Source organism: Chinchilla lanigera, unplaced genomic scaffold (genome assembly GCF_000276665.1).
Source record: "Chinchilla lanigera isolate Chin_1 unplaced genomic scaffold, ChiLan1.0 scaffold00096, whole genome shotgun sequence".
Lineage (NCBI taxonomy): Eukaryota > Metazoa > Chordata > Mammalia > Rodentia > Chinchillidae > Chinchilla > Chinchilla lanigera.
This window is the reverse complement of record NW_004955497.1, coordinates 1,120,283-1,191,093: the sequence shown is the minus strand read 5'-3', so window position 1 is coordinate 1,191,093 and position 70,811 is coordinate 1,120,283. Positions and strand designations below refer to the sequence as shown.

Here is a 70,811-nt window from a genome sequence, read left to right as displayed (position 1 = left end):
GTCTGGAAGCCAGTGCTGAGGGAGAGCCTGCAGAGCCTGCCTGGCCTCCTCTCTCCACACTGTGAGCCATGGGGTGCAGGAGCCCAGGGCCCAGGCCTGCTGGCATCCAGGAGAGCGCTGCAGAGCCAGTCTCCCACCCTGGTGCTTGCCAAGCGGGGCAAGGCAGGTGGGATGACACTTCCCCATCCAGTTGGTTTCTTGATGGTTCTGAGCATTACTGTGGGCCTACTGTGGGTTATTTCCTCCTCAGCGGTGCCCCTTCCTTGCAGCTTTGGTATTAGAGGTGAAACGAGGGAGCACTTGTCAGCATTTGAGTGACCTGAGTACATCATTTTGCTGTCCCTAGCAGTCCGAATGAACACACGTAGGAACCCCAGTGAGACACCATTGCGCCCTGCCTGGTCAGCAGAAGTGAGGACACTACACCACCCAGGTTGGAAAAGACTCGGAGTGGTGGAACTCTTCTGCACACGGTGCTGGAGGCATTGGTGTGACACAGCAGCTCAGCACGTTCTAGTAAAAGGCGAGAGCTATGGGCCTGCGGGCTCTGCTCCAGCGGGGCCAGAGCCGTGTGCTAGGATGTTCTCTGCACGGTGGGTACTAGAGCCCCACATTAGAAACCGTTGAGATGCTGCTGCGCAGAAGGATGACTAAGTAAGCCATGGCTTCATACATGAACAGGAATGGACACACTGCAGCTACACACAGCGTAGGTGCTCTCTGTCTTGCTCACTCCGCCTCCCTCCTGCTGTCCCTTTCCCACTTTTCCTCCCCCCCTGCTCCCATGTGCCTCCCTCCCTCCCTCCCTCCCTTTCTTTCTGTCTGTGCTGGGGATGGAACCCGGGGTCTTATGCGTGCTAGGCAAGGGCTCCAGCACTGAGCTACAGCCCAGCCCTTGGCTCCTCTTAACAGCATGATATTGAGGAACAGAAACAAATCATATGACCCTGTGATTCCATCCACCAGAAGATTAGAGGTGGGCAGAAAGCAGGCTCTGCTGCTCAGGAGTGTAAACAGACGGTCAGCTTCGAGAGCTAGGAGTCACTGCTGCAGAGGTCAGGGTTCGCCTCCGGGGTGGAGCGGCAGGGCACAGGAGGGAAGACGCGTGTCTGCTGTGTAATCGCTCTCTGCGCTGTGCGGCTTGTGCATGTCTTCTTGTGTTTGTGTCTCACACACACCCAGGGAGACGGAAAGTGGTTCTTTAGAGTTGCTCAGTCACACAGGGCTCATACTTGCCGTTGGTAGGCCTTCGTCTTGGTTTTTCAGAAGCATCCTTAAACCTGCCTTACCACAAGGCTGCCTCGGATGCGCTGGGGCTGTCCAGACACCCACGTAGCCCTGAGAGCACCTGTGTGTCCCTCAGCCCTGGGGTAGGTTTCACGACTCCCTTCTCTCCCTTTCCCTGGCAGCTGTGGCTACTGAAGTCCCAGGAGGCCAGGACAGCAGGGGGCGCTCCAGCTCTCCGGGGCCCGGCCTCCAGGAAGGCAGGCGGCTTTGTGGGCTGGAGGGCCGCCCTTTTCAGGGTTATAGAGTAGGATGCTAGACAGCCTATGGGGAGAGGCAGAGGACCTGCCCTGACCCGACCTGTGTCTGGTGGCCCTCGCCCGAGCCCTTCCTAGGAGCCAGATGTTGGGGGTGCGGCTGTGTCCCTGGGGAGGGGACCTCAGGGCCCTGGCCGGGGCTACAGGACCACCGAGCTGCCAGTGGTGAGCGGCAGCCCCACAGTGCTCCCTGAGGCAGAAACCACTGGGGAGAACTGGGTCCTAAGTAAGGCTGCAGGCCCGGGGGGAGTATTTCTGCCCCTGCCCAGCCTCCTGACTGTCCACGCCCTGGCCCCAGGAGAGAGGCCCTCGGGTAGGGCGAGCCTCCCTCCTTATGCGTCGCCTCTGCTGCCCCCGAAGCCGGTGTGCAGGGCCGAGAGCAGCCGGGAAGCACAGGCGCTGGCTTGGAAGGCCGAGCCAAGCACACAGCAGCTTCCTTGTTCCGTGGGGAAGATTCTAGGCCCCCACCCTGCCAGACAAAGCCGTGGTTTTCAGCTGCCTTCTGTCCAAGAGTAGGCACTTCTTATGGACTCGTTAACAGTGGAACAAGGCCAGACCTGCAGACAGGTGAGGCTGTGAGCACCTTCCGGTTCTCGATGGCATGGCTCATATTCCCCACTTCCCAGACCGATAACCGGAAAGACTTGTCCCGTGTCCTCTGCTGCTCCACCTGTCCTCCTCCCTTGCCCTTCCTCCCGGCCTCCAAAGCTCTGGCTAGCCGCGTGCTGGGGGCGGGGACGGAGAGACAAGGGTGCAGATGGAGTGCGGTGTGGGAAAGGCGGCCGGGTATGTGACCATTTCACAGAATATTCTCTGTTCAGGGCCCTTATATACAATTGTTTGGTTCTGCAAAATTTGGTCAAACTACAGTAGCGAATGTCTTGGGCAGCACTGGGGGGTACCGCCCCGGAGAAGGTAAGAAATCACCTTCCAGGGCGCTCATCTGGGTGCTGCCCCTCCCCCACAGGGAGGAGTCGTGTCTGCCCGTGACCTGGACCTCGTCATGTCTGATGGACTGGGCATGCGGTACGCGTTCATCGGGCCGCTGGAGACCATGCACCTCAACGCGGAAGGTACGTGTGCTGCTGAGTACTTCTCTGGGTTTTGTGAACAGCTGAAATTTGCCCCCTTGTTTTTAACTACTTAGCAGAAACGGCGGCATCTGTAGGAGACAGTCGGCGGTCCTGGGAAGTCCCACAGGTGCAGCCCGGGACACAGCGCTGGCCCTGAGGGGTAAATGCACCTGGCGCGCGCGGCCCACGGGCTCCGTGTGGACACAGGATGTGACGGGCTCTTTTGCCTTGCCCCGCATGGCGGAAGAGGAAGTGCTGTTTCCCTGGGGAAGGTGATGAAATTATTTAGAGGCAAGAAGAGAGAAAAAGAGAACAGGTGTGGAAACAGCCCTCTGCTGGAGGGCTGTTCAACAGGAGTGGCCTGACGTGCACTGTGCTCCAGCCGCAGGGCTCTCCTGCAGAAGGCTGCCAGGCTGCGGCGCCAGGGCTCCCACGGCACAGAAGCTGGCGCCGACTGGGGGGCGGGCCGCCCGGACCTTCGGCCCAAGCTGAGCTCCGAAGCCCCAGGTTCCCAAGTAACTAACAGATAGCACGAGGACCAGGGCAGAACTCCATTTCCAATGATGTCAGAAGAAGGTGTCATTTGTAAAACAGCCAATGAAACCAGACTAAATGAAAGACAACCAAATTAGAACAAAGTATACCAAAAACACTGTGTATCCAAGTCTTGACAGATGCCACCTAGATGTTTGGCTGTCTTTCAGTATTGGCATGATAGGTAACTTACCTATTTGCTTCTCTGCATTGTCATAAATTTCCGTAATTACTGTATATAACTTGAACGGTGACATCATTAACTGGTAAAACGTAGGCAGAAAGGAAAAGGGAACGTTGTATGTGGCTCCACGGTCTGCCTTTAACCATGGACACCGAAGAAGATGAAAGACTGGAGAAGGCAGGCAGTCGCGCTCGGGCTCAGTGCGTGCAGAAAGAACTTTCTAGTAACTGGAGCTCGGTGGGGAGGGCCCGGGTTGGAGTGGGCGCGCTGAGCACGGTTAGGTGTTCCGAGGACTCCCGCCATGCAGTGGGAGGGCAGGTGCGGCTCTCTGGGAATCTGTGACTTCAGCCCTTAATCCCTTGGCACTGGTAGTAGTTCAGTGGATTTTCACCACGGCAGTTCGTGAAATACTTGCCAATGAGTAACTCAGGGCAGCTCGCTGGACGTGACCCTGCACACAGCAGGCACACGCACGGTTTCGTGAGTAGAGCGGCTGTGCGTGCCACAGCTGTGCAATCCAGCAGCTGGCGTGAGTCTTCCTTAAAGTGGAGCGTTGCTGAGGGTAGCTGACGGGCCGAGAGAGGGCTCCCCACCACTGGTCCCCACTTTTACAGGAAGATGTCCTCTGACCGCAGGAAGCAGTGTGAGGCAGGGTGCCCACATGCAAGTGAAGCAAAATACTTTAAAAAAGTAGCATTAATATAGTCTTGGATTTTTTCAACCAGATCTTATAAGCGGTGAAGATATTTAAGCATTTGAAAAGTGTATAAACACTGCCTGATAACTACATATTTTTCTTTCTCTTTTTCTTGAGAAAAATAAGATAACTGAGGTATCATGCGAAATCGATAGGGAGAGAACTGAGAACAACCTTGAGTCTCAAACAAACAGAAACAGAAGCCAGTGACACAGAAACTCTAGACTCAAGTGGGGTGGCAGACAGGAAGGAGGCCTATAACAATTTTTCAAACAAAGCCGATATGATAAGGAAACCTAATTGCCTTAATATGATCATGGAGGACGGATGTCGTTTTCAACTTCAGAGCATTCCAGAGCCCAGAGTTACGGTTCTAAGATCTGGCTGGGAACCAGTGGAAATGGGCAGTGTCGCCCAGAATATATCAGGAGGGGACAGGGAGCTTTTGTTTCTGCAGATACCGTTGTCATCGGCAAGCCTCTCGGGCAGTGTGAAGGCCTCTTTAGTCCTAGAAGCCGCCATTTATCTACAACCGGTGCAAATAGTTTAGGATTTGTTTTTAATCTAACAAAACAGTACCTGCAAAACAGGAGGGCAGTGTGCTTACTCCGCATTTGGGGCCACTTTTTAAAAACATTACCCATGGAGGACCGGCTTTGGGCGTTGTTCTTCTGGCCCTGGAGCCAGTCGGCCGGGTCCCTGTGCCAGCCTTTCCCCTTATAGTTGTATAACCCTGGACCAGTACTTTATCTCCTCAGTTTGCTCCCCTGTGAAACGGAGATGACAACAGTAGCCGCTCCCAAGGCTGGTGTGAGAAACGCGCCGGTGTTAGCCAGCTGGTTGGCGCAGATCACATCCTCAATAGATATCGTCATAGAGTTTTGCCTTGTTTAATTTGTTGTTCTTCCAAGTTTTTGTTTGTAATTTTTTGTATGTGTGTGTGTGTTTTGAAATTTTCCCCGAAAGATTTGCATGTATAAGAGCAAGAACTGCAGACTACAGAGCCAGACTTTTCCCGCTGTGCAGCAGGGAGGCGTCAGAGTGAGCGCACGCTGGAGCTATCTGGTGTGCTGCTTTGCTGAGGTCTCTTCTCTCGGTGAGATGACCTCTCGGAATCGGCCTCCTGGAAGTTACCTCTGGGTGAAGCGGTTGTTACTCCTAAATGCAGGCACTTGGCTTTTTTTTTTATTGCTGCCTGGTGGGTTTGGATCATTTATGTGAAGCTGCCATGTATTTGTCAGAACAAGAAGCCACACTGATCGAGTAGGGTGTGGTGAGAGAAGGCCCTTCCCTGTGATTCTGCCTCCCTGGCCCTGCCCACATCCTCCCTTGTGTTTGGGAATTTGGTCCCGGGAGGGAGGGACTAGGTAGTGGTGCTCTGAGCCTGCAGGCCTTTTTGATCTGATTTCCCAAGTTCTGTGAACCCCATCTCTCACAGCACATGAGTTCCTGTAGTGTGAGTTCAGACCCTGGGTGAGCGCGGAGCCGGGCCGGGCCTCCCTGTGGGTGTCAGGCCGGTGCCGCACGGTGGGCGTGCCCCAAGGGAGTCTGATGCTGCCCCACTAATGTGATGGACAGGAAGGGTTTCTGCCTGTGCATTTTGGGTCCCTGAAGGTTTAGGAGATCCTCTTCTGCTGGGGCCACACAGATGAAGAATCCTAAATTAATCCCGAGGTAAATGTGGCGCTTGAGCTGAATCCCATGGCATTCCGCTCACAAAGGCTCCTGAGAGGGTCTGGGTGCTGCCACCTCCCCTAAAAGTGGGCATACATAGTCCACTTATTTCTCGCCTCCTCCTGGTGTGGCCTGGAATTTGAATGTCTTCCAAGCATCTAGATGGGGCCTTGGTCAGCAGCTTACAGTTATCGGAAGGTGGCGAAAGCTTTAGAAAGGACCTAGTGGAAGAACATGAAAGGGTGGCCCTTGAAGGGGGTTGGGACCCCAGCCCTTCCTGTCTCTCCTGGCTTTCTGGCTACCATGAGAGAAGCAACCTCACCCACGATGGACTCCCCACCATGATTATTACCTCCACCATGATTAGTAGCCCAAAGCAGCAGTGCGTGAGCACAGGCTGACCAGGTGTCCGTGAAATGCACGGATGGAATGGAGGCCGAGGGGCACGATACTTTTCAGGGCCCCAGAGTCAGGGAAAGAATGAGTGGTGCCTAAGTGGAAGTCCTCGCCCCAGGCCGGCAGGCAGCACACCTGCCCTCTCTCTGGAGAAGAACAGAGGTGACCGTCTGGGGGCAAGGCCCTCTGAATTGGAGTCTCAGTGTGGATCGTAGATGTCCTCGAGGATACAGTGAATTCCCCTTCTCATGCCCTTTCAGGTATGGTGAACTACTGCGACAGGTACAGCGAAGGGATGAAGCGAGTCCTGAAGAGTTTTGGACCCGTTCCAGAGTTCTCTGGGGCAACAGTTGAGAAAGTGAACCAGGTGCGTGGACTCAGTGTGAGGAGCTCCGACTGCCCCCTCCCCTCTGCCACCTGCCAGTGGGACTCTGTCTGCGGGGGGGTCTTGGTCCTCCATTTGGTGGTTCCTTTTTCCTGACTTTGACCATAGTCACATCCAGGTCATCAGCAGACTTTACAAGCTGTGTGAGCTGTGAGTGGAAGCTCACCTTATCCCCCAGGTCTCTTAAGGTTTGGAAAGTACGTGTAATTGGGGTTTTTCTGTTTCTTTGGCCTTTAAAAGCAATGTGGGGACAGTAGGCATGAGTAGAAGCCACAGGCACACTCCCAGCAGGCTGTTTCCTCTAATGCTTCCCCTCCCTTCCTCTCCCTCTGCAGGACATGTGCAGGCAGGTCCCGGATGACCCAGAGCACTTAGCTGCCAGAAGGCAGTGGAGGGACGACTGCCTCATGAGACTTGCCAAGCTGAAGAGCCAGGTGCAGCCCCAGTAGATGTTCTGTAGCACTGCTTCACTCCAACGCTGAAGTCCTGTTTGGGAAAATTGGAAATACTTGATTCGTGTCTCTTAGCAGAGAGCAGCCCAGGGGTGCACGACCTGAAGATTCAAGAGCCTTCCTCCCCGCCGTTTAACCACCGAAATGGGTGGAGGCGGGGTCTCCTCGTCATCTGGGGCATCACCCAGGGTTTGGATGTCATAGCCGCACTTGGGTTTGATTTCCTGCCACTTGGGCAAATAATCTAAAGATTTAATCTTTTCTGTAGGATTACATAGGCTGCATTTTACAGTTGATGATTGTAGCTTCCTGTTACTTTAATCAGTAGCAAAACTATATTTGTAATCAATTTCCTGATCCCTGTCTGAGTACTCTGTGGCTCTGCATTTAGGACACAGTGATCTTCACTGTACTAATGCTTATCCTGAATAAAAGGTTTTGATTCCATAAAGACGCGTTTTCTTCGGCTCTTCCTAGGAACAGCAGCACTCAGTACTGGTGCTGTTGTTGCCTGTCTTCGAGTGACCACCAAGATGGATAATGGGCAGGTACTTTGTTCTGGGTCCTTGGTCTGCTGTCTAGCGGAAATCCTCCCATTCGGGTCAGTGCCTCCCAAAGTTGGTTCCACGCTGCTCCATGACTGTCTACCTTTGAGGGCCTCCATGCCTGCATAAATCAAGGGCTGCAAAGTTCTACAGAATAGACACCCATTCAACCCATCATATTCCACTGCCTGCTTTTACACGGGGTCTTTGTGATCACTGGCTCCCAGGGCACTGGGAACCAGCACTGCACACACCTCCCTCTCGTGCAGCCACACGCATCACAGCGCCCCAGCACCGGGTGCCACCGTGGGGCCCCTGGGCCTCACTGTCCCGGTGACGGGGTCCCAGCCTCACCTGGAGGGAGCTGCCTTTCCTCCGGCTCTCCTGGTGCTGGAAGCAGCATCACTGATGCAGAACATGTGGGAGCGTCCTCTCTGCTGACGTATGTCTGACGCATAGCGGCTCGTGGATTCTCACAGCATGTGCTGAGCAGCTGAAAACGCCATGCACCAGAAGTGTGACCCCTGCCTCTCCAAAGGTCACAGAAGACAACAAAAAGAGACCCAAACACACATGGGGCTGTGGTCCCTGGGAGAGCACAGCGCCACTGCGGGCCACGGAACAGGAACTAAAGAGACGCCTTCTAAAATACTTGCATGGTTTGTGCCTGGATGTCCCTCAAACCTCACAAGGTCAGAGAGTTTTTCGGAGGTGGCTGAGTCTAGAGTGTGTGATTGATTTGTGGTGCAATGCTGGGATTAAGGGTGGGTGACTGCTGGATCAGTCCACTGACTGGATTGATACCACCCTAATCCTGGTAGGCTGGATACAATGTAAGGCGCAGAAAGAGGCTTGTCTTTCCTTTCTGCTTCCTCCTGGGGCTGCTTCATCACCCCTGGGGCTCTCGGGCACTTCTGCTTGCTTCCAGCGTTTCCTTGTGTCCAGTTCCTGTGTGCTTCGGGTGCCCCGCCTCTGCCTACTCCATCTCTTCCACACTGACCCTGGCAGGGGCCGGCCTAGCTGGGCGCAGGGGCACCCCCATGCGGCCCACCGCTCCCCACACCTGTGAGCCATGGGCGTTCCGCGAGGACCAGCCATGGAGCCAAGACGCTGCAGAGGCCCTAGGCGAGCCAGGCAGGGCAGCCCAGGAGAGGGAAGTGGGTACCAGCTGGGAGCACATTCACCTGTATGCCCACGTTCTGCTTCCCCACCTTTATATTTAGTGCTTTTGTGTGGGTGTCAGGCATATTCTGAGATACAGTCAGCTTTCCATATCTGCAGGTTCAAAATATAAAGACTCAACCAAGAATCAAGGAATTTGGCAATAAAATTCCAGAAAGTTCCAAAAAAATTACACGTGAAGCCTTTTTTTGTCATTAGTCTCTAAGTAAATACGGTGTAGCAGCTGCCCGCATAACACCTTTGCTAGGGCTGGAGCCACCCAGAGGCGATTCACCAGGCAGGAGGGCGCGTGTGGGTCCTGCGCAATGCTGAGCCGTTTTCCAAAGGGGATTTAGGCCGCCGCAGAGCTTGGTATCCTCTGGCATCCTGGAACTAAGGAGATTTAGGGGTGGCTGTGTGAAGGGTACAGGGGCTGCAGGTTTGCTTATCGTTGTAATGAAGAGTCAGAGAAATAAAGGAGGAGAACAATGCCCAGAGATTCTCGCCTAAAAGCTGACCCAGAGGTTAAGCATCTCAAGCCCGAGAACAGTGGAGAGCACATCTGAGGCTCTGGAGCCAGCCAGCTCTGCAAACAGGTGGGAAGAGCTGGAATTGGTCTGGTGTGCAGCTTCAGGGAGACCCAGGGAGACCCAGGGCTGGAGCCCAACCCCATATGCAGTCCAAGCAGTCACGTCTGAAGAGAGCAAGCTGGGTGGAAACGTGAGTGGCTTGGCTTGCGTGAGGCTGCTCTGCTCCAGTTTCTTGTTGCTGGGGTCTGCAGGACGCTTGGTTGCTCTGAGCAGTGGACAGCTGCGCAATGAACGCCATGTACCCACTTCCCACGCTGTGCTTCTGTCCACCCAGGACACGACTCTGCATGTCACTGCTGTGTCTCCCTGGGCTCCTCTGGTCTGGGCCAGTTTCTCAGTCTTGTGTTGTTTTTTGTGACCTTGGCAGTCCTGAGGAGCCCGGGCCTGGGACCCTGGAGATGACCGCAGTCTGGGTAGGTGTTGTTCTCAGGAACAGACTGGGATCAGGTTTTGGATTAGAGGAGTGTCCTTGTCACGGCTCATCAGGCACGTAGTGCCCAGGTGACATTACTGGGTGTTGACCTTCACCGCATGGGTTTGCCAGGATTTTCCCCTGTGAGCCCGTATTAGAAAGTAGGAGTGAGTTACGAGGACCAGCTGATCAGAGCCCAGGCTGGTTTCTGGTCATCTCAGCAGAGCTGTAAATGGTATGATGCACACAGTTCTTCGCCTTTGGGTGTCTGAGCGCACAGTCTTCCTAGAGCACCCGCAGTGCCCCCTGCACGTCAAGTCAGGATGATTGTCCAGTTTTGCACCCTTGGCATCAGGCCCAGTGATGTGGCTCCTATGATTCATGTCTGGTTCCTACCTGGTGTGAAGGTACAAAAATTTTTTGAAAAATAAAGGCCACAACTTGTGACCGGGAAACAATTTGCTAATGCATATGATGCATGTACAGTTCAGGAGTGATGAGAGGATTTTCTCACACTAATCCCTGTCAGTGGCAGCTCTCTCCCCTCTCAGCTCTCTACTCAAAGGACTGATGCCAAAGCCAGAATGCCAGTTTTTTTCACTTAACAGACTCACCTAACAAAATGTACTGAGCGCCAGGCCCCGCTCCAAGTGTTGAGGACAGAGCACAAGGCGGGAGGCACAGCTGCTCCCACCGAGTGCACTGTGGTTCTGGTGGGGGAAGCTGACACACGACTGGCCGCGTAGACCACGGGGCGTGGGTGAGCCGTGTGCCTGGCTGCAGCCGGGGAGCGGGACCGGGGCACCGGGAGGTCTGCATGGTGCACAGGCCATCAAGGCTTGAGGAGAGAGCCTGTGAGCGGAGACCAAAAGGAAGGGAGGGTGAGGTCATGAGGTCACGGCGGGATCTGGGGAAGAGCGCTGTGGGAGCGGGAACAGGCTGCGGAGGCCCGAGGCAGAGCATCCAAGGAGCAGCTGGGGCCCTGCGTCTTGAGAGGAGGGTGAGAAGGACGAGGCAGTTGGAGAGGAGACAGGGAGGAAGCCTGGCCCCCACCCTGGGTGAGGAGCTCGCTGGGCGGAGGAGTGGCACATCTGAGCCAGGACTGGCTGGCTGGCTTGGGTGGAAAGGGGCTGTGTGGAGGCCTGGGCGGAGGCCAGTGAGACGCTTCCCGTTGTCCCGGCCAGCGGTGGGGCAGGTTTGAAGGTGAAGGCAGCAGTGGTGGAGGAGAGGAGCTGCCAGGGTCTGTAGCTGTCTTGGAGGTGACGCTGAATATTTACCATGTAGGTAAATATGGCATGAAATAGCGTTGTAGGTAAGGCACATGCATGCAGCAATTCCCTTCACCTTGGAGGTGAAGGCTGGGCTGGCAAGTTGGGTCGGGGAGGGAGAAAGAAGTCAAGGGCAGCTGTGGCCAGAACGAGCTCTCGGAGGGTAGAGAGCTGCCACTGACAGGGCTGGTAGACGGAGAAGCGGGTCTGAGGGAGGGCAGTGGTGGGTGGCGCTGCCCTGGGACTGTCCGTCTCAGCCGCAGGTGCCCCCAGCCGAGTGCGGGCAGAACGTGGGTCAGGCAGGAGGAAGCGCTCTGCCCTGTGCGGTGATGCTGGAGACAGAGCCCTGGCTCGTCAGCTCCCCTGCAGGCTCCGTTTTTACCACTCTACGTTCAGAGTGGCGCATATGCTGATCCCCCAGGCCAGACGCTGTTGTGTGCCTAGGGGTTGTGCACTGAGGTGGGCTGGCCTTGACCATGACAAGTTCACAGTCCTGGGGAAGAGAAAAGCACAGGCAGCACCACGTTTCGAGAGCAGGGAGACGCTGGTGCTCCACGCGTCCTGGGGGCCCAGCTGAGCTGCTGAGGGACAGGGTTTCAAGGTGTGTCCTGAAGCAGGTGACATCGGAGACGGCAGTATTAGAGAGTGAAGGGAATCGGGCAGCAGCGATTAATTCCTACCCCTAGAAGAGCATCGTACGTGGACAGGACTAAGGAAGTAATCGTTGAAAGAAAGCGTGAATGAAAGGGGTGAGGGCGGAGCTCCGTGCAGAAGGAATAGGGCGCGGTGCACTGGAGTGGCCTGGCCCAGCAGCCGCCCGCCCAGCAGCCTCTGCGCCGTTGGAGACATCCTGCTCCGGGGCCTGGGCCGCTGGTGTGCGCGCACCCTGAGTGCCTTCCGCTTCGTCACGGTCGGCTTTCATCGAAAGCCCCACTGGGACAATGACCTCCTGTTAAGCTCAGAGCTCGGCTCACTCTGCACGCATTGAGGTCCCACGCCGTGCGCCCACCGAAGACTTTTCAGTTCTGTTGAAAACCTTCCTTGCCTGGCTGCCGTCCAGACGGCATCGTACAGTTGGTGGATTGAACATGAAAGATGATGCTGGTCATTTGGGCTCGGCGTCTTTCAACACATGACTTTCGCTTATATCTTTCTCTGTATATAACTTTTTGCTTGTGTTGCTCTCGCTTTTTAAATAAAAGCAAAAGCCAGAAACTTCTGTAAATATGGGCAAAACACCATGTAGGTAAATATGGCATGAAATAGCGTTGTAGGTAAGGCACATGCATGCAGCAAACACATCTAGAAAAGAGCAGGCAGCCCCCAGGTGCGGGTCACAGGCACAGAGGCTTGGCGGGACCCTGCCAAAGGGCCCTGAACCCAGGCGGCCTGCGTTTTCCCTCCCCGTGCCCTGCACTGAGCCCCAGTCCTGGAATGTAGCATGGGAGGCCGAGTAAGTGAATGGCGCTCCCGGAGAGGGCTGCGTGGCATCCATCCCCTTGCCGCTGAGCGAGCTTGGCCGTGTGCTGGTAAAACTTGTTTACGGACAGTAACGTTTGAAGGATACCCAACACAGAATGCTCTTTTGATTTTCCCCCGACATTTAAATATAAAGCTCATCCTTAGTTCACAGGCTGTGCGGCAGCTGACCGCAGGTGGAAAGGACAGAGGCAGGCAGGTGGGGCGCAGGGAGAGGGTCTGAGGTGCAGCGGGGCCCAGGCTGGGTGCTGCTGGGATTGGAAGGGACGCAGAGGTGCACGGATGGAGGGAGGGGTGACAGGAGGCGCTGCTGGGCCCCGTGTGGGCGGGAGGAGAGGAGAGAGTGGCTCAGTGCCGTTGCTGTCCAGGTCGCAGGTCAATGCTGCTCTGGTCAGCACAGGAGGAGGTCAGGCCTAAACCGACACCTGACAGAGCTTGCAGCCTGTGGGGCTCAGGCCTCCGGACACGCCAGGCCAGGCGGGTTGCTGAGTCTGATCCTGGGCGTGGCCATGTCCTGTGCCCTCGTCACACACCTGTGACCTCTACAGAGAGGACACAGCCTCGCCAGCTGCTCTCTGAAGGAGCAGAGAGCTGGTTCCCCACTGGGGAGAGGAAAGTACACCGCTGACATAGGAGCCAGGGAGTCAGGGCGTGGCAAAGCTGGCCGGAAACAAGCGAGAGCCGTCAATTACAAGATCCCCGAGCAACGTGAGGACCCCTTAGAATTTCTCCTGAGCTCCCACCAGAGGTGAACTGAATTAAGGTGTCTGGCCGTCACTGAAAGTCACCATCATGCTTAAGTTTGCACAGTAGCTACGATTCTCAGCCACATTTCTCAGCCACGGCATGTATTTTATTTTTTATTTTCCCCTCTTTTTTTCTTTGTTCTGCTCAAGTTCACCCTGCAGAGCTGGTTTCTCCCATCCAATGTACCCTGCACTTTTCAAATAATTGTTTGGCACCATTTCTGGCTTGTCTTGTCCAGTGCTTTGTTTGAGGAGAGAAGGACCTGGAGTATGTGTGACTGGTGAGCCATTTCCAAAGAAGCCACCCTATAACACTGCTGCCACAGACATGGTGCAGACCCAGGGGCATGGCCTGGAGATACATAGGGCACAGCTGCCCTGCAGCCAGGGGCTCTGAGAAACACTAGAGCTGCCAAGGCTCTGGGGCACCCTCACATGCCAGTGGCTTTGGGAAAGTAATCCTGCAACAGCAGCAGAAACACGGAAACTACACCCAGGACTTGGAGGCAGGTTCATTTACATCCACAGGCACTGACTGAGATCATTCCCAGAATATCAGGCCCTGATCTCTGGTGGTCTAGGGCTTATGTGGGATAAGCAAGCAGGAAGCACAGAGGCAGAATGGCTTGTTGGCTGGGGATTGATTTATACAACATGCATGTTATGGTTTATGTCTGTGTGTCCCCCCAAAGCCTCATGCGGCCATGGGGCAGGCTTTTAGAGTTTGATTATGGGTGTGAGAGCTGCACCTGCCCTGGGGTGGATAGTTTGCATATGTAAGGGAGAGGAAAAGAGTGCTTGAGGCCATTCCTCCCCCATTCCTCGCTGGTGTGTGCTTGTTGCTTTTGCTGTTGTCTACCACCCTGAGCTGTAGCTCTCTGCCATGTGCCACTCTGCCTTATAATCTGCCAAGTATGGACTGAAACCTCCACAAACTGTAAGAGAAATAAACCTTTCCTTCCTTAATTTTGGGTGTCAGGTATTTTGTCCCAGCAACAAGAAAAAAGTAACCAAGACAATGCGTTACAGTGATGAACTACATATCACAGTGACCAGCCATTTCAAATAGGTGTGAGAAACCAGATCTGGAACAGGAACCATAACGTGGGTAACAGAAACTGAAGTATGCTGGCTTGGAGGGCATTTTCTGCTGCATTTCCCCCCTCTTTTAGTTTCCAGCAAATCTTTGCTGGGCATATTACATGTGATCATCTGAGACAAGGCCCAACTGAAATTTCGGCCTGTCCATTCTGTAACATTACTCTGGCAAGGCCGTGAGGGAGTTAATCTGATCTAGGAGAGTGCCTTGGACACTTTCCTAGGTCAGATTAACTTGGTCAAGAGTTTGATTGATTGTTCTGTTCTTTTGGGGCAACTGTCCATAAAGTTCAAGGAAAAAAAAAAAAAACCTAGCAGGGGACAGGAAGCAAGAACTTGAATAAGCAGCCTGAAAAGACACAAAAATCAAGCAGAATATGCTTTAGAGAACAATGTCCTTAGGCTTTCGTAATGCATACTTTGTCTCTTCAGAGTGAGTCTCAAGGAGCTGTGCAGGTAAATTGGCAGATCTCAGGCTGGATTTCTGAAACTTACAGAGGTAGTCAATATGTATTTGGGTTATATGAGTAGGTAGGAAAACCTACAGATATAGCTGGCCTTTTAACTGTTTACAAGCTGTATGTAATTTTATTTACTCTAGTTTTTTAGTTACCTCTGCTGCAAATGCAGGTCTACTGTTACTGCCCATAGTCAAGGGTAGGCCATATCTAAGGATGATTTTTTACAGCAGGACCCTACAAACTTTTCTTCTCAGTGCAGGTAGGGAATGGGAGCTTAGGGTTGGTGACATAGATGCTGAGGCCTGAGCTGGCTGCAGGGTTACAGGTATCAGTGCAGCGGCTTGAGCTTGCAGAACAAATGGTGGGAGTAGATCTGGCTCTGATCTTCCAGAAATACCAGGTTTTTAGTCAGCTAGATCCCTGCAAAGGGCTTAGACCTCTGGACCAGGTTGTTTTGTGTGGTTGGTGGCAGGTTTCCAAACAGGAAGCACTTTGCTGTGCAGATCATTCCTGCAGGAGAGTTTTGACCAAAATAGTTTTGTCCAAGGTGACCACAGCATACCTAGTCTGTCAGACTTTATTTCTAACAGAGCTACTTCCATGTGTAAACAGGGTGTACTCAGCATCTGTCAGGGGGTCCATTTTTAGAATGGCTCATCCCAGTACAGTATGTGGCACCTGGACAGTTAGGTCTTGGCCTAAGATGAGCTTGTCAGTTTTCTTGATTGAAGGACAGTGGCTGTTAGAGCACAGAGGCACAGAGGGACCCTTAGTGACCAGATGGAAGTATTTGCACAGGTAGGGCCACTGGGTGCTCCCAGGAACTGACAGGCTGACTAAGCATGCATCATTGTTTTTGCAGACTCAAGGATCCAGATTCTATAGAAGCCAGCAGCTCCAAGAAATTTGTGAAATTTTCTTGTCATCAGTTTCTGTCAGATATTGTAGCAGAGCTTGCTTCTCAGATTTTTAGTATCTGTAGCAGAGCTTTTGTGTCTTTCCAGCAGGCAGCTTGCGATCTTGAGCTGGCGGGAGAGGGGTAGTGTTTGATGGAGGTGGGGGCTGTCTTGGGACAGAGCTCAATCACCAAAGGGGCATGATTGATAGCAAGCCCTGGGGGTGAGTCCTTTGTCCATACTTCTGGATAAGAGTCTCAAAATTTCAGAGTTATGATTATCAGGCATTTCGGGTTGATATAGGCACTATTCTTTCTCCCAGGGTACAGTCAGAGTCAATATCAAGTCCAGGACAGTGGACCCAAGTGTGAGAAGAGGTATAGGGCACTCGTGCATGTGCAGGAATTCATGTTTGATAAAGTGGCCAACAAATCTCACAGGATCTGCTTTGGCAGAATTTCTTTTCAGTGGGGGCTCCAGTGGGTGACTTCAGTGACTTCAGACATGTTTATTGGCTTCTTGCCTCCATGTTTGAGGTCTGCCAGGTGTGCAGTGCAGTTTTTAAGGCTTCAGACCCTCTGTTGCTTTACAGCCCCAGTGTGGACGTGCTTGGGAGATGACTGTGTTCACCCAAGCATCATGATCAACCACAGTGGCAGGGACTTTTGACTTTAACCAGGTTTGGGGCCCAAGAACAGTTGCATTCTTCAGTATTAAACAGTCAGAAGGAGTTGCTGACAGCGATCCCATGTTGGCAGGTGGGTGCACAGGTGTGGAGCCAGGGTGGAAGAGTTCTTAACCCGTTATGGCAACTGAGTCCAAATGAGCTGGCCTTTTGTCTCAGGATTTTCCCAGCTGAAGGGGTTTATGGGAGCAACTCACAAGCAGAGGAAGACATCTTTTACAGAGATCTTGCCCAATGTGATTAACGGTCTATCGGGCTGATGTGTGGCTGGATGTCTGTTTGTGCTTCCCACGACATCAGACACTGATGGGGATCATGGCGAGGCAGCATGACTGATGGTTAGGTCCAAAGGTGAATCTTTAGTTGATACCTGTGGGAGGAGGGTTTTTTGAACTTCAGGATTGCAGTTATCTGTCTCAGGCTGCTGCAGGCATCATCCTTCTCTCAGTTAACAGTCAAAGCTGAAAGTGCAGGGTTAAATGAGAGGGAGGCTGACTGGCTTAGTGTGGAGAAGACGTGCTCCCAGGCTGTAAGGTGGTGCCTGGCAAGAGGGGTGGGAGGCCAGAGTCCCAGCTGCCCCAGTGACGGTAACTTTTTGACAGAGGGAACTTTTGAAGGCAGAGAGTTCCTTTCCATTGTTTACCAGGAAAGCCACAGGCTTTCCCCCAACTTTTTCAATGACCATGGGCTTTTGGGGTCCCAATTTGACAGGGCTCAGTCTGTGCTATCTATTCAGGTCTGACAGGGCATGACTCATTTGTGAGGGCTGATGGTCCAATTTTCCTCCGTCAAAGTGTGGAACTCAGAAGAAATTGCTGACAGCCTTCTCTGGTGGGCATTAGATGGCACCCTCTGACCAGGCTGGGCGTGTCTCTGGGGGGCCTCGTGGCCAAATGCAGACAGTGAACTGGAACTGGTTCAATCGGCTGGAGGTAGATGAGTCAGGAGTGGGGAGAAGCTACAGGTGTTGGCAGAAACTGTAGCGACCAACAAGGATGCCAAGGTGGAATTCTCAGGAAGAATGGGTCTCTTTTTCCTTTTTTTCTTTGAGATGCAGGGCATGGTTTGGTTTCATTTTTAACTCTATAAAAACCCCTTTTCCTGCAGTCAAGGACTGTGGGTTTTAAGTAATTAATTCCTGTTCTAATTCCCTATGGTGTATGTTGTGTACCCTTGAACAGTGGTGAAACAAAGAATGGGTGCCCCTCAGAGAGAGCGCATTCAGATGCCCACCTGGCCATGCCCCTCACAGGGACTTAGGTGCAACCTCGCTAAGGAGGGTTCAAGGCCTCCATTTTGCCATATGTCAGTTGCCACAGAACCACAGGTGAGGGCCCAGCCGGCCACAGTGACGAACGCTCCTGAGCCTCAGTGCACAGACGGAGCAGCCTGCTGCTTACGCTGTCGAACGCTCCTGAGCCTCAGTGCACAGACGGAGCAGCCTGCTGCTTACCCTGTTGAATGCTCCTGAGCCTCAGTGCACAGACGGAGCAGCCTGCTGCTTACGCTGTCGAATGCTCCTGAGCCTCGGTGCACAGACGGAGCAGCCTGCTGCTTACGCTGTCCGTTCCACTCGCTCACACAGCCATCCAGTAGGCACTCAGAGGTTAAAGTTTCCAACTTCCTTCCCTTGAGGGTGATCCTGACTAAAGAGAGCTGATCAGACTCCCCTTCTGCTTGAGCTGAGCAGGGCTGACAGACTGACTGACTGGGGTGCCCCTGGGAGTCTTACCAGAATGGACAGACAGACAGGTAGATAGACAGACAGATTGCAGCCTCCTCCCTTTGGGGTCCAATGTGAGCTGCTCGAGTGGGGAGCCAGGAATCCTTCTCCAGACCTCTGAGGGGACGCAAGAAAACTCAAGGGCATGGCTTCCCACCAGGACCTGCAGAAGTCCTTGCTCCATCAGCAAGAGCCATGACCAATGAGCAAAGGAAGAGCTCAGCACAGCCAGTCTTCCCAGCTGACTCACTGTATGCAACGGCAAGCAGAAACACCAGAATGACACCCAGGATTTGGAGGCAGGTTCATTTACATCCACAGGCACTGACCAAGATCATTCCCAGAATATCAGGCCCTGGTCTCTGGTGGGATAAGCAAGCAGGAAGCACAGAGGCAGAATGGCTTGTCAGTTGGGGATTGGTTTATACAACGTGCATTACAGTGACAAGCTATGTATCACAGTGACCAGCCGTTTCGAAGAGAAGGGACCAGCCAGATCTGGAACAGGAACCTGGGCAACTAACAAACAAGCATCCTGGCTGGGAGGAGTGCGTTTTCTGCTACAACCCAACCTCCCTGGGCCTTGCCTCCTGTGATCTAGTGCTTCTGGGGCTGCAGTGAGACGACTATACACCGCTGCTGCAGAGTCTGGGCTTGTGGCTGTGCAGAGGAACAGCAGCTGTGGACGAGTGATCCAGGCGGTTAAAGCCACAGCGGTGGGGAATCCCCCCAAGAGACACGGGCTCTGTGTTCTCTTCATAGTGTGACAAGTGCTGTGCAAGCTCTGCTCCCCTGCTAGTACCCTCTGTGTCCTTCTCAGCTCAGAGCAGGGTGCTGAAAGAGCGAGGGAGACACCCAGTAAGGATGCCATGCGTCCTCTGCACAGGGTGCCCTTAGAGGACCCAACACCAAGCGGAGAGACTCCAGTTGTGACGTTGGCCAGTTTCTCCAGCTGTAACCCAGCCTGCTTCGGCTTCTTAAGCCACACAATCCGTGGTATTGTGAAAACACTGCGCACTGTTTTGTCAGCATTCATTTCTCGTAGCTCTGGGAGCCGGAAGTCAGGGTTTCCTGGGATTCAATTCAACCAAGTTGCAAATGCCACATCTTTGCTCTGAAGCAAATAGAGCTTTTATAAACCGTCTTACACTAGTCATTTACCTGTCAACATAGATCTTTCCAGGTAAGGTCCTCATTTCACAAGGACACCTGCGCTCTGCCCCAAAGTCCTTCCTGCCTTTTAAAGGGCACCAGCACAAGACCAGGGAGGGTGGGGAAGGCGGCCAGGGCCCCAGATAGCCAGTCATCTTCAGGTGTAGGATGGTGACCCTGTTCCTTCCTTGGTAAACAGTTTAACCCTGAGCTGAGGTCATTTGTATTGGCCTAAGGTATCGGCTCCTAATCTCTTTCTTCTGGGCTTTTGGCATTTCTACATTCTTTTGATCTTGAAATCCAAGCATGTATGTGTTTGAGTCGGGGCCCTCCACCAACTGTGGCACTGACTTAGAATTCATCTTTCCAACTGGAACTCTGGCTTCACCTGCTCTCCGGCCCTGTAGCTGCTTCAGGGGTGCCCCGAGTTACTAAAGCCAGCACGCTCTTGTTCTGGGCTAAGCTCAATGGCTCTCATCAACCCAGGCCCATGTTCAGGGCTGTCTGCACTCAGAAGTATCTGAAATCAACTTGTTACCTTTTTTAAGTTGCAGTTTAGCTTTGTATCCTCAGATGAACCATGCTACCTTTGTGTGTGGAGGGGGTTTGGTTTCCACCTGATTAATTCCCCAAATGACTTCACTTCCACTGTGTATTACATTCCAGGACCTAACTGTAGAAAAATACATATTCGATCAAAATTTGCCTCCTATTCATCAAGTCTGTTGTTAGAATTAATATTAAAGAGCTTCCCAGGAGACAATATTTTCTTTGTTGTGCTTCACGTCTTGGTGCAGAGGCTGGATTACGTGGGTAGACTGTGAAACACGGGCAGGGAAGCTAACGGGGGAGGTCCAGAATGCTTTCTTGGAGGTGCTGTCCCATTTGGGACGGCTTCAGTGAGAGGAGGCGCCTGGGACACCAGCCCTAGGTATTCCCCGGGCCCTCTGTCAAGTGGATGTCGCAGGGCAGCATCTTCTCCTGGAAGCCTGCCCCGCTCTACAATTTCTTTAAAATTCTGCCTGAACTTTCCTGCATCATGTTTTCATTCTGCCCAGCAGCCACACTGGGACTCCCCAGGTGAAGCAAACTCTTTTGGGGTGGCGATTGTATCTGCCTCATTTTCTCATTCCTCATAGCATCTAGGACAAAGTCATATCTGGAAACACTTGTTCAATAAACTGATGAATGGGCCTCAGTTTCCTGCCACTTCTGCTAATGGCTACCTAGGTCACTTGGATCAAACCTCTACTGAAGACAGAAAAAATGATTGATAAAAATTGTAAAGGCATAGCAAAGCTGAAACAAGACTGTGAGAAAATACTTGGCTACAACCTGAAGAAGAAAAACAAAAACAAAAGCTGGAATCCCTTAAACAAAGAAGTTCCTAGACCACTAGGCTACATCAGAACAACTCAGGAGCCAAAAAAAAAAGGTGTCTCACTGGGCAAACATGTAATGAGGTTCACATCCGGAGGAAAACTAATTGCAGTGTATTAAAGCACACCACTGTACCAACATACTTGAGTCTGTAAAGTTGCTGATAGACTAATAAGCCATTGGTCACCCTCAGACCAGTTATAATCTAATCCATTATTCTGAAGAATTGGCAAGTAAGGAAAGGGCTCAGACACTTAACCTGCTTTTCTTATTTGAATTATACCTTAGGGTAACTAAATAGCTGAGTAAGATACACTTACCTCTATGTATTCCTACTTGTAAATTAAGAATGGTGGGAGGCTGGGGCTGTAGCTCAGTGATAAAACACTTGCATAGCACATGCAAGGCCCTGGGTTCAATTCTCAGCACTGACTCCTTAAAATTGATGACTTTATGAAACTACCATTTTATACACACACACACACACACACACACACACACACACATGCAGGCAACCCAAATGCACAAATAAAAGCAGGCAACAATAACAAAGGTCCTATAGCATTACACATACTCTGAAAATGACTCACTCCTGATCTTACAGTCACTTACAAGTTAATATTATGAACAAGTTATTTTTGCCAAATAAATAGACTATTTGGAAAGAAACTGTTTTCTAGAAAATATATTTTCTTACCATTCTAAAAGACAAAGTGAAAAAATCCCCAAATGGCTCTCTAGCCATTAAGAACACTGCCCCAGTCATCAGAAGCTTTCCCAGGAGAGAACAGCAGGCTCTGAGGCTTCTCTGGGAAATGGAATCAACATTCATGAAAGGATTAATTTCTGCCTTATATAAACTGTTGTGGAGAAATTCTGTAAGGCTAGATAACACTGATACCAAAATCTGATGAGAACAGTATGAGAAAATAAATTTTCCACCGATGTCAGTACAAAAATATTTGCAAACCAACCCAGTGCTACAAGAAAAGGGAATACACCATCATTAAGCTGACTTTATACCCCACATGTAGGGTTGGGTAACATTAGAAAATTGACACATGTCATTCACCACTGACTTTGTCTGCTGCCTGCTGCTATAATAAAATCCCAGAAGCTATGTTGTTTATACAAAATAGAAGTTCAGAGTCTATGACGTCCACAAGGAGGGCATTGGCTTCTGCTCTGCATCTCCTGGGGGCCTTGTGCCTTATTTTAAGATGACAAAAGCATCACACAATGCAGCAGGGCCAGCCTGCTCTGTGCCTATTTTCTTATAATGCCACTAATGCTGTCATGGGGTTCCCCCCTTTCCTAACTCTAATGACCTCCCAAAGGCCCCATAAATACCATTAACAAATGAATTTGGAGATGAATTTGGGTTTCCAGATACAGAAACTTCTCAAACTGTAGCAATCACATTAGCACATGAAAGAAGAAGAAGATCTCAGTTGTTGCAGGAAATTTTTTGGATAAAGCTCTCTTAGCAAAAGAAAGAGGTATTCAGGAACTTCCATTAAGAGACCACCAAAAACCTGAAGCAAGAATCCACAATAGAGCAAGGGGTTGAAACATTCCCACTGAGACAGGAAAAGAGAGGAAGCTGAGGAATCTGACCTCCACCATCCTAGGCTGACCAGAGACTGCTTCAAACACTCCCCACCCTAGCACAGCTGTGCCCTGTAACTCCCATCATTATTCAACCTGCTATTTTTTTTTTTTTTTTTTTTGGTACCAGGAATCGAACTCATGACGTCGCGCTTGCCAGGCAGGTGCTGTGCTGCTGAGCTAAATCCCCAGCCTTCAGCCTGCTATTGATAGCAACCACGACTCCCTGTGCTTTCCCAAGACTCGTGCTTGGGCAACCCCTACCCTCTGAGCTTTCTCCAGCCTGGTCCTTGGCAGGTAGCCACAACTCCTTTTCACGGAACTCTCCCCCTCATGACTCTATGAGAAGATCTTATAGCCTGTACAGGAGAATTGAACGGCCCATCTCAGGTTTGTTCTGAAATAAGCCTGTCTTGTTGATGTCCTACCTTTGTCTTTCTTCTTTTTCCCAAATATTTTGGGGACCCACACAGGGAAGAAAGTGGAGAGGACTACTCCAGTATCCCTCGCCTCTTCCTGTTTTGACCTACTTATCTCTCCCCCTCATTAGCTCTAGGAGTCATTTTCCATTTCTTCTAACCCTTCACTCAACACTGGATGCTCCATCACCCAGTCCAGAGCTGGTAAGATTGCCCCTGCCTTCTCCAGGTCCATGGGAAGTGTAGGTCCCCCATCCCAGACCCCGGGGGTTCCCACAGGGCTAGGCTCTGTGGTGGACTTGCTCAGAAATTGCAGCAGGGACACCTGCCCAATCTTCTATGAGAAGCTTCTCTGATGTGGCCAGGCCACATCCACAGAAGAATCTCTGGGTCCCTAGTCCTGTTTGGGGGATGCCTCAACACAAGGCTACAGACTCCAGACTCTCTCTTAGCAGTTACTCTTGGCCCCCAAATTTCCATGCCTGCCCAACATCCTGGAAAAACCTTCTCTGGCATGGCCATGCCACATAGAGAATCCCAGGCCTTTGGCACCCAGAGCCAGGCCCTGCAGTGGACTTCTGGAGACATTGGAGTCGGGCTTAAAAGGAGATGTTCAGTTGAAAGGTCTCATATTTTATTCTCTCATGGCAGCTAGACAGTGGCCTAATTTGGCACATTTGATTTCCAAATTCTTAGTGACCTTGATAACTACCTGCAGAGAAACAGCAAGTGATAAGAAATCCCTTATGCTCAAGCTTTTTTTTTTTGTTTTTTTTTGTTTGTTTCTCTCTTCTTGTGCCTCTCTCTCTGCCAAAACTGCTCTGCTCATCCTGGAGATAATGTCCTCTCAAGGACAATAAACAGACAGAAAGCAGTTACACATAGACCACTGAAATAAATGATGAGGTGGGGGCTCTAAATCACAATACTGCATGCCAATTGGTAAATGCAATTTTGTTGTGTATGTTTGTCCATCTATTTGTTCAACCTGTGCTAGTAACCAGTTAGACCACTTGCTGCTGCTTTGTTTGAGCTCAACAATTTTTCCTCTTTTTGGCTTTCTTTGAGATTTCCATAGAAAACTGTTTATACAGGTTTTTGAACAAGCCAACTTGAATTAGTATTTTGTTTAGGTGATTTGCTTAAAACTCTTTTCTTTACAAATTCTTAGGCTACAATTACAGGGATAATTTGTTCTTCTGCTTCAATAAATATAAGGGTACAAGGCTACTTGGAGAGTTCATTAGTAGTTGGTCAAATTTACAATGTGACAACCAGAGTATTCAGAGAGAGAGAGACAGAGAGACAGACAGAGAGAGAGAGAGAGAGAGAGAGAGAGAGAGAGAGAGAGAGAGAAGGGCACTTTAAAATTCAAGCAGCAACCACCAGGTTTGTTATAGAAAGATTATAGTATTTAAAATAAAAGAGATGATATGGAGAAAGCTATAAGTAGAGAGATGTATTTTATATGTGAGAAGATTTTGTATGATAAAGTTTTTAAAAAGAGAAAAGCAAAACTAGAAGGTTCAAATATGTTAAGAAAAGGTTTGTGGAGGATGCAGGTCCTAGAAAGAAGTATGTCTCTTGTTGGTTTAGTTGAACCCAGGCTGTTCCTCCTTGTTGCTCAAAGAAAATTAGGGGGCTCTGTCCCCAATTCTCAGATCATCAATCAGTCCTCCCCTGGTGCCAACTCTCCTCTTTGGTCTAACTGGTGCTTTGAGATAAAGGCTATAACTCTCATTTCTGAAATTGACTCTGGATATGAGCTCTTTTGGCGTGACTAACAGGGATGCCTAGACTAGTGATGGGAAACAGGACAGAGCTGCCTCCTTGGACAGTTATGACCTGCTTTGTGACACTTATTGGTGACTTCATGGTGAATTAAATGTATTTATGAGTCCCAAGTGTACAGGTCTTCAAAGGTGCAGAACTGAAGAACACCTCATACTAGTGACTTCCAGACTAAAGTTATTTGTGGCAGTAAACTTTTAAGCTCAAGCATCAGGCTTTCCTTTGTTTTCCAGCTACTTTTTTATGAGATGTACACATCAATCCAACATGAAACAGCCAGCCAAGTTTCTTTGTACAATATAATGATGCTTAATATAATGATATCATCATGATTGTTATGCTAAAACATTATATTGCCCTTGATCTCAAGTTTTCTTGGTAAAACTTTATAACTGTTATCTGTTAACATGCTGTTAACATGCTGCAAGGATTCAACTTCTAAGACCACCATAATCTGTAAGGAAATAATAGTTCCCTGATCATATTATATATTTCAAGGTGCTTGATATCTACAAAAGATCATAAAGTCAAACCTAGTCCTTCTACTGCCATACTGATATAGCTGATCTCTTGATCTCAGTTTAACAACTGAGATTTGAAGACCAGAGTTAAAAAAATAACTGGGTTATGAGGACAGCCAATATTTTGACCTTGGACCTCCAAGGTCAACAAGGATCCAGGACATGAGAGAACTTTTTCTACAGGATCCTACAACTTTGGTGAGCCCCTAAGCTCCTGAACAGGGAAACTGTTGGACCCCAGGGTACAGAATGCAAACAATGTACAGTGTGCTCAAAAGATGGGTCCCAGGGAGAGAAACATCTCCAGTGATTCCACGGGAAACCACATGGTCAAGCAAGGCTATTTCCTTGCAGGAAATAGACACAGAAGCTCAGGCAGTACATCAAATGTCTTGGGACTTCCTGCAGAGTTCATAGGATTCATAGAAGTCCACTATTTTATCTTGGATTCCTCCCTTTATAGTGCCTGTTCTCCTCTTTTGCTCACTTGTTTATTATTGCCATGTCTAATCAATCGTTTTCAAACATTCCTTACCAACAGGATTGTAGCCATGTCGCAGGCAGTTGCTAATGACCATGTCAGTACAGTCCTTCTTCTTCAGTCCAGATGAAACCCTGACCACTGCTGCCCCAGTCAGCAGAAAGTAGTTAAGGAACAGGTGCACTGCTGTTTCCCTATCTAACCATAGAATCTGGAATGAAGGAACCCAACCACTGCCATCCTAGGCTGGAAAGAGCCTTCTCCAGGCCCATCCCCAGCACAGCCGCACCCTGTAATTCCCATCATTATTCAACCTGCTATTGGTAGCAACCACAACTTCCTGTGCTTTCCCAAGACTCATGCTTGGGCAACCCCTACCCTCTGAGCTTTCTCAAGCCTGGTCCTTGGCAGGTGGCCACCACTCCTTTTTGCTGAACCTGTAGCCTGTATAAGAGAGCCTGGTCTAGTCTGAGTGTTCTGAGTAAACCTGTCCTATTGAGCTCACACCTTTACTTTCTTCCTTATTTTTCCTAACAGAGGCCATCACACTGCCCAGCATTTCTCAGGAGAGCCTGGCAAGTGCAGAGGAGGAAAGAAGAGGATTAGAGGTGGAACAGAGGGAGCTAAGGATCGTTACTCACAGATGACGGAAGTCACTCTGTGGAAAATCTAGAAAGTGTGCACATACATTTTTGGAATTAATGTGAGGGTTTAGCAAGATCGCTGCATATGAAGTCAATACCCAGAAATTAGTTTGTACTCATGTAAACAGCCAAATGTGGAAAAGTTAGCAGAAGAGATACTATTTGTCATAGCATCAAAAACCAGCTAAATTTCTAAGAAGAGCAAACTGAAGAGGCAGAGTACCTATACTGTCACAATTATAAGCCATTGCTGACAGGTATTAAAGAAGCCTGACCTACGGAGATGTATGCCAGCTTCTTATATCAGAAAACAGTGATCTTATGATCATGTCAGTTCTCCCTGTGTTAATCAGCTTTCCATCACTGTAACAAAAACCTGAGGTAAGTCGTCTTATGAAGAGAAAGGGTTTGGAGGTTTCAACCCTTTTGACCATTGGTCCTGTTGGTTTGGGGCCTGGGAAAGGCTCACATCATGGTGGGCAGCATGGAGTAGGACAAAAACTGCTCACCTTACGGCTGGGGAAGCAGACAAAAGAGGGCAAGAGACAGGGGCCCCCATCCCTCTCAAGGGCATGTTCCCAGTGACTGAAACGTCCCCCGAGGCCCTGCCTCTTACAGGGTCTGCCACCCTGCTACTGCCACCCTGAGGCCCAGCCTTAATGCACGGCCCATGGAGGGTCACACAGGTCCAAAGCACAGCCCAGCCCAGAATGCTGCCAAAGACTCAGTGTCACCCTAGAGGGGGGTGTGTGTGGGGGGGGTGTAGCTCAACAAGTTATGTCCAGTAGTTTTGGAAATGCAAATGACAAAAAAGTCCAAGTCATTCTGGAGAAGAGGGGAAATAAGAGGAGGAGAGGAAGAAGAAGCGGAAGACATCTTGCTTTACCAGATGTGAGGATTATTGCAAAACCTCACTGAAACAGGATCATTTTGGCACAAAAATAGATCAGTGAATAAAGATACAGGAGCTGGGTAAAGAGCCTTCACTCTGTTCCTTAGAACAAATTCAAGCAGACATACACACCTGATTTGTAGCAAGCGTGGTGTGAAGGAATGGGAGAACAGGTAAACAGAGAAGGAAGGAAAGAACTGGCTACAGGTGTATCACAGGCGTCAGTGTGAGGGCAGAACAATGAAGCACTCAGAAGAAAACACAAGGCGGAGAGGGGCTCCGTGGTACAGCGTGCACTCCGCGGGTGTGAGACTCTGCTCCAGCACCAAGGGAAACAAAAGTGGTACCAAATATTTTTCATCTATTGAAATTAAAGATCAAATGTTTATTTTTCTTTCTTCTTGTTTTGTTTTTCAGTACCGGGGCCTGATGTAGCACTGAGCTACATCCTGAGCATATTTTCAACTTTATTTTGTTTTGAGATGTGGTCTCACTAAATTGCCCAGAATCTGAGATCCTCTTGCTTCTGCCTCCTGAGTACCTGGCAGGACAGATGTGCACCTGGCCAAGGACAAGTGTTCCTTAACAGGATATCCAAAGTATTAACAATAAAGGAAAAGACTCTTAAGCTTGATTAGTTAACATTTTGAATTTCTGATTATCAAAATATAAGGAAACCAGGCATGATGGCATATGCCTGTAATCCTAGCACTGGGCAGCTGAGGCAAAAGGATTGCAAGTTTGAGTCCCATCAAGGCAAATTAGTGAGACCTGTGCCCCACAAAAAAGAATCTGAGCACCGGGCGTGATGGTGCCTGCCCATCCCAGCACTTAGGAGGCTGAGGCAGGAGGATCATTGCGAGTTCAAGGCCAGCCTAGGCTACAAAGTGAGTTCAAGACCAGACTGAACTGTGTAGCGACCCCTGGTCTCAAAAAGACAAAAAAAAAAAAAAAAAAAAAGAATGAGGTGGAGCTCAGTGTAAAGGTCCTGAGGGACTCCTGGGTTCAAGCCCTACTGGTGCCAAATGTATACACACTGTATTATGTACAGTGCAGGTGTGTACATATGAGATATTCCTACCATAAAGACAGTGAGCAGATGAGGCCCACATAGGGAAACGTGTTTTCCGCTCGAGCCATTGACACAGGACTTGTGTTCAGAGTCACTCCACCTCCTCCTGGAAATCCTTCTGCAGACAGAGTGAGCGGGGCCCTTCGGGAGTGGCCACTGCCTCTTTTCTTGACAGGCGGTGGTCACAGGCCTGTTAGGAACTGATTATACTAAGCAGGCATTAATGAGCTTTTCTATCTTCAGGTACTCTCACGCCTAGAGGGTCTGTGTGGACCTGTGGAGTTAGAAACCCTTGGCTGGGGAGTTAGGCGAGCACAGCCTGCACGCCCCCTCCACCCCGCTGCAGGCCTTGCTGCATTTTGTGCGTCCCCACCGCTCCCTCACCGCCCTCCCCCCGCTCTGTCTGTCTCTTTGGGTGGCCGCGGCCATCGGGACCCCTTTTCTTCGGCGCTGCCCACTCCCTGTCTGCATGAGCCTCTTCTCAATGCCCTCCTCCCTCAGTCTTTGGTTGCTGTCTTCTTTTCCCCCCACTTCCAAGAAAGTTCTCTCAATGGTCTCTCTGCCTCTGGTTCCTTCCATCTCTTTGTTAGTTTCTTCCTTTAAAACAACAAATGCGTGTCTCTCTTCTACCCTTAAAATAACAGTTCTGGGTGGGGCATGGCTGCTCATGTCTGTAATCCCAGCACTCTGGGAGGTTGAGGCAGGAGGATCCCATGTTTGAGTCCACTCTGGATAATTTGTGACCTATCAAGACCCTGTCTCAAAATTTTAAAAAATTGGGATATAACGAGGGGCAAAAGCCCTGGGTTCACCAAAATAAAACAATGAATAAATAATAGAAATTTAAAAAATTTTTTTTCATTGTTGAATTTTTTTGTTTTGTTTTGTTTTTCTCTGGTACCAGGAATCGAACTCACAACCTTGTGCTTGCCAGGCAGGCGCTGTGCCACTGAGCTAAATCCCCAGCCCCTAAAAAATTTTTAAAAGACCTATTGATGCAGCTCTGTTGAAGAGCCTTGATTCAATCTCCAGTATCACAAACAAAACAAAACAAAGCCACAAGAAATCTCACAGCTGAAACCCACACCCCAGGTTGGCAGCATGCGGCCACCCAGCACACACACAGCAAGAGGCCCAGCAGCAGCTCACGCAGCCCCGCATACGCAGTGCCCACCCTTCTCTTGGGCCCTTCCCAGATGCTCTGCCCCAGGGTGTGCCTGCTGACCGCAGGTGGATGTGCTGGCCTGGCAGTGGCCCGAGCTGGCTTGTCCTCAACACGGGCCAGCTGTGCAAATCTCCTGGCAGTGCAGTGGTCAGTGATGTCACAAGCCTGAGATCAGCTGGGACGTGTGCTACAGTCTGTGCATAGGTTCGGATCCCCTGGCATGTGGCCAAGTCTTCAAGGAGCAGTCGGAACTGTGATTTAGACGGTGCGGTTAAACACTGACCAGCACACCGCAAGCTTGCACCGAGCTGAGCACTGTGCCCCTTTCCTGAAGGCTGCACCGGGCTCCGACTCTTGCTGTCCTGTGTGGATGCCCTGCGACCCACCCACATTGCTCATGTCAGCAGCTGAGGAGCCCCTAGTGCCCTGTCCAACCTTCCCTGCCACACATCTTCCTGTCGGGAGCCAAAGGTCTCCAGTCTGTGACAGGTGGAGAAGAAACGCGCAAAGCAAGTGTGATGAAGCTTCCTCCACAGTGAATCGGATCCATCCAGGGCCTTGTGAAAAATACAGATTCCTACTGTCCCGGCCCTGAGTCAGAGCCTGCAGGAGCAAAGCCCAAGGAGGTAAGTGGGAGCTCCAGTAACGCTAGTGAGCAGGTGCACTCATCCAATCATCCGACGCCTTTCTAGAAACTTCTGCAAGGAGACAAGTTCTTCCTGCCTCCAACCCTCTGATCTTTGGGTGAGCTTGACCCAGGAAGTCCTTTCTCTAGCTGAGTCAAGACTGCTTCCTGAGCTCACGCCTGGCTCTGAGCTTCTCTGCAGCCCTTTATATCACTCCTGATACAGTGATATCTTGGTTGTTGAATGACTCCAAGCTCAAACTTTCTATTAGTTCAATAGCAAAGTTGGAAAGTTAAAAAAAAGTCCTGTTTAGTGTTCAAAACTTTGCTTGATAGGTGAACCGACCTGAAAAAACCTGTACTGGCTGAGAGCGAGTCACACATTACATGTCACCCACGGATTCAGAGGAGTGATGCTCCAGTCTAAGCACCCTTCTCACCCAGAGTCCTTGTGTTTTTTGTTTTTTGTTTTTTTGTTTTTTTGGTTTTTTTTGTTTTTTTTTCCAGTACTGGAAATCGAACTCATGACCTCGCACTTGCCAGGCAGGCGCTGTGCTGCTGAGCTAAATCCCCAGCCCCCAGAGTCCTTGTGTTCTTGTGTTAATGTGTTAGAGCATTCATCATTGTGCATGTTTTTCGTTTGTGCTTTATTTGCATAAAACATCATAACTGTGGCTCCAAAGAAAGTGATATAAGCAATAAAGCTAAAAGGAAAACTGAGACCCACGATAGAGTTAAATCACTGTGAAATTTGTTAAAGTCCTAGAAAAATGCTGAATTCATAAGTGTAATTTATGGGCCTCAGAACCAGTTATTTGGTTTTCTATTATTTCTTATGGAAAAAATATTCTTATTTCTTAAACTTTTTGGTTTTCAAACACAGAATAAACTTTGTTCGACAACAGTTGTATCACTGTATAAAAAAATCTCAAAGTTCTCAATTTTGTGGTTTTCATTAATGTAATTTGAAGAACAATTGTATTTTCAGGGAAATAGTACTTTTCCTGAATGAGGGGGAAGAGGGAATCTTCCAAATATATGGTAGTAAATGGAGCTCTTCTGAAACCCTTGAGTCATATGTTAAGTTTGCCACGAAGGGCTTGCCCAATGGACCTGATCTAAATTTGGCTGTGCATAAGGGGAAGAGACTCTCACACTAACACATCACTTTAGAAGGGAAGAATGCAAGAAAGTATCTATTAATCTGGCTTCTGGAAACTAGCGTCCATGTGCCTCACTAGGAAAATGATCCGCAAAGTGAGAAAGTTTGCATTTCATAAGAAAAATTTACATTTGATAGTAGTTAGCCTTTGAAAACTGAACTGATAATTCTTGCACAATATTGAGATTGAGAAAACTGTTTCAGAGATGACGTAGGAAAATACAAACCACCCGAATGAGGCATCCTTCCAAGGGCTAGGACCACTGTTATTTTTGCGTTTAAAATAATAATAACAATGATCCTTTAGAAAAATGCTTACTCCACTCAAATATTCTCTACAGCTGAGTAAACTACTGCTTGCTGAGTTCTTTGGGAAGACATTGAACTCTTTCAGGCAGGTAGGACAACATTTAATTTTACCAAGAGTTGAGGATTTTTTGTGTGTATAATCACATCTTCTTTCTCTTCAACCAGTCAGAAATAGTTAGAGTAACAAAACCACTTTTCCTTACTTCTAATCCATAATGGAAAAATGTGCTTGCTTATACTGAGAAGGTACTGGCAGGTGGAAAAAGCATAACATTATGATGATGCTGGACAGGAAAACTTCAACAAGAAGATTTGGGGTTTTCAAATATACAGAGTGTTTTACCTCATAAGCTATAAGTACTAGTTTTTCTAGCTTAACGGAGTTCTACTAGTGTTAGCTTTCACCTTAAATGCAGCTTTGATTTGTCTTTATTTATAATTGAAAACCCACTGGAATGCTACAGAAGGTGTGTATCTCACTGTAAAGTCTTTGTTTTTTTGGTTTTTGTTTTTTGAGACAGAGTCATGCTACGTAGCTCAGGCTGGCCTTGAACTCACTATGTAGTCCAGGCTGGCCTCGAACTCACGGCGATCATCCTCCTGCCTGAGCCTCCTGAGTGCTGGGATCACAGATGTGCTCTACCACACCTGGATCAGTGTAAAGTCTTACTTTGACAATAACATCTGAATGGGCATGGCAACTCTATTCATTGGTAAATCTTCCCATCTCAATCTACATCACAGTACAACCTAGATCACCCATTTATCAGATCACCTTACATACCACGAGGGCGGGGGTTAGAAGACACTTCAAAGATCAGAGTACTTCCCTATGGTGTCTAACGCTTTACAGATTTATCATCTAGGAGGTAGCACCAGGGTTTGTTCCAGTGCAGAGTTCAAAGGTGGCTTCTTGCAGATTTGAGACTTTGCTGTAGGTTCTTTTTATTTTTCTTTTGTGATAGGAACTTGCTTAGGTGTTTGGTCTGGGTTCAAACTTTCGATCCCACCTTAGCCTCCTGAGTACTAGGATCACAGGTGTGAGCCGGCAACCCTGCCTTTTGCTGTAGGATTTTTAAAAATCACCTTAAGGATGAACATTTTTGAAACCCACATTCATACTCTGAAAATTGCTCTTCTCTTTGTTTTAGCAGGACTTTCCTCCGTAGTCCTCACCAGTGCTTTGATTCACTTAACACCAACACTCTCAGCACCATGAGGTGTGGCTGGAAAGATGAGTTAGTGGATCAAAACAGAAAAATTACACGTCATTCGATTGTTAGAATCACAGCTTTCTTGGCAGCCGAGACATTATCATGACTGAGGATGAACAGAATGACTTTGTGTCCAAAGCCCCTGAGAAAATGATTTTTTATCACAGGCAACGTGATAGACTGTAGTTTACACTGAACTGGGTACAAGTACATACATTTAGTTTTCAGTCAAGTGAAACTTCGACAGGAACAGAGCGTTTTGGGCAGTTACTCTCCACATTTAGGTTTTCCAGTCTTTCTGTAACCCCAAATATGCTGTGGCTTCAAAGGATGGGGAAACAAAAGTTTGGGTCACTGGACAATTTCATGTTTTAGGAAAGAATACAAAAAACAAAAGAATTAAACCTTTGATGAGGTAGAGAAAGCACTACTTCAAGCTCAGGACAATGGTATCTGTGTTAGTTTCCTAGGAATACCATAATAGATGATCTAAAACAGGATGGCCTCAGACAACAGAACTTATTCTTCACAGCTCTGGAATCCAGATGCCCAAAACCAAAGCATCAGCAGGGCCACGCTCCCTCCAAGGGCTCTAGGGGAGCATCCTTCCTTGTCTCTTCTGGATCCTGGTGGTTCCAAGTGTTCGTGGCTTGTGGCAACATCACTCACATCTAAGCTACCATCTTCACGTGGCCTTATCTATTGTGTCTTTGTGTCCATCTCTCTTATCACCCTCTGCCTCACTCTTATAAAGGCATCTGTCATTGGGTTTAGGGCTCACCAGGCAATCCAAGGTACTCTCATTTTGAGATTATCAAGTACATCTATGAATACCCTTTTCCCAAAGAACACTCACATTCACAGATTCTGAGGATTAGGACATGGACATGTATTTTGGGTTGTCATTCAGGTTATGCTTTGCACATGTGAAAGTGTGAATAGTTTCTAACTCAATAGACACCTCCCATGTCTGCTTCTTCAGGTGTAAAATGGGACAGTCGATGGGAAGTCCTTCTTAGAACCATGCACAGATTGTGAGAAATGATACACCCAAGGCATTTGACACCATGATAGGCATGTATTTTAGCAATTATCATCATTACACAATCTGTGTATTATTTGCATAGCAAAACATTTTATTTTTAAATGTCTAATAAGTGGAATGGAAGAATCACCAGTTAACTGCAAGACACCTAGGAAATGTTTCATATGTACTTTCTCACACTTTCCTAGCAACCTGTCAGAAATAGTCACACTGTCCTTGTTCTTCCAGAGGTAAGCAGAAACTCTCCTGAGCTTCAGAGGTGTTGGGTAGCTTGCTCAAAACCTAGAACAGAGCCCGGGAGAACTTTCACTATCAAACAACTCCTGATTTGAAACCACTGGGGAGGCAAAGTCATGCAAGAAATTCCAAGGTCAAACTCTACTAGACAGCCTCTCAAACAAGCAGGCCCTGAGCAGGAATCTTTCCAGATCTCTAGGGTGGGAGGATGTCCTTCAGCTCCCAGGAGTTGCAGGGTGGTCCCAGCACAGATGCAGGTGTCAGGTCAGCTCTAGGTGAAGAGAAGTTCTGTTTGGGCGGGAAATCTCTGTGTGTAAGATAAATGGGCTTGGTGACCACTTCCGGCAGAACCAGGTCAAGCAGGCTGTAGGAAGAGGAGAAGGACTTGTGGGGCCTTGAGCCCCATGCTCTGCAGGTACAGCTGAGGGGTCTATGGGTAATTGGGAGTGGCTGGTAGTATAAAATTTGATATTATTATTCATTTTTGCCTGATTCTACCTTACATGTTCATTACAGAAATTTTTTATACAAAAGGGTATGAAAACTATAAAAGAGTGAAAAGAAAAATAATCACTTTTCTCATTGCCTCCAAATAACCAGTGTGTATATTGTATCTTTCTTTCTGATTTGTGTGTGTGTGTGTGTGTGTGTAGTATACACAAAGACAGAAACAGTGGCACCTCAGTTTACAAACGTAATTCTTTCCATGATTCTGGTCACAAACTACACTGGATGAGAACTGAATCAAATCTCCCCATAAGGTCAACAGTGAACCTAGCCGTTGAATTTGATTTGATTCTTGTCCAATTCAGTTTACAACTAGAATCATGGAAAGAATGAAGTTTGTGAACCCTATTAAGGGACCACTATTTTTTTCTTTAGATACTGAAAAGACCACTATGTTTGTAGCAGCTTTTTTTTTTTTTTTTTTTTTTGGTCTTTTTGAGACAGGGTCTTGCTATGCAGTTCATTTCAGGTTGGCCTTGAGCTGACTTTGTAGGCCAGGCTGGTCACGAACTCCCAACAGTCTTCCTGCCTCAGCCTCCTGAGTGCTGGGATTACAGGTGTGTGCCACCATGCCCAGGAGCAGCTTTATTCTTAAAAGTGGAAAAAACCTAAGTGCCCATCAACAGGAGAATTGATAAATTGCAATGCAGTCATATACGGAAATAATTTAGTAATCAAGACATAAACTACTAGGTGCTGCAGCAAATGTTAAGACACTATGCTGAAAGGCAGAAGTCAGACTCAAGAAAATGAATGTGTGATGATGTTATATGAAATTAATGAACATAAGAACATAATCAGTAGTGACAAGAAGCATAACAACGTTTGCATTGACTGGAGAGATCAGAGGAAGATTTTCAGGGGTGAATTAGAAATGTTCTATATGAAAATATATGGAAGTTTTCTAGATCTTGATTTATCCAAATGAATACTTAAGATTTGGTGTCTTCTACCTCCACTTAAAAATAGAAAATGAAAGAAGTTTATGCCTCTGTCATAAAATAGATTTAGTTTGTTTTAAAAACATTTTAGAATTATTACATTGGTGTTCATGAAGGATATTGACATGTGGCTTGGAGTTTTTGCTCATAAAGTACTTGTGTGGTTTTGGTGTCAGGGTAACAATGATCTCATAGAATTGTTTGGAAAATAGTCATCCTCTTCCACATCTCACCAGGGTTTGTATGGTGTTGTGTAGGGAGTGGCTGAAGCTGGAAACTGATCATGGAGGTGGGTGAGGCAAGCCCTGTTCCAAAACAAAGAGCATTGGAAGCTAGCCATGTGCAGTCCAAAGAACATCAAGCCCTGAGACAATCCAAGCCATCAGTTGCTAGGCAAAAAGGATGCCACGTGACACCCAACTACCAAATGTATAAATAAATGTGCTATGGTAATTGAGCAGTTCCTGTCCTCCCATCAGGAGAGAGGGCTCCACCTGACCTCAGCTTTGTGTCTCATCTTTATTTCTCCATCCTCTCACCATCCTTCCCTTCAGGAACTTCAAGAGCTGCACAGGCCATGGTGTACGGTGCCTGAACCCAGACCAGGGTAAGAAGAAATAGTGGGTGAGGGGACACTTCTCATTGTGCATGCAAAAGGGGGAGAAGTGCATTGAGAGCATCAGCATTAATCACAGAGGTGCATTGATATTAATATCATCAGGTGTAAAACTAGGGGCAAAGAGAGAAATGGGTTCACTACAGCCACAGAGAAAAATGAATTCACTAGGGCCAGACAGATAAACCAACTCAGGAGAGACAAAAAGGAAAGAGGTGTATTGATTATACCAGTTGTTAAACATGGGACAAACAGGGTGTTATGGCTGATACACTGTGTCAATGTGAGGAATCTAGAAGCTTAGCTAAGTAATTCAGCAGTTCTACATCCTGGGGTGAAAAGGAATTGTCATTGCCCTTGCTGCTCTAGGATGATGTTCATTGTTCAACTTGAAAAGTTTAAAAGTTCAAAAGTTCAACTAAGTGATTCAGCAGGGGGCCAGGGTCCTGACTTTGTGAACGTCCTCAGCTTGTGGAAGAGGAGGGCATGGACATGATGCGGATGTGAGCAGATAGCTGATATACAGTATAAGGAGAGAAAAGAGACTTGCTTCCCCCCCCTTTTTGTTCCTGCTGCTTTTGCTGTCTTCTGCCACCTTGAAGTGCTGCCCCTGTGCCACGCCACTCTGCCTTGGAGCCAGCTGAGTATGAACTGAAACCTCCACAGACTGTGAGCTAAATAAACCTTTCCTTCCCTAATTTTGGGTGTTGGGTTTTTTGTCTCAGCAAGAAGCAAAAAGTAACCAAGACACAGAGTCTCAAGAACCACAAATGTACACAGAAATGTTTGTTGTATGCTTGTTTCCTGTATTTACTTTCCTTTTGTGGATTTTGATTAGAGGGGATCTTACAACCACAAAGGATTTACCTTACAGCACTACTGTAAAATCAAGTCCCAAGTGGGAAGAGTACAGCAGTGCAACAGCAGCCCCCATAGAGCTTAAGCCCTCTAGCTTTGCTCAGCTATATAGGGAAAGGGCTGGGGGGGTGGGGCAAAGAGAAGTGTTTTGCTGTGAATTCCATTTTACAACACTCGACAACTGTAACTGAGCAAGATATGGCAATCTCCATTTTTTTGGCTCAGGAAATTTTGCTAAGTCACCAGTTGGAACTTCTGCCTGTCAGGGAGCAGAGCCCTTTTCTCTGTCTTCCTTGTAATTGGCATTAAAAGAAGCCAGACAGGCAGGGGAGTCCATGGAGGGTTTTCAACATGTCTACCCTGTTACTGAAGTTCAAGTTCCCAATAATCTGGGACAAGATATATGTCTTCATGGAGCTGTACCCTTTAAATCCTTAAAAGAATTAAGATAAGCTACCACTACCTATGAAACTATGGCCCCTTTTACCTTAGGTTTAATAGAGCTCCTAGCACAACAGATTATGGCCCCAAATGACTGGAAAGGAATAACTAAAGTGTGTTTAGGTCCAGGGGATTATTTATTTTGGAAGGGAAAGTTTTTGATTTGTGCACAGATCAGGCTGCCTGCACAGCCAGCTCAGCACAGCACAGCGCTGCAGGAGGGAGCGGTGTGGGCCGAGTGCAGAGGGCCCCGTGCTCCGGCCCTAGGCAGACTCAGCTAGGTGCCCCAGTCGCCCCCCATGCCCACATGCCTTACACAGTTGTGACCTCTAAATCACGCTGCCAGCCAGGAGCCTGAGCACCCAGGGCCAGGAGGGAGGATGTGGCCCGGGCATGCCCGAGCCACCCTGGCTCTCCCCACTGCCTGCATGTGCGCTTCATGCCCTGCAAGTTCCTGTGCTGGCAGGGGCAGCTGCAGGACTCTGAGCGGAAGCTGGGCAGCATGCCCTGCTGTGGCTGGGGTTGGGGCAGCAGGGGTTGCTGCCCAGCCTGGGCCCCTGGCTGGCCACCTGCCCTCCCTTGGACCCCCAGCAACAGCAGGGCCTCTAGCAGCCAGAGTAAGAGCCACAACAGGCCAAATCAGAGGGGAAAATCAGGGGGAAAGTGTGGTGGTCATGGCTACAGAGGTGGTGACTGCTGTGTCCCCTGGGGGGCGGGGTGCTGGTGGTGAAGCCGATCCCCAGCAACGAGGCCTGGCACTGACCGCCCCCATCACTGCCGCTAAGGTGTTGGTGCCAAATGGTGAGGCCAAGGGAAAACTAGTCTCCCTTCAGGCCGATGAGCCATCACCAGCAGGGCAGCTGGCCCAGAGCCCTGAGGTGGTGTTGGAGCCACAGACAGAGGCGGGAGTGGTGAGCAGGAGCTCTGGATGCCCAGGTACAGGATACAGATTTTTTTCTACACTTACAACTGACAATGGCCAAATCTATACATGTGCTGCCTTCCAAATGTTTTGTAAAATTTTTCATATTTCCTTTACCACCAAAATTACTTGTAATCTTCAAGGTCTAAAACTTGTTGAGCTGGGTATATAGCTCAGCAGCACAAGTGCCTGTGTGGCAAGTGCAAGGTCCTGAGTTCAACTCCTGGTACCAAAAACTAAAAACTAAAAATTGTTAAACATGCTCACCATATGCTCAAAATTCAATTACAAAAACAAAAGGGGAAATCAGTCCTTCCCTACAAAATGTACACCTCATAATAGACTTTGTTTGGCAGTATGTACTATTAAATTTTTAAAACCTATTAGGGATAAAACTACAACAACAAAAAGGCAGTTCAAGCAGGCAAAAGAAAAAAAGCTAGGAAGGGACCCAGCACAGTGCCAATTTGGGGTTGACAGTATGTTCATATCTTTCCAGGGGACACTGAACAGCCTATCTGAGGATCAGAGCATGCTACCCAGCTGTATCATGGACCCAGGCCTGGAGAAGGAGTTGGTTCCACCTTTCAAGAAGCTGATGCTCAGTCCTGTGACAGTGATGCCCCAGAGACCACTTCACAACCAGTAGACAAGGATGGATTTAGACCTGACCTGGGGCCAATTAAAGGAGTCAACCCAGGATGCCCAGGAGACGGTAACCAAAAATGGGAATTAGAGGTCTGAGTAGGTGACAGAGTATATATAGATAACTGAGCTGAAATTTGCCAGTATTCTTAAAATAAAGTAAAATACAAAAGATATACATTAATTCTAGATAAAAGATTTTGTTCCTTCCAAATCCTTGTAAGAGATTTCTGTTAATTGATGAACAACAAAATATGACTAGTCTATTTAAAGTTATAAATTTCTAAAATTGTAAAAGTTACTATAATTCAATTTAGTCAGAAATATATTTGAGTGCACTCTGATTTTGTAAGATGTTTTTCTGTTTGTTCAACCTGTTAAGCTGTGTACTTGTTTCTTTGTCTGTCATATCTGTGAACAGTTTTTTTTTTTAGTTCAAAAATTTTTCTCTCTTCCTTTATTCTTTTGCATTTTTGGATCATTTGTTCAAAATTTAATCTGGGTTTTAGACTTAAAAGCATACTTCCACCTGGGTTACCTGCTGGTCAAAATGATATCAAATTTGGTTTTCTCATAGGTTATCAAAATTGTTGAGCTGATTAAACAGAAATCCCTTTGGGTGGGGAGAAAGTATTGGACAGGACTCCAATTGATGAATAAGAAAGCAGCTGCCTGGAATAATATTAACCAGTTCTTTTTCACTGTTGGGAAGCTCCAATGATCTCCATAGCCTTATGAGAGACACCCCAATAAATGTTATAAAAAATACATTATTGTGATATGTTTACATTGATCATCATTAAAAGGATTAAGTTTTCTAGATAATAAGGTTTTTTATTTAAAGATGCTCTAGTACAAAGTTTTTCATATGGCAGTGACAATTGATTGTTATTATTTTTGTAGTGTATTAAATGTATTCATGCCTCCAGATGTACAGGTCTTCTAAAATGTAAAACAGGGATTGTTTATAATGATAGACTTTTCCTTCAGATTCAGACCTCTGCTTTTAACAAAAAATGTATGTAATGTATGTCCTTTTAAAGGACAGCAAGTTAGGTAAAAAGCTTCTTATGTGTTAGATAGAGATGATTGATTTTAAAAGTTATACTATGTCAAAATGAAAATTTAAGTGTAACAAAATGTCATCATAATTGGCATGCTGCAATGTTATATATGGCTTTCAAATTCTAATTTTCTGTGTAAAATATATAACTTAACATTCTATAGGGATTGAAATATTAGAATATTCATGGTTTTTAGAAAATAACAGTTCTACTTTATGTTCTAAGTTGCTTGATATTATGATAACATAGTAATATTAAGCTTATTGACTTCATTACAATGTAATGTCATTAATCTCTTCTAGAGGTTCAGCAACTGAGGTTTGGAGGCCAAAAAACAGATGGGCTAAAAGGATAGCCAATATTTTGGCTGTAGCCCTTTGAGGTCAATGAGGACCCAGGACATAAGAGAACCTCTCCTATATATCCTATAACTTGGATGAGTTCCTGACCTTCTGGTCAAGGAGATTGTGGGATCACAGAGGAAAGTGGTTTGATGATGTATAGTGTGCCTAAGGAGAGTCACCATGAGAAAAAAAAAAATCTCCCAAGCTTTCACAGAAAGCAACTTGGTCAAACAATGCCATGACTCATCCAGATGGCTGACACTGACAGATGTACTAAGAGGTGCTCTACATGGTTCCAAGGAAAATTCAGAGGAGACTTAATTGACCTTGATAGATAGCAAAAAATTTAATTAATACAGGTCTCACTTTAACTTGATCTTGAACATCCACCAGAAAAGTCTAACCATAAGAAAAAAAATTGTCTGCAGAGTCCTCCAAACACAGCTCCTCCAACTTCAATTGACCACCCATCACTTGCAACTACAAAACAGAAAAGGGAAGATGGAGCAGCTGAAGCTGGAAATTGATCATACATGCAGGGGCAAGGCGGGCCCTGTTCAAGAGCAAAGAGCTCTGGAGGCAAACCATGTGCAGTCCAAAGAACATCAAGCCCCGAGACAATCCAAGCAATCAGTTGCTAGGCAAAATGGATGTCACATGACAAAATATGCTACTGTGGTTGAGCAGTTCCTTTCCTCCCATCAGGAGAGAGGGCTCCACCTGACCTCGGCTTTCTGTCTCTCATCTTTATTTCTCCATCCTCCCATCATCCTTCCCCCCAGGAACTTTAAGAGCTATGTGGCCCACAGCAGCGTTGGAATCATCTTTTCTTTAAATGTTTGGTAGACCTCATCAGTGAAGCTATGTAAGCCTGGAATTTTCTTTGTGGGAAGGTTTTTAAATAAGAAATTCAGTTTAACACTAAATGGCTATTCACATTTATTTTACCTTGAGGTACTTTTGACAGTTTGTTTTTCAAGGGATTTTCCCCTAAAGTTCCAATTCACTGGCATAAACTTATTCTCAATAGTCCCTTAGTGTGTGTACTAGAAAGACCTGTGGAATCCATAGTAATACCACCTCACTAATTCCTATTTTCATTGATGTTTCTTTTTCAATATCATCATGCTCCAATCTGTACTCTATTGTTTCCTTTCTTCCACTCGGTCTGGGTTTGTTTCCCTTTTTCTCCTTCCTAAGGTAAAAGTCACGCTGGAGCACCTCCTCCCATTGCATGCCAGTTGCTCTGCAGGAGGCCACAACCCCGTCCTCCCTGGATTGGGGAGCTCTGAGACACTGAGCAGGCAGCTGCTGTTGCTTCCTTCCCTGGGCTTTGGCTCTTCTGGCCTTGCAGAGGCTCCTACATGTTTCTGGCCAGTGTTCAGCCCAGTATTAGGGCTCCTCTCTGCAGAGGTCGACGTCTTCAGCTCCAAATGCCCCTCATCTCTGACAGGCTGCCCTGCAGCTTCACAGTGCCAGCCTCCCCAAGCCCTGCTCCTTGTCTTCCCAACCCGCGGACCACGCACTCTGCTCAGGGCCCTTTCGGAGCCGCACAGTGGCGTGTGTTCCCGGGTGACTGCTGCGGCAGCCTTGTCTGTGCCTTCCTCTCCAGGCCTGCAGTCCTGCACAGATAGCGGCCACGTGACTGTGCAATTCTTAGCCGTCACCCAGGACGGCAAGTGGGGAGCTTCCCATCTTAGCTGGGAACGGCTCTGTTCATTCACATCTAACATAGCTGGAGTGAGGGTGACTGTACATCTACTGCCTTCCTGATGGTTTTTTTAACTGTTTGCTCCTTTCCTGCCTTTGTGTGGTTTATTCAAGTCACGTTTAGGATTCTAAATGCTTCGGGGTTGAAGTCTGCCTGTTCAGTGTGTTTTAATGGTTGCTCTGCCAATTATACTACACATCCTCAACTCTCCACAGACTTTCACTGGCTATTATGCCTTTGTGTGTACAATGTGAGAATATTATACATTATAATTCCATTTATCACCCTAGCCCTTTATGCTGTTATTGTCATTCATACATGTTACTTGTACTTATTTTTGCATTTTATAGATAAAATTACTTCAAAGAACATTAAACATAGCTTTTTATTTATGCCCAAAGAACTACTATTCACTGCAATTTTTGGTCTCTTGTAGACATAGATTTGCACCTGAGATCATTTCCCTTCAGCCTGAAAAAATGTCTTTAGTGTTGTATGCTGTGAAGATTTATTAACAAATTTCTCAATTTTTCTTTATCTGAAAATGTCTTTATTTGCCTATATTTTCAAAAGTCATTTTTGTTTGCTACACACAGAATTCTAGATTGGCATTATTTTTTTCCCTCGCAGTTTAAAGATGTTTTTGAAATGTCTTGTAACATCTATTCCTTGTGTTGTGACCTCAGCCATAATTATTTCTGTCATTCCTTTGAATACAATGTGCTGCTTTTTCTGGCTGATTTTATTTTCACTTTTTTGCTTTTTCTTTTCCTTGTTCAGAAGTTTGACTCTACATCCTATTTCTCATGTTGGGGGTTGCTGAGCTCCTTGGATCTGTGAGCTGTGATATCTCATTTCCACAGGAAAACGCCCATCTTCTCACTTAATATTTCTCTCCCACTCTTCTGTCTTCTCCATCTTGTCTCTTGGCCTCCAGCTGTGTATATGTTAGACCAGCCATTTGCTATTGCCCCACAGGACTCAATTATCTTTTTCTTTTTTTCCCCTATTTTTCTTAATTTTTTCTCCAGTACAGGGGATTGAACCAGGGCCTTTGCATAGATATATCCCCAGTCATTTTTTTTAATTTTACCATGGGGTCTTGCTAAATTGCTAAGCTGCTCAGGCTGAGCTGGAACTTGCAGTCCTCCTGCCTCAGCCTCCCAGAGTACTGGTACTGATTTTCAGTTTTTTAAACATTTCTTTTCTCTTTGTGCTTCAGAGAGTAGATGACTTCTACTGATGTATTTTCAAGTTCATGGTCCTTTCATCTGCTGTGTATCATCTTTAATGAAGTCTAGGCAGTGACTTTTTAAAATAATTCTAGCACTGTATTTTTCAGTTCTAGAATTTTCACCCGTTTCCTTTTTTGACATTTCTGTTTCTCACAGAGATTCTCTCTTTGTCCCTTTTTTCATGCCTTCCTGTAGATGCCCTCACATGTTTATAATACCTGGTTTAAATTGCTTGTCTGGTAAATCCAACGCCTATGATTCTGGTTGTGCTACCCTGGTCCTGGGTCTCGTCCTGGCTTACTGTTTGTTCTGGTGCGTGTCTTCCTTCACGTTAGCATGGTCTGGCTAGCTGAGGCCATGCTGAGGAGCCGGGAACCGCCCTGTCCTTCTCCCCGAGGTGCCCTCTGCTCTGGGAGGCACCGCCGGGGTGGCACCTGCTCACTTTGGCTTTGTCCCTCTGCTCCCCCAGACCCTTCATTCCTGGGGTGCCGGTCTCACTCTCAAGGAGCGGCCCTTTTGGGTTTTCAGGAGGTGCCTGTGGTGTTTGCCAAACCCTAAACGTAGGGCTAGAACTCAGAGCTCTAAGCACTCAGCACCTGCTGGGATGCAGCTTCTCAGCTCTACATTGCTGCTGTCTACCAGGCTCCTGGCAGGCTCCTCCTGAAATCCCATGCACGTCCACAAAATAGCCGAGGATCTGAAGGGACCTTTACATGGAGTTTGTGACTCTCCCTTTTATTCACTGTTTTCTGGGATTTTTTTTTTCAGGGTAAGTGCAGTGGCAGCCATAAACTTTAACACCTGCCCAACCCCAGTACTGGGGATTGAACCTTGAGGTTTGTGCTGAGCTGCACCCTCAGCCTCCACCCCTTTAGTAAGACATGGTCTTGCTAAATTTCTATTTTGCCCTGGCTGAGCTCAAACTGGCAATCCTCCTGCCTCAGCCTCCCAGAGTGCTAAGATTACAGGTGTTCCTTACTGTAACCAGCTAACCTCTGCCTTTTTAACACAATAACATTGCCACTTTCTGCTCAACCACCTGTTTAGCTTTGCGTTTAGGCAACGTGTCCTCGAGGACAAAACTGGTAAACGTGGAGTTCACTCTGTGGCCTTCTGCTATCAAGGAAGAAGCTGCTGCTTTCAGAGAGTCTCCTGTGAGCTCAGACGATGGCTGTTTCTCTCCCACCGTTATCGGGCAGGGTGGGAACCAGCAGTGCTCAATGAACTGGTCAGGACATTTGGTGAATGTAGCAGATTATTGTCTAGTGTAGGGCAGACACGGAAGAAGAAAAGGAAGAGAAGCAGAAAGAAGTGCTCGAGGAGAGCACTGGTATTGATGACTTTCAGGTTTTTAAAATTTCTTTTCTCTTTTTACGTCTTCTTTGGTAGTTGATCTGGGTGGTCCCACTTGACCGCGTACTAGGCTGGCATCAGGTGCTCGGCCCGGTCAGAATATCGCTATCAGGTGCCAGGTTCCACGTGTTCTCATGTCGGAAGACTGGTACCAGCACAGGGCTTGGCTTGATGCGGTGTCCGGCTCGGGCGCTGCTGCCCTGTGCCGTGGTTAACAAGTCTCCTCAACCAGCCGCTTGTGCCAGCTCCTCCAGCCACGCTGTCACACCTCGTGTCTTCCTCACCACCCTTCGCAGTTGTCCTTAGCGGGAGTGTTAGCCCAGGACAAGCTGCTGTCTCATGACTGGAATCACAGCCACACGAGGAGCTCCAAAAGTCCTGGAGGCTGAGTCCACACCACAGACCAATTATATTAGAATTTCTGCATGTGGGAGTCAAGCAGCAGTGGTTCTTAAAGGTGGTTTCTGCATAACCAAAGTTTAAAAACTAGCACAGCTTGGCGTGATGACACACACCTTTCATTCCAGCATTCAGGAGGCTGAAGTAGGAGGATCACCACAAGTTCCAGGCCAGCTTCGCCTACATAGCGAGTTCAAGGCCAGCCTGGACTATACAACAAGACCCTGTCTCAAAAAAAAAGCACTGTTTATTATACTTTTATGCCAGTCAGCACTTTTTATTTTTTTCAATTATTTTACTTAACTGTATAGTAGGCTTATTATTCATAGATGAGAAAACTAAGGGTTAGATGTACACGAGGCACACATTCCAGCACAGCAGGCTGTTCTGAAGCCAGGAGCTGATGCAGCCAGGCAGGCTGAGGACCGAAGCCCTGTGCTTTATTAGCTGGGTGTGGTGGTGCACACCTATGATCCCAGCACTGGGGGAACTGAGGCAGAGGATCGCTGAGAGTTTGAGGCCAGCCTTGGCCACACAGTGAGCTCAAGGCCAGCTTGATCTACATAGCAAGAGCCTGTCTTGAAAAAATCAAAGCAAAGCAAAGCCCTGTGCTTTATTGCAGTGTTTGGTGGGGGTTTAGAAGGGAAGCTCTTACACTTAGGTTTGTAGGAATAGTAATTCCGTAATTCACCAAAATAGACTGTAAAGTTCGCGGCATTGTTGGGCAGTTAGGATGCTGGCAATACTTTACTGTTTCAAATTGTTTTGCATGGGCTATTTTGTACATGAAGCTAAGTAAATCTCTATTTAGTGTAAATCATTAAGAATGTAAGAACTTTTAAAACTCTTGGTACATATTGCCAAAGACATTTTACAATGTAGACGGATGCAGGTTATGCCCAGACTGGGTGATAAACAATGGAATTGTTTCTATTTGAACTTTTCCATCTGTCCTGGAGGGTTTGACTCCTGTTATCTTTCTGTTGACTGACATTTTATTTACTGAGCCTCCTGTCTGTCCATTGGAATGTGTTTGGTCCACCTGTTTGCTGGCTCAGGATGTGGGCAGTGGCCAGAGAGAAGAGGAGCCAGCGCTGACCCCAATCCACAAGCTCAGCTGTCCTGGAGTGAGACCGGCACTGCTGCACGGCAGAGTGACAGAACTGCCCAGCCGTCCCTCGGCCACCCCGGAACCTCCCTGCCTGTTTACCTTTCTGTCACCTGTCCACGCTCCCTGCCCTATTTACCTTGGGAGTGCCTTGGGAGGATGGGTGAAGAAATGCGTTTGGCTTTATAAAAAACCATCACCCACAGCCTGGGCTGCCTTTCTGGGCTGACTGCCTGTGTGCGTATGGTGCTGGCGAAGGGCAGAGATGCGAAGGTCGATGTGTGGCCGGAGATGCGCTTGCCTGTGTACAACAGCGTGCAGTATTTGCAGATTGCTTCCACAGCTTTGTTTCAAGTAGAAAGTACGACGTAAATTGAGGGGAACGTTTCAATACACAAAGCTGTGTAGTACAATGTCCTGAGTTTTTCTTCTATGTAAATCGCCCTTTTCTGAAGAACTGTTACGGCAGATCAGCAGTTCCTGCAAGTCACAGCAGTGCTGCCTGGAAAACTTAAGAGTATCGCTTCAGATGATCACTTTTGGATGGCTCCTGACTCTTTTGAACAGTGTAACTTCCTGAATTCCAAGGTAAATGTGCTAAACGTGAGTCTTGATCAATATCATAATAGAAGCTAAATCTCAAAATGAATTCATCTCTTGTCCACATGAAAACCTGCCACGTTGAAGGAAATAGAAGCTTTCACAGGTGACTGATTCTGCTGAAGTCTTTGTCTTATGCGCTAATCAGCTAGTTTACATGCAATGAAATACACATGTTTTAAACATGTGTTTCAGTGATGTTTTTTGTTTTTGTTTTTGCAGTGCTGTGAGTTGAACCCAGGACTTCATGCAAGCTAGGTAAGCACTTATCACTGAGCCCCTCTCGGCCCTACTTCAGTGATTTTGCCTAAAGTAGTCACTCTTGTTACCACCACCCCACCTCAGGTAGGGAACGTTCCCTCACCTCGTGAAGTTCACTTGTGTTCTCTGCAGTGAATTCTACCCCCACCCACCGACCTCAGGCAACTACTTACCTGATTTTTGTCATCAGGGGTATATTCTTCCAGCTCTACAACTTCATGCAAATAAAGCCATCCAGTATAAATTCTTTTGTGTCTGGCTTCTTTAGCTCTCATCATCATGCCTTGAGAGTGATCCACAAGGTTGTTTCCATTGTGCGCATGTACAGTGGGTTGTTTTCATGCACTTGGGGAAAACTCAGTTGTTGGATTTTTTTTCTCTAAGTTTTGGCTTTTGTGAATAAAGCTTTGGTAAACAGTGGTATGTGCCTTTTTGTGAAAATATGTCTTTATTTCTACCTTGAAATATAAGCTGATGAATTGTTTTTGTGTTAGCTTTTTGTCCCTGTGACAAACTACCTGAGATAAACAATTTGTAAGGAGGAAAGGTTTACCTTGGTTCACAGTTTCAGAGGTCTAAGTCCATGGTCAATGGAATCTGTTACTTTTGGGTCTGTGGCAAGCCAGAACATCATGGCAGGAGTACTAGGCAGCAGAACGTGCTCACCATATGAAACAAAGAGAGAAAGAAAGACCAAGGTCCTGAGAGCCCCTGTAGCCATGGACCCCAAATGATCTAAGTTCTTCCAGTAGGGCCCATCCCATCAAGGTTCCACCACCTTCCAATAGTGCCACCAGCTGTGGACCATGTCATCAACACATGGGCCTTTCAGGAGATAGTCAAGATCCAAACTATAGCAATATTATAAGTTGATGCTCAACTTTATAAGAAATGAACACTCTGTTTTTCAATGTGGCTGGACCGTTTTATATTGTATTAGCAATGTGCAGGAGTTTCAGTTGCTCTGATCTTTGTCAGGACTTGATGCAGTGTAGTGAATCTTTTCAATTTTAGCCATCCTAGTGGATGTGAAGATATCTTAATGTGGCTTTAATTTAAACTTCTCTGATGATGACACTGAAGATCTTTTCATGTGCTTTTGGCCATGCATATATCTTCTTCTATGACATTTTGTTTTCAGAATTTTAGTTCTTAATAGATTTCTTCTCATCACAGATTTATTGTTCTTTACGTACTTTAGATAGATGTTCCCAGGAAAATAATGTACACTGCAGATATTTTCTCCAGCCTGTGGCTTTAACAGTCCTTGGGAATTTACACTTGGATTTCATTTTTCCCATTCCTGTCAATTATGACAATCTTAGCACTTTAGAAAGTATTGCTCTTTCTAGAAAAAGTGTAACAATCAAGAAATCTTGACGTTTCTCCAACATATCTTGTCATTCAAAACAGTGCATGAGGACTATATTCATTCTACGCTGGGTTATGGATCATCTAGTTCATTACGTTGTAGGGAAACAACACCTTCCCTGCTTTAGATAGCTGAAGATTTAAAATATGTCACGTCCCCACCATAAGACTGGTGCTTTCTCTGCAACTGCTTTGCAAAGTACTGAGATTGTAAAGTGTAAAAAACTACACGTGGGGATAGGAGTTCAGCCGGGGAGTCAAGGACGGATGTAACCCAGGTGAAGCATGGAAATGTCTTTCAGCAGAAAACCCTTTTTCTCCTTGACACCAGTCCCTGAAGCCAAGTGGCCTGGCTGGAATCCCATATGAAGTTTCGTGACCCAGCAGTGATCCTTCCAACTACCTGGTTTGGGCACTGCGTGTCAAGTTCCATCAGCATCCACAGCCTACATTCCGGATCTGGAACTTCTTAAAAATCACCACACTCTACATAGCCCAGAACTGAGTGGATCACTCAGAAGCATCCCTTGACCACTTTTCTGGGAAAAAAAAAAAAATATCATTTTCTGAGCCAGGCTCATTTTCTTGAATGAATATCTAAAGATTAACAGCCACTCTCTGGTTACTGCCTGTACTTTGGATTTTGATATTCAGAGCCGTTCTTATCTTTCATGGTATTTTGCTGCAGTTAGTTGCTCACAGGGTCTGGACAGCAGCTGGGCTTACTATCAGGCAGAGTTCTGTAGAGGGCCGGGGTGCGGCTCAGCAGTAGTGCCCAGCATCCGTGCAGCCCTGGGCTCCGTGCCCACCACTTCCAAAGAGAGGAGAAAAAGCATAGCAAAGGCAGGAGTTAACAAGTACTGCAAACAGATTTAAAGAAATGTTGGCTGTTCTAGTTCAAATTCATGATGCAACACGGTTTCATCCTGGTGAATATACATCAGCGATTGGCAGATGGACAGTAGAGCCCTCTTTCTTGTATCTCACGTACTCTTAGCCTGCACTAAAAACCCAGCTCTGGACACAAAATCATCCCAAACGTCAATGACCTCACCTACGTGCCCCAAAGGTATTTTTTTGTGTGTTTAGGTAGTAACTGCTTAAGCAACACCATGTTGACTTTGTCTGGGGGAGATATTTTCTGTTGAAATGTAGAGATCTAAATGATTTTGAGTGGTTGGGTTTATGCTGAAGATAGATGTCCAACCCTCATCAAAATCCTGCTTGCTTTTTGCTGTGATTTGGATGTGGTTTATCGCCACCAAAACTCATAACGTGGCTTGGTCTCATTCTAGAAGTCTTGAGAGGTGGAAGCAGATGGGTCACAAGGGTGAAGCCCCCAAGAATGGGCTGGTTATATCCAGGCCAGGTGGCGCAGGCCCTGCGTCTCGCACATATTCTTCCCCACGCAGTCCTGCCATGCTATTCCACCCACATTACCAGGAAGGGAACAGATGTAGCACCGTGCTCTCCAACCTCCAGAACTGTGAAATAACTAAACCTTTTCTTTACTATGTATGTGGTCTCAGGTATTTTGTGATAGCAACATAAAAATAGACGAGGCCACCTATTCTCCCTTCGTCCCAAGGGTGAGAAGAGCGGTGTAAGGAAATGACTGAGGCCCCTTAACAATTTCATCTTTCTCCCCTATGCACCCACCATCCACACACCAGTCTGGTCCTGCTTTGGGAGTGGCCAAGACCATGTCTGCCAGGACTGACTGCCTTCCTGGTGCCTCACAGACCTCCCTGAAGAGGAAAAAAGGGAGAGCTTGGCTCCAGCGTGTTGAAAGAAGGCCCTCTTACCCAACTCTGCTTGTTTTAGAGAAACACGTAGGCAGAGAGCTTGCCTCTGCGCCAGCTCTAGTTAGCTCCTGCAGTCCAGCCCAAACCACATGTTCGCTGTCTGTCTCCTGGCTTCATGCTTCATGCTTCGCTTGCTTTGCTTCAGCTGTTTGCCTGGGCGACGTGGCCCTGCAAGTCTCCACGGAGCAGGAGGGGCCCGCGGGGAGGCCGGGGCCTGAGGCTGGGCTGGCTCCCCAGGTTGTCAGACTCAGGCTTCACTCAGCAGCCGGTAACAGCCACAGCGTTTTCTTCCCGCGTATTAACTCTTTTGATCCTGAGTCCAGCAACGCGCACACACACGCGCAGACACACGCACACACACACGCGCGCGTGCGCACACACGCACACACACGCACACACACACACACACACAGATTATATCCGGAGAGAGAGAGGGACAGACAGAGAGATGGGACAGACATTATTTTCCCATTTGTAATGTAGGAAACAGACTTTCCTGGGAATAGTTGCTAACTGGTGTTTCTGTCTTCCACGCTGACTTCCAAAACGGTCAGGAATGCAAGGAGAGTCCTGGTCCCGGTTCCTCCCACAGGACTCTTGAGCCACTTGGCGCTTCAAGACTATTCAGGAGGCACTTAGAGGGCGAGCAGGGACCGCACACACTAAGGTTACGGATGTGCGAAGGACTTGGAGGAAGTAGTGAGGGCCCAGTGCTCCGGGAGGCAGGGCCTTGGCAGGACAGCGTAGTGCAGAAGTTTTCACGGAAGTCTTACACTGTCCTCCGAAGGCTGGGTGGGACCCTTCCAAGCGGTCAGCCGGGCCTGGAAGACACGAATGCGAGTGGAATACAGACGTCAGCATGGCGCTTGAGTGCGTGGCAGGCAGACCACCTGAGGGGAAGGGCTTCTGGAGGACAGGATACCTGTGACTTCTGGGCCTAGGAACGGCCAACCTGAGGGTCTCTGTCCTCTTCCTGACCACAGGGGCCATGCTGAGATGTAGCCTGGTGGCAGTGCTCACGCCCCGCTCTGCAGAATGCAGACATGAAGCCCTCTGCTCTCTGGCTTGCTGCAGTTCAGACCTGAGTGTGACTGACTTCCGCTAACTCGACACCTTGGACAGACCTTGGAGGCCCCCGGGAGCAGAACACTGGACCTGACCAGCAGGAGGGAGTGAGAGGTGGACTCAGGGCGTCCGTGGGACACAGGCTGCAGCAGCTGGGGTTAGTTCTGGGAGCCAGCAGAGAAGCTGAGGCTTCTGTCCAGATAACGCAGAGGTGAGGCGGATCCGGAGTGCGTGCTGCGTGTCTGCACACCTGGGAGAGGCAGCAGCTTTCCCGGTGGCCTGGCTCTGAGGTGTGGCTTTGGGAGTAATTTCTGGACTTGGCTCTGTTTCTTCAATCCTTGTGTAATATAGGTGGAGCATCTCTAACCCAGAACTCTGAATCCTAAGTGCTCTAAAATCTGGAACTTTTCAAGCACCAACGTGACACCTCAGGCGGAAAATTCCACCCCTGACCTCAGGTGAGGGCTGCGGTCAAAAGCCAGGTGCATGAGAGATACAGCATAGAATTGCCTCCAGGCTGTATATCCACGGAATGGATGAATTTCACATTTAAAGTTGGGTCCCATCCGTAAGATATCTCACTATGTATCTGTAAATATTCCAAAATATGAAAAAAAAAAATCAAATTTTGACACACTTCTGGGCCCCAGTATTCTGGACAGGGGATGCTCAACCTACCAGCTGTCGAGAGTCCTGTGATAAATGTCACTCTGCTAAAACTGCCACAAGGTGGGTTCGTTTTCTGCAACTCTCGCTGTCCCAGCCGCACTCCGCTCCAGCACTGCCATCGCTCTTGGGAAAAATGAAGTTGCAGACGAGGCCCTCGCCCCTGCTCTTACTGTGACAGCTGCTCACTGCAGTCGCAGTGGGGGCCGAGTCCGGACAGTGCTGGCTGCAGCCCCCGCACGCCCGGACGGCTCCTGCGGAATCTGCAGGACAAGTCTCCCACTCGGACTTTCCCATCGTTGGCTCAGTGCAGAGACAGGTTATCACAAAGACGCCTCCCGGGAGGGACAGAGAGCAAGCTCCTGATGATTAGCCTTATCTTCCGCATCTTATCGAACGATCAGTGGAGAAATGGATTCCTGTCAGTCATTATGTCTTACAGGTACGTGGCTGTGTTTGGCACAGCCGGCAGGCCGGCAGCAGCAGCCTCAACCTCGGATGTCTGGAGAGGACGCCGCGTCCCTTCAGAGGCCACTCTGCAGCACGGAGAGAGTGCTGTCTCTAAACACTTGGCGGGTCCTGTGTGGTGTCCCACTTCACACACAGGGGGGTCCTGGTTTTTGTGGAACTGAACCATGCACTGAAGTCTCCTTGATGCAGGCGCTCCCCGAGTCGGAGCGTCAGGAAGGCTCCTGGCCTGGACTATTGCAGCAGCCCCTGCCCTGCCCTGTCCCTGCACAGCGTCCGTCCCTCCAGCTCTCTGTTCACGGCCTGCCCTGCTCCTCCGCAGCACCCCGGCCTCTTCTCCATCCGCCTCCACGGTGCCCCCTCACAGTTTACCTACACCTGACACCCACCTGGCTTGGGGGACAGAGATGCCTGCCCTCACCTGGAGGGTGCTCCTCCGTGTTCACCAGCCCAAGACGCAGCTCAAACACTGCGGCTCCTCAGAGCCTTCCTGGTGTCGTGGGCTGAATCATTCCCCCACAACCCTGGGCCCTGCAGCACCTTGTTCCTACCCCCGTCAGTGGTGTGTCTAGAGACTGAAGAATTGGTCACTCCTTGGGGTCCATTGCTACCCCTGAGGGTGAAGGGGCTGTAGTCAGGAACAGTGTCTCCACGTCTCTCACATGTGAAGCATGTAAAGTGAAACAGATGGGTGGGTCACATCTGCAATCCCAGCACCCTGGGAGGCTGAGGCAGGAGCTGGCAAGTTCCAACGCAGCCTGTGCAACTTAGTTGGACTCTATTTTAGAATTTTAAAAGGGGGTAGGATCTGGGAATGTAGCTCAGGGCAAAGCTCCTGGGTGCAATCCCCGGTACTGCAAAAACCAAAACAATAACAGCAAAACATATGCACACACACACACACATACACTCATGTGTGTTGACAGCCAAACAGCAAAACAAATGCCTGGACAGAAGGGGCCAGGTGTCCAAAGCTGCTTGTTAGCAGAGCTGGATCGTGGAGAGAAAGATAGGTGCAAATAGCATTTTAATTTTTTATAACTCAGTTTTTCCCTATTTCTTTGTTGTAAACAGTGGCTTTCTGTATGGGAAAATCTACATTATCTCACCAAACAGAACTCTCCATCTCAGGGTCAGAGTGGTAGCTGCCAGCCTGCCTGCCCTAGTACTTGTCTTAGCTACTTTTCTCATTGCTGACACAAAATACCCAGTACCGAATGTTAAAGGAGGAAGGCTTATTTAGCTCAGGGTTTGTGGAGGTTTCAGTCCTAGTGGGCTGGCTCCAAGGCAGGGTGGCATGGCAGAGGGCAACAGTTCACAGGGGCAGGCAGCAAAATCAACAAGAGCAGAAAGGAAAGACCAGCCTCTTTCTGCGCCTTACATTGTATCCAGCCTACCAGGATTAGGGTGGTATCAATCCAGTCAGTGGACTGATCCAGCAGTCACCCACCCTTAATCCCAGCATTGCACCACAAATCAATCACACACTCTAGACTCAGCCACCTCCGAAAAACTCTCTGACCTTGTGAGGTTTGAGGGACATCCAGGCACAAACCATGCAAGTATTTTAGAAGGCGTCTCTTTAGTTCCTGTTCCGTGGCCCGCAGTGGCGCTGTGCTCTGCGTGACTCACACATCCAGAGGTGATGGACAACTTCTGACTCTGTCGTGAAGTGGGGCTCAGCCCAGCAGCAGAGACTTCACTGGGCCATCGGTAACGCGGGAAGTGCCGTCCTTCCCAGAGCCAGCTTCCCGGGGTCGGCGGGGTGCCGAGCTCCTGTAGGAATGGGCGGCTAGGCCCATGAGCACTTGGTCAGGGAGGCGGGAGGTCTGGGGGCTCAGGGGCCCAGTGGCAGGGTGGGGGCCATGGTGAACAAAGACCACTTGGTGAGCAGGTCAGTTTGTGGTCACCTCGGCCACCCCAGCGTGGCGCATCTGTGAGCCACGCTTTCCTTGTCTATGCCTGGACCGTCCTGCCTGTTACTAGGGAGACACCAAGCTGCTGAGCAGAGCCCTGATCTCAGCCTCGTGAGTGTAATTAAGGTAATCAGTGAGGAAAGGCCAATCATTTATTTTCAGGTAAGTGCGAAGAAGGAGGGATTCCAGAGTTAACAGTAAATAGTTACTGCTTTCTCTAGACTCGAGGAGAAGGCGTGTGTGTACAAACCGTAACACCACGTGGCAAAGCCCCTGGGAAGGTTACTAGTAACACCCTCAGGCAGCGGTAAAATCAAGTGTGAGCTTTGCAGGAGCTTCCTGAGGGGACCAAGGAGTGTGCTGCACCCTGTGCACACGAACCGCTCCTCCATGCCCTGCTCCCCCACATGTGGTCTGCAGATGAGCCGCACAGCTTGCTAAAATCTGTTTGTCCCAGGCTGAGGCAGAACCCGAGCCCGGCTCCAGCTGCTCCCCGATCACAAGGGCTCATCTGCCTCTCTGTCACTTCTTCCTGCAATGGTCCAAGCCCAGAGGGAACGTGTCAGTTCATGGATGTTTCCAGAGGCAGGTAGCCTTGACGGACTAATTGCTGGCCCTGGAAGAAAGGCAGTGAGAAGGAATTCTGTCCACGTTCTTACCACCCAATCCCAGTGTCTGCTGCTCGCAGGCCCAGGATGTGCAGTTGGATACTTGAAAGGAAAGGGATTCCTGGAGCCATGACACCGCCAGGAGTTGGTGAAGAGCTAAAGGTTGCTCCATGCAGGTGGGGATCACATTCAGGAGCTGCTGGGCTCTCGTTTCTCTGGAGAAGTAAGAAGGGGCTGCATCTCTCCTGGCCGGTGGGCCCAGTGAGTGCCGGCTTCAGCTCATGGTAACGAGGCCCTGCTTTGGGGGTTAAGGAAGCAGGGAGACGTGCTGTGTCAGCTGGGGCTTTAGATAGGCCATGCTGCTGTCTGGATGAGCTAAAGGGAGCAAAAGTGGAGGCAGGTGATGCGTCAGAAGACGTCTGTGATGCCAGGGACCTGACCAAGGCAGGGGAGGGGAGCAGAGTGCTGAGGGGGACACAGAGTAGGAGTGGCTGCGGCTGGAGGCTTCTGCTTGTTCACAGACGCTGCCCTAGGGTATAGAGGAGTCTGGCATGCAGGGAGTGTGCAGTAACATGCACAGCCTGTCATCCAAATCATCCCGGGAGAGACGGGGTCACATTCCCAGGATATTTGGCCGTGATTACGCACCTGACAGCAGTGACACATGCAGATTCCTCTCATTTGAAAAAAAGACACTGCACAAGTTTGAGCCCAGCCTGGGCAACTTAGTAACTTAGCAAGATCCTATCTGAAAACAAAACAAAACATGTGTTAAGAGGGTGGTGATGTAGCTCAGCGCATAGACTCTGGATTCAAGCCCCAGGACCAATAAACAAATAAATAAATAACCTGGCTCAGCAATTCCACTCCTCTGCGCACCCCAGAAAAGGGAAGGCACACATCCACATAAAAATATGTGCATGGGTATCATAGCAGTACAATTCCTAATAACAAAAAAATAGAAACAACACCAGTGTCCATCAACTGACCAACGGATGCACCCAGGGCAGTCGTCACGCAGGGTGGTAGCGCTCAGCTTCAGATGGCTGTGCAGCGCAGCTCCACGGGGCTCTGTGGGTGAACCGAGACTCACACTGAGTGAAGGAAGCCAGAGGCTACGGCACACATCCAGTGTGGCTCCATGTCCAGGACGAATGGGTCTGCAGAGGCGGGACATAGATTAGAGGCTGCCGGGGGGTGGGGAAGGGACAGTGGCATGGAAAGGGTTTCCGAGTCAGTGAGGAAATGTTCTGAAATGGGTGGTGACGGTTGCACGACTCTGAATATAATGAAAACTCGGAGCTGTAAACTGTAAAGGATACGTTTCATAAGCAAAATGCTCATGTAGCCCAGTAAAGCTTTTATTCAAAAACAAGGTAACAGGGCTGGGAGTTTAGCTCAGCGGCACTGTGCCTACCTGGCAAGCGCGAGGTCGTGAGTTCGATTCCAGGTACTGGAAAAACAAACACACAAACAAACAAAAAACAAGGTAAAATCCATGTTCCTGGTGAAAACGGTGTTCTGAGGGCGAGGTGAGGACGTGCATCCTTAGCACCTTTTCCAGTTGCAGTCAGGCCTGGTTTCCTGGCGGCCTTTAGTAACAAGGCACAGGTGGGTGGGACGAAGGGCTGGTGCCCTCGCTCCGAGGGCAGAGGGGAGGTCACAGGGCTGGGACAGGGCATGCGCCTCTCAGCACTTCGTGATCTCTCAGGTGGTTTCACAGTACTGTGATGTGAAGGTTGATGAGTGACTCAAGCAAACCCCGAGCTTGCAGTTCTCTGATCATCCTCTCTCCACCTGTGAGACAAGCGCCCCCACACCTGAGCTCCTGCTCAGCTACCCAGACGGGGTTCTGAGAATCCTGGGACGGCTGATGCCTCAGGAGAGGGCACGGCCCCCGTGGGGGCGGGCGGGATTGCAGATCACAGCCGGCCCCCTACCGTAGCCAAAGGCTGCATTTGGACTCCTCCCTGCTCCCCTCAAGCACATGCCAGAACCGTTTCTTCCTGGAAGGCCCGGCTCACCTCAGCATTTTGAGGGACTTGAGGGCCAGTGGATTTGCCCTGTGCTCTCTGCTGTTTTAGTGAGTGGTCGCTGGCGACCTGGCCACTTCCCCTGGGCCAGAGCCTGCTGCTCACCCTGCCACCACCAGAACGATGCCCGGGCAGGAGGCCCCAGAACTGGCCCTGGGGAACACTTCCCATGGGGAGGAGGAGGTGGCAGTGCCCCCGTTTGGGCAGGGCTGTCCCTGGTCACAGTGTGCCTTGGCAGGGTGGCGGAGAGGATGATCTGAGGGGTGAAGAAACGTGGAGGCCTCGGTGGAGGACGCAGAGGATGCAGCAGATGCTAAAACCCACGTCCGTGTGAAAAAACGCCCCCAATTTCCCTCCGGCTGATTTATTACTCTTTGTGTAGCCTTTCTTTTGTTTTAAAAAGGAATTAAACGTACACACAGGTTTCAAAATATCAGCACGAACGGGAACTGCATGGTCACACCCTTCTGCTCCCTTGCAGATAATTAATGTCCACAGCAACCGCGTGGTAGATTTGGTTGTTTTCTTCATCTAGAGACACAGAAAACTCACATGTCTCATAACTCTGGTCATAAAAATGGGTCGTAGAAGGCTGGAGGGTTGGGACTCCTGCAAATTTCTTACTGGGGTGACTAGAAGCAGAAATGGACAGTGCAGGGAGGGGTGTCTCAGTCCTTTTAGTACATAACAAAATACCTGAGGCTGGGTAATGCATCAAGAAAAGAGGTTTACTCAGCTCACAGTTTTAGAGGCTGAAAGGGCCTTGCACCACTCTGGTGAGGGCCTCCGGCCGTGTCACAGCACGGTGGGGGCATCACAGTGAGAGCAGGTCGGGGTCATGCGGTGAGGCGGGAGAGCAGAGGCACTCAGTGCCAGGCCTCACCTTTCTCACAACCTGCTCTCCCGGGAACGAATGAAAGGCATTGGTCCCTCCCAAGGTCAGCACCCCCAGGGGCCCAGTCGCTCGCTCTAGGCCCCGCCTCTCCAAGGTCTTACCAAGGACCAAGCCTCCAGCACTGGAGCCTGTGGGGGAGAGACCCCTTCCACACGAGGGCATTGGGTGAGTGCAGGAGACGAAGCTGCTGTCCCTTCCCGCACTGCTCTGCAGGCCCGGCACCCACGGAGACGGGCAGCTCCCTGACCTACTTGCAGCCAGGCGTTTGGGGAGGGTTTTGCTGCGCCCTGGACTTGGGCTTTAGGTTACAGCTGGGAGTAGAATGATTTTCCACACGCTGTGTGTTTGCTGAGTCTACTTGCACTCACCGTGGGGGGTTGGTGCCCGTACGCAGCACAGGCTAATTCTTTACGTCTCCTTCCCTTCCCTCTACCTCTAGATCTCCCCATTCAAAGGCTCTAGCTTCCTATTTCATGCTATTTTTATGTTGCTCTTTAAATGGTTTATATTTTGGGTTTTTCATACAACATGAAATATTTACGCTTGTGTGTTCGGAATATAACTCTCTGGGACTCTATAGAGAGACAGCCCCAGCTGTCAGCCGCCCTGAACTTTAAGAAGACCCCACACCCGCTCCACGGAGCTTCCCCTCCCGGCTGCGTGCGCACCTGCCGCCGATGTGTGAGGGCCGCAGGGTGTTCAGGGAAGACGCGCAGCGCGGGCCAGAGCAGCTCTGGAATGCGCCCAACGATGGCCAGGGGCTCCTGCAGGTGACTTCCAGGTGCTGATGTGCTGGTTGTAGCAATCCAATAAATTATATCAAGTTCAGATGAAAGATGTTTATAAAAACCAAAACATGAATAATGAGGCTGGTTTTGGTCCTCTGTAGGCATCTGTTAAAATGAAAAATACTCTTTGTGGGAGGGAGGAAGAGGGAGGGGAGGATGGGTAGATAGGGGAGCCCTAGGGATTCTGAGGGCGATGAAACTCTTCCGCGTGATGCAATGAAGTGGACGCGTGTCATCATGCCCCTGTCCAACATATAGAACATGCAACATGTATGTGGCCCCTCGTGGAAACTGAGGGCATGAGGAGCGACCGGCATCTCCATCCCCCAAAGGCGCCGCACTCACTCAAGGCGCTAACAAGGAGAGAAGCAGAAGTGTGTGGAAGAGCTCCCTGCACTTTCTCATCAATTTTTCTGTAAATCTAAAATTGCTCCTTAAAAAAAAAGTGTTAAAAGAGTAAGATGTAGCAATGTAAATTTTTAATAAATCGTTAGCTAGGCAGAGTGGAATCTTTTTCTAAACGGTGGGGTTGGGGAGAGGGACTGATGTCCCCACGGAGACTCGCTGGGCACCAGTTCAGATGTTTTGCTCCTTTGGGCCCCGAGAAGAGGAGCTGCGTGTCCCCGGCAAATGCCGGCCAGTTCCTAGGGTCTTCCTGAGGGTGACTGGCAGACCTCCCAGGCTTGATGTGGCACAAGTGAAAAGGTACAAATCCAGGTCTTGCCTGAAACTTACCAAGCCATCGCTTGAACCCAGGAGCTGATATTACAGCAACGCCCCAGGTAATCGATGTGTGCGCGGAAGTCCGAGATCACTGCGGCCTCGTTTCCAGCGTGTAGCCTGGCCTTTGCATGTGGTGGGTGCTCCTGCAGAAGTGAATTCACAGAGGAGGCAAGGAGGCTCGGGCCCTGAGCAGGGTGGTGAGAGCTGGCTGGGCAGTGTGAGGTTGTCTGAGGGCCCCAAAACCACCTGTGGTTCAAGCAGGCATGAACATACAAGGGTGACGTGTGAGGCCTCAATCGCCCCTGGGAAAACACACAAAATGATCCAGGATCTTACAGTCTGGATAAATTCATTAGAGGAATCAGGGGGGAAATGCTTGGGGCTGGGCAGACTTCCTAGCAGCCCCTTCTGAAAGAAAGAGTGACTCATCTGCCCGCCTCCCTCAGGAGTGAGATGTGTGGGGTTCAGCTCCAAACCTGCAATTATCTGTAAGGCTCCAGACCCAGCTAGGTGTGGGGCTGCGGGACGAACATGCTGCCTCTAAGGTTTACAGAGTTTCTGGGATCAAAACAAAGAACTCAAGAAAACTGTAAACAAGGGGGTGTTAACCACAAGGCAGTATTTACAGCTTCGTTCAGATGTATTGGTTTGCATATTTACTCAACAAATGCTTGCCGAGCACCGACTATGTCCTAGACATTGAGGGTACACCTGGGAATAACCAGACAAACAAGCCTCTGTTCTCATGGAGTTTTTAGGAAGGAGACAGAAAATAAACAAAATAAATTAACTACCTTTGAATGGTGATAAGCACTTGGAAGGAAATGAAACAGGACTCATGTGGAAACACTCTTAAGGCGGTGGGGCAGGCCTCTTTGGGAAGGCCGCATTTGAACTGGGCCCTGAATCACACAAGGAGCCAGCTCTCCAGACCTAGAGCCATGAGTGCAAAGACCCTGGGGCACAGTCTCAGAGCAGAAAGGAAGTCACTGTGGTGGAATCCAGTGATGCAGGGACACAAGCACACAGAAGGAATATGGGGAAGAAAGAAGTTAGGGGAAGTTAGGATTTAAAGTTTAAGGTAAGCCTAGAGGGGCTTCAAACAGGGTGGTAACATAACTGATTTAATGTTTGTAGCAATGTATGCTAATCCCTTAGGGATTTGCAAGGGTTATTTTATTTTATTTATTTATTTATTTATTTATTTATTGTCTTTTTGAAACAGGGTCTCGTTATGCAGTTCAGGCTGTCCTTGAGCTCACTTTGTAGCCCAGGCTAGCCTCAAACTTGCAACAGTCCTCCTGCCTCAGCTTTCTGAGTGCTGGGATTACAGCTGTGTGCCACCACGCCTGGTGGTTATTTTATTTTAAACTATAAACTATATAGTATATTTAAACTCTAAATGTAGAGTGTATAATATTATAATATATAAAATTTCAGCTGGGGATATAGCTCAGCAGCACAGTACCTGCCTGGCAAGCACAAGTTCACAAGTTCAATTCCCGGTGCCAAAAGAAAAGAATCCTGTCTTCTGAGGAGCTGGTAGAGGAGTAAGAGAGACTCTGAATGTGACTGTGGAAGGATCCGTGAGAGAAAACCGTTGGGACCTGGACTTTACAGAGAGGGGAGAGATGGATAAAGCACAAATCGTTTCAGAGCGAAAACGACAGCACTCGCGGATGCGCTGGTTGTGGCAGAACTGTGGGAAGAAAAGAGAGAGAACTCAAGGCTCCTGGGGTTCTGGCCCGAGCAGCTGAGCTGACGGGGAGAGGAAGCCTGGGGGAGGAGGGAGCTGCTTGGAGAAGAAATTAGGAATTCTGTGCTGGCCGCTCGAGGTCAGAGCCGCTTGCCCTTCTTCCAAACAGGGATGTGAATGGAAACTTGGATGCAGAAGTCTGCACCGGCGCTGAGCTCGCTCGGGGCTAGAAGTACAAAGGGGAAAGTAAAAGGACCAGAGCCTGCGTGCGGGGAGGCTGGAATCTCTGCCTCCAACCCGAGAGCGTCCACTTGTATTTATGGCCGTGACTGGCATATCTGGATTTATTTGTGCCTTCTTATTTTGGGCCTTAGCCATATCTAGCACTCATATTTCTGACCAAATGATATTTGGATGAAAAAGTAAGATATTTACTTTTCCACAAACCAAAAATTGAAAAGTAGCCACTGATCAGCTCTTCGTTCAGTGGAATGGTTTCACGTGCATTTGTATCTATCGTGGGGGCTGTACGGTTTTTTTAAAACCCGGTTTTACTGCAATTTGGATCACATCACGCACAGTTCCCCACCTGAAGTGTTCGTTTCGGAGGGTGTTAGTATACGCACACAGTCACACAACCAGCGCCACAACCAACTGCAGAACAATTTTATCGCTCCTCGAGGAAACCCCTCTCCCGGTCTCTCTCCCGGCCTCGGGAGACCACCACTCTTCTTCCGGTCTCTGGGGTGCGGCTGCTGGTGTAAATGCAGCCGTGCAGGACTCGCCTGGGACGGGCTCCCTTAGCGTTCCCAAGGCCCCTCATCGCTGCAGTCAGTACCTGTGCTCTTTCCGCTGTACAGCCACGCCGCGTTTTACCTGTCCACCCCCTGGTAAGTGACAGCGGGTTGTTCCCCCTGCTGGGCTGTGCTGCTTGTCTCCGTGATGCTTCACTGGGAAGAGGCGGCCTGGCTCATGGTGGAGACCGGTGGGGGAGCCGCACGCCGGCAGGGCCCTGCCCTCCGAAATCCGCACACAGAGATGCTGAGACGGGGACTACACCGGGTGTGAACTGGCTTTTCTTGACACACCGGTCGACTGGCATTAGAATCCACTCTGAGAAAATGATCATGAGACCTGACAAGCCACAGTCTGCTTTGGCTGGATCCACTTTGGAAAAAACTCATGATTCAAGTCTGCCTCCTTGTGCAACATTTTTCTAATTTGATAAATTTACCTTCGTTGTGTGATCAGATAGTGACAGCAAAAATATTGATTTTGGTCACAAAGTATAGGTGCCTCTTGGAACCATCCTAACACCAGGTGCAGGAGGTAGAGCACTGAACAGCAGTTTAGGGCAACTTTCCCCTGGAGGTGGAATCCCGTTCCTGAGGCTCCCGCCCCCTTGGGTCCCCTGTAGGCAAACTTACCATAAATTCAGGCGGTGCCTCCTGCGTTCCCCTATCTCCCGCTGCCGCCAGGCAGCCGGGCAGCAAAGCGCAGGGCAAGCAAGCATTGCCCGCCCACAGCTAGCAGCCCTGAGCACTGACTTTCTGAAACCGTGGGCAGTGTGAAGATAGGCAACCGCCAGGGTCAAGCTCAGTCCTCGAGAAAAAAAGAAAAACAGAAGTGATTGCATTCTCTGGAGGGCAGGGCTCTGAGTACAGAGCGTCTCGTGTTTTCAAAGTAGGAAAGTGTCCACAGTTAATATTTGGATGGGCCCACACTGCCCGGGCCTGGCCCCTCCAGACAAAGGACCCTCGCTGGGCACCTGCGGAGAGGGCGGGGCCTGGGAGGGCAGAGCCTGCCGCCCGTGCTCCTCTTGTTTGAAGTGGAGTTTTGCAAAGGGAGCGGTTCTGGAAGGAAAGCAAGCATGCAGAGCCTGGAGTGTTGGGAGACACATCTGCTCTGGAGGCCCTCAGGAAGGCTCATCGCCAAGGACAACACTGACCGCAGAACGGTGCCCGCCAGCCTGTGGGCCAGACTGGCGCAAAGAAGGTGGAGGGGCATGAAGAGACCGAAGAGGGAGGCAGCCTCCCGCCCTGCACACGGCACGGCGAGGGTCTGCTGAGCGCCACACACTGCGTTCTGCTGCGCGGGAGCCCAAAGCCTGGCCTCGGTGCGCAGAGGCGTGGGGGGCAGAGGTGACCCTGGCCTGGAGAGCTACAGCGACGCCTGGGCAGAGGGCTAGGGAAGGAGGGGCAGCGGCCCACGCAGAGGCGATGGCTCGGGCAGAGGTGTGGGGTCACGTGGCATACGTGTGCAACTGTGCACGTGGGCGTGCGTGTGAGCAGGAGTGGGCTGGTAATGTGTTTGTCAGCGGGCAGGTGATCGGGCGATCCACAGCGTCCTGTGAACGTTTTAACAGTTCCCTTATCAACGTGTCACGTGTTGGTTGAGAAACCTTTAAGTTGTCGGGCTCCCCGCCGTACCGTAAAAGTCGTGCTCATTACCAACGTTAAGAAGACGGGAACAAATAAACAGGTGTCTTCCACACTTCCAGGTGAAGGCAATTACGTGCAGATGCAAACATTCCGGATTTGCCAGAAAGCGTTTAATGTGGTCCCAGTCAAAATCCAGACGGGGTGCTTTTGTGGCATGGCTCTAGATTTAAATTTCATCTGTTCCAATAAATATACAGAAAGCTATAACTACAGAGTGATACTTTATGTAACATCATGAATCTGTAATGACAAAGCAAATGGTTAGTTATTCCGGGAAGATCTAGAAGGAAGGACCAGAACTGCAAATTTGGAAGCAAACGTAAGTAGACGTAGTAACTGTGTTAGCATAAGGGGATTTCACACATGAAATAAATGGTGTTGGAACAGATGACTGATTATCTGGAAAACCACACACCCATATTGCTTCTGGAGTGCTCCGTTCTCAGCACACGGAAAACTCGCCCCAAGAGCTCATCTGTAAGCGCAGTGGCCCTTCTGGCTGGGGACTTGGGAGTTCAGAGCGCCTTCCAGGTATCTACCCCTCTGCCTACTTAGAGCAGCAAACAGTCCTTCCTCTTGCCAGGGAAGTCTCCTGCTGTGCCCATGCGAGCTCGGTGGCCTGAGTCCCTTCTGAGCCCAGGAGGACAGAGCTTATGGAGTGCCCAGCATAACCCCTGAGCCACCGCGGGGCTCCCGGAAGTGCTGGCTTCCCCTTTCCCACCCACTGTGCTTACACCTGCAGAGAGGCTGGCCCTTCTCCCAGAGGAGAAAAGGTCGACCAAGAGCCAGATACAGTGCAAGGCAAACTCACCATAAGTTCACTGGTGGCCTGTCTTGAAAGGGAAAAAGAATCCCCTTTCCACGCCGCAAACTGAAAGATACCGCAGGGTCTGTTTAGTCTGTTCAGCACTACATTTTTAAATGAGTTCCATCACATCTAGTTGAGTGCCTTGAAGGAAACAGATGGGGGGGCCTTGGAAAGGCAGTGGGTAAGGCGTGGCAGCCAGGAGTTTGCCTAGTGAGCTCCGGGCCCTGGGTTCGTCTCCAGCTCAGCAGATAATGCAGAATGCAGGCTCCCTCTGATAGGACCACTGATGGGCACCAGAAAATAATTCTCCTATGATTCACCCTTCCCCTAACATCTTTGCCAGAAGCTGTGATTTCCTGTGATGACTTCAGAAGGCAGAATTCCCAAGCCAAGGGCAGGAGGGTGGTAAGTCTGCCGACACATACCGCAGACTGCTCTCAGAGAACACCCCTGTGATCTCCACCGGCAGCCACGGAAGGCGGGGCCCCGGCAGGCACGACCATGTGCTATAGCTGTTCCGGTAGTTAGTCCAGTTCTCTGGCAACCTGCACAAGAACGTCACTTGGTCTGTCCTCCCACTGAGCTTCCTGGCGTGCAGGGAGGTCATTGTTGACTGAAGAATCGCCAAATGCAAAGCATGAGTGATTGTGACAGCTTGAGTCCCAGGTTCTTGTCTCCAAAGCAGGAGATGCAAACCAAGAATGTCCTGTGGACATGAGGGCAGAGGCCAGGGGCATGGATATCTAGGACATTCCCAGCCCTTCCTATAAAGAACTCAGTGCCTGGGTAGGCTGGGCTTGGCAGACACCCCCAGAACCTTCCTACAGGGGTTCTTAACCACAGAATCCAAGCCCAGCCTTTACAGCTGAGGAGCAGCAGAGTGGTGAGGCGGCTGAGATTTGGAGGGCAGCCTGGACTGTCGCTGCCCTCACTCTGAGCCTGGACACTTCCAGCTGCCTGTGAGGATGCAGTCTCAGCCAGCGCCCTGTGCCCTGGTCCTCAGACAGGCCGCCCCCAGGCGCCACCCTTCCAGCCTCCCCAGCCTGCTCCAGGACAGGTAGGAACACATCCTGGAGGTGCTGACTCTGCAGAAGAGTCTCTCTGTGGGGCTCATGCAGCACCCCCACCAGCACCTCTGCTTCGACTTCCTTTGCAGGTCGCAACATTCTTGGGTTCCGTTCATTACAGCTAAGTGGCGGGTGTAAGCAGCTACAGTCACACCTCGGTCCTCAGCTGCTGAGATTTGTGGAATTTGGTGGTCACCATCGGATCTCCCCCTTTTCCAGCCAACACAGTTCGCTTGGTACTCGTGCTTTTGTTAGTCATTGTACCTCTCAGAACCAAGTGTGCAGAGTGTCAGAGTATTAATATGAAAACACGTCTAGCCCCGCTCCTGGCCTGCATCATTTACCTCTTGTTCATCGTATTAACTTACATTTAGCTTCTTAAAATTAAGATTACTGGCACAATTTAGGTACACATAACGGTCACGTTCATCATAGGGAATTTGCACCTGTACATGATACATCCTGATTCCTCTTGTTTTGAGGAGTTTCCTCTCCTCCCTCCCTTCAATCCCTCTTCCCCTCCCTATTTACAAAGCTTTGTTTCCACTTTATCTTTCTTTTCTCATTTTTCCCTTCCTTCCTTGCCCTCTTCCCCTCTTTCCTTTTGAAAACTTCCTATTTCATAATATCTATTATATGTTTTGGTTCTTAGTTCTCACTTTTAGTTTCTCACACCAAAAAGACTACAATATTTACACGTGTGTGTCTGATTTATCTCACTTAAGAGTATGGTCTCAAGGTGCATCTGTAACAACTACCCATGGGGTGAGTGGATGGATGAAGCAGAGACCACTCAACAGGCTTCTGTGAAAGCAACACAGCATATGGTTTAATACCTGGGTTCAGGCAGACAGAGGGTGATAAGGCTGTCTGTCTGGAACAAAGGGAAGTGGGCCTCTTTTATAGGGATTGAAAGAAGGCAAGGGACATTAGGCGGGAAGATTTTAATAAACATCTGTGGTCAAAGTTCTCTGGCAGTCTTGCACCTCAGTGGGCAAAATCCTTGAAGTGGCCCATGTAAATTTTTGGGTGGTTCCAGATGCAAAATTCCTTGTCCTATCTTATCTCCTTTACAATGTCTTGTGTTTGCTGATGATAGCCATGGTGTTGAGCTGAGTTCCCTGCTGAAAATAGTGTCTTGCTGGAAAGTAGGTTGGGGGCTGGGAGAGTCAGGCCCTATTCCAACCTCACACCATCCATTTAGCTACAAATGTCTTAAGTTTATCCTTCTTTATGGCTAAGTAGTAGTCAATTATATATGGAAAAAATATATATCTTTTTATCCATTCATTGGTTGGTGGACTTTGGGGTTGTTTCCAAGATTTAGCTATTACACACTGTGCTGCTGTATATGGATGTGCATATATTCCTGTGGTATGATGTTTTTAACTCCTTTGAGAAGATACCAAGTAGGGGAATAGCTGGGTCAAATGAGACCTCTAATACTAGTTTTTGAGGAATCTTCACACTGATTTCCACAGTGGTTGCACCAGTCTACACTCCCACCAACAGTGGAGAAAGGTCCCTTTTCCCCACAGCACCTCCAGCATTTGTTATTGGTTGGCTTCTTGATAACAGCCGTTCTTTCTAGGGTGAGATGGAATCTCAGTGTTGTTTCAATTTGCATCTCTTGAATGACCAGTGATGTTGAACTTTTTTTCATGTATTTATTTGGTGTTTGTACTTCTTCATCTGAAAAGGCCTTTCCTCATTTCCCTTCTGCCCTGTCCCCTCCTTTCTTAGCCAGCTCCCCCGGCTCCGGAGACTTCTGTTCCTCTCCAGTGCAGCAGGAGCTGCTAAACAGCAGCAGCAGCAGCACACACCCTCATGTGCCTTTAGCTTCAAGTGCGTTTAGCTTTGGGATTATTCCTCGGTATGCGGCAGTTGGAAGTCGTTGTTCTGGGATCAGAGGAGGAAACCAGCCCTTCCGGAACCCTGTGACGCTCAGGTGCTGCGCTGGCACTTTCGGACCTCCTCCTTTCATTTCTCACCACCACCTGCTGACTCACAAGGAGGCCAGGTGATGCAGCCAGTGAGGAGGAAGCTGAAGGCTAAGACCCGGACTCCGTCCCACGTCCGCCCGTTTTCTGTGGTGCAATGTGTGCACGTTCGAAAGGGGCTTCTATTCGAAGTGAGCCTCACCCCCGGGACCTCAGCCCCAGGCTGCCCTTGCAGGCGCGGAGAGGAGGCCTGGAGGTGTGGCTGGTGCCAAACGTGCGCAAGGCCCCGGGTTCATCCCGGCACCCCAAAGGAAAGGAAAAGCAAAGGCCAGGGAGAGGGCGCCGGCGTGCTTTATAAGACGTTTCCTCACCGGCTGCCTGTTGGCAGAGGTGGCCACACGGGACTGCGGAGTGGGACAGAGGAGGTTGTCGGGTTTGGTCAGACAAAGCCTCTGAGCACCACGAGAGGTGACAAGGAGCACACCTTCCGTGGGAGCCAGGCGCAGAGAACGTCTGCCGGAGACGGAAAGTCTAGCATGGTGTGAATCTGGGCTGACAGAGCCTCTGCATCCAGCCCTTCTCTTGTGAGCTACAGCCTGGCTTATCTCGGAGACTTCTGAAAGCCTAACTTGGGGATCCCCAGCCGGGGCTACATCTACCGCGGTAGACGAGTACGACGATCGTGGGTGAAGCACTCCTGTCATGGAGTGACCCCGCAACCCATGTGAGCTCGCAGCGAAGCACAGTGGCGCGGGCGCGGTGGCACTGCGGCGGGCACACCGCAGCCCTGCCGGGCGCACGGAAGCATCACGATCCGACCCACGGCACATCCTGCTCCGTGACCGCAAGTGAGCTCGGTGGTGGCTTACGTGTTCCCTGCGCTCTTCAGCACTGTTTTAGAGTGCACTTACTTTGAAAAGGGTTACCGTCACCGGAAGGCTGAGTCGCACCGGGCACAGCCACACACCTCACGTTTCCCGGATCGCGCGGAGGCCCGGGCAGGACTGACCCGCGGCAGCCCGGGCTGCGTGGCACTCCCTGGGACGACTGGAATCAGAATCCCCTAACGCGCCCTTCCCAAAGCCGGTCTCCGTACTTATGGAGCAGCTGTGACTCCTAGGTACAGGGCTGAACGTCAGGCCGGCTGATTTCAATAAGGCAAAATGCCAAGCTGTGACCATCTAAGCGGTCTCTGTGTGGCCCTTGTGTCTTCTGCCCTGACCATGCCAGAGGCTGGCGTTCTGAGGGCCCGCTCTGGTTGTGAGGGCCGCCGGACGTGAGAGTCCGTCTTTGCGCAATCCAACTCCATTACATTTAATTCCTCCACGGTCCCTCCTCTGAACGACGGTGGACGGAAGTTGCTGGGGACAGGAAGGAGGCTGCACGAGGCGGGAATGCGTGAGTTAGCCTGGCTCCTTTTAAGAGGAAAGAAAACCTGGACAAGTTAAGTGACCTAAATTATACGCCTAGACTTACAGATGACCTAAGGCAGATAATTGTACCTGTAATGACTCAACGCCATTCTCTACTAAATGGAGAAATAATATTGTGAGAAGTAATCCACTCTCTACTTCCTAAAGAGACTGGGAGAACTTCCGCAGCGTTTTCTCACCTGTAAACTAACACCAGTTTCCCCTCATGAACAGGAATTTGACTTGTTATTTTTAGGTCCCAGAGGAAAAGAAACTTTCTGAGGTAAGACACAAATTACACAAAGCTGTGTAAATTCTAAAATTTTGTTTCTACCAACCCAAGCACCTTCATGGTTACAGATTAATAAAACAAAAAGGTCTTAGAGATGGCTCAGTCCGGCAACGGCAAATGTGTGGCATGCAACCTTCCAGCCCTGAGGCTGGCACCCAGGAAGACAGTGCCACACCACCCTGGAGCTGACCGTAGCCTGAAAGCCACCTCCACAGGCACCACCCCCGCCACGCTTTGCACCCTCTGCCGCTGGCTTTGAGTGGAACCCTGCTGGCTGTCACTTCTGTTTTCCAGGAGAAGCGGAGCTGAGAGCAGTTAAACGAGGAAGCCAGAATCTCGTTGCTGTACATGGCACAACCAGGCCCGAAACCCAGACCTGACTTCCAGCTCCCTGGCTGTATTCTTTCCATGTTTGAGAGGCAGTGAGACCCAGCTCTACTGAGCAACTCATGTTTAATACACAGTTGTTGAGTACCTACTATGTGCAGGGAACTGTCCCCAGGTAAATGACTGGTTCTTCCTTCAAGCAGCTAGAAAGGAATTCCAAATCCACACATCATGTGTCTTCTTCACATAACATGATCTGGTCCAAATTCACCAATGTAGACTTTTATTTTTTGTCACTTTCTGACATAAAACACAAAGCTATATAGTAACTCTAAAATTCTGTCTCTTACCAACCTATAGCTTTGTGTAATTCGTGTTTTATGCTGGAAAGTGGCAAAAGAAATTTCTTAAAGGCTGGGGGCATAGCTTATGCAAAGACTATGGGTTCATCCCCCAGTAACACACACACACACACACACAGGTCGCTGGAGTTGATTCAGTGACCACGGTCACTGGTCCAGGTAGCTGTCCTGTCATGGCATTCCCTTCGGATTTCTCTGGTTTTTCTTGGGCACTGTGCTGTCCGACCCTGGAGGAGGAACACGGCTGCACAGCTGAAGCGTGCATGAGGGTTTAGGAGGGAAAAAGGCTCTAACCATAGTGCTTAGTTATAATTAAACTGTGAGCCAGAAGTAAGAAAATGTTGGTAGAAGGCCACTGCCTCTCTCTTTGCTAGACTGTGGGGAAGATAGTACTGACTTTGTTACCCCCAACCCAGATTCTGCTTGTTCCTCCCTGGGCAGCTGGTGACACCCAGTGAATCACAGTGACCTTAATGAGCCTCTTTCCTCACTCTTGAAATGGGAGTGACCGTGTGCTCTACCTGCCCTGCCAGGGCGTCGTTAGGATTCATAATAATAATAAACCCCCAACTGCTGTTGCGCTCTGCATTGGCAACACGCTTTCACAACTGTGGAGCGACCAGGGGCAGTCACAACTGCCCTCAATTAAAGATGACAAACCCAGGGCTCAGAGAAGTTAAGTAACTTGCTGATCAACACCCGGCTAGAAAGTGTGGGTGCGGGGCAGGCTTCCCTCCTCTCTCTCGGGTGGGGAGCCGCTCCTCCCACAGCCCAGGCTGTGCCCCTCCCTCCGCCCATCACCCCAGTGTGTGCCGCAGGGCATGGGCTCACTGGCAGCAGCAGCTTGCTCTCCAGGCAACGCTCAGAGCTCAGAAGTATTTGAGTCGCTCTTGGCCGGTTTCAAGGTGCAGAAACTAGGACAGGATGTTTTCAGGGAAAGGTCGGCTACACACAGAGGGGAGGCGTCTGCTCCGGCCGCCAGCGCAACTCCTCTACAGGGCAGACACTGTCTCCTGTGTGTCCTCGGGGTGTGTGTGTGAAAAACACCATCCTCAGACACCCCCAAGCCACTCAGTTACAAACTCATACACTTCAGGGGAGCAGGCGGCTGCCCACATCCAAGCAAGGACCCTCATTCTGGTCGCTGCTTCCAGCTCCGCAGCTCAGGTGTCTTCGCAGTGTCTCCTCCCCAGCCACAGCCTGGGCTTCCTCAGCTGAGGCCCGGCTCCGCCGTCTCTGTGGGCTTGCATTTGCTGTCTGAGCAGCCACTCTCAAATCTTCTGCTTCTGCCTTCCTCCTCACAGCCCAGCCTGCTGCCGCCTCCTTCAGATCCCTGGGCCAAGCCCCAGGGTGTGGATTTACTATCATTAACTCTTCAGGGACAGAATTATTCTAAACAGCTAGTA

The 70,811-nt window shown here is 49.1% G+C and overlaps 1 protein-coding gene and 2 long non-coding RNA genes across 4 annotated transcripts in view; 1 reads left to right on the top strand and 2 right to left on the bottom strand.

The window, feature by feature from the left end:
* Positions 1-7,387, top strand: part of Cryl1 (crystallin, lambda 1) — a gene marked incomplete at its 5' end in the record, with an annotated part of 133,014 nt that extends 125,627 nt beyond the window's left edge. The window contains 3 exon segments of the mRNA XM_013505481.1: positions 2,509-2,614; positions 6,360-6,466; positions 6,820-7,387. Of these exon segments, the coding sequence (XP_013360935.1) occupies positions 2,509-2,614; positions 6,360-6,466; positions 6,820-6,933 (327 nt within the window).
* Positions 7,388-50,358: 42,971 nt separating this feature from the next.
* Positions 50,359-52,832, bottom strand: LOC106146822. Its single transcript, XR_001231428.1, has 2 exons — positions 51,642-52,832; positions 50,359-51,552 (listed from the first exon to the last, which is right to left on the bottom strand). It is a non-coding gene; the product is annotated as an uncharacterized LOC106146822 (long non-coding RNA).
* Positions 52,833-54,151: 1,319 nt separating this feature from the next.
* Positions 54,152-62,621, bottom strand: LOC102010281. Of its 2 annotated transcripts, XR_264189.2 has the most exons (7): positions 62,184-62,621; positions 59,073-59,203; positions 58,218-58,442; positions 56,177-56,418; positions 56,039-56,074; positions 55,611-55,781; positions 54,152-55,369 (listed from the first exon to the last, which is right to left on the bottom strand). It is a non-coding gene; the product is annotated as an uncharacterized LOC102010281 (long non-coding RNA). The 2 variants fall into 2 exon arrangements; XR_001231423.1 differs by lacking the exons at positions 56,177-56,418; positions 62,184-62,621 and having other exon boundaries at positions 59,073-59,300.
* Positions 62,622-70,811: the final 8,190 nt, after the last annotated feature.